We start from the raw sequence: 57,012 nt of genomic DNA, 5'->3' as shown, positions 1-57,012 counted from the left end.
TTCACAAAGAATAAATTTAAAATAGTGCCTTGTTTAAAAATGTTTAAATTCCTCTTTAAGGGTGGGCATGTAGGTCAGTGGTAGAGTGCTTGCCTAGCATGCATGATACCCTGGATTTAATCTCCAGTTCCTCACAGAAAATAAATAAGTTAAGCACCAAATGGCTTTACTATGTCACCAAATGGTGTTTCTTTGTACACCAAATATTTATTGAGCACGTATATGCCAAGCACTGTGTTAGGAACAAGGTATACAAGCATGGGAAATCTATCCCATCCTAATTTGGCTCATTTCAGAGTTGATTATTCAGAGAGACCCCAAAATGCTGTTGTCTTATAAAAGAAATTTGCATCTGTGTACATTAGTGAACAGTGGATACAGACATAAGCCTCTCTTTACCACACATTCCCTTGAGTGCCCAGGAAAGAGGACTACAGATGGCTGTAATCTTGCAGCTCCAACCCTCCCTAGCCTGAACCATCTCCCATGCCACAGAAGCCTAGGCACCTGTATTCTGTCATTAAGGCTGTTGACAAGGCTCAGCCACCCTGCACCTCTCTGGGCCTCAACTTTATTAGGCACACAGTAACGTTTGTAAGTTTTTTATTTTTATTTTTCACCCTGTCAACTATGTATTGTCAGTTTCTCTCACAAGCTAACCATCATCAGATTTCAGAAGGAAAGAATTCATTTAAAAATCTCCCTATATGGATCTGAACAAAGTACTACCATTGTGGAAAATGGCAATGGTCAAGAATTTACTGGATTTCTGCGCCCCTACCCAGGGAAGGAAACATCTCTCAAGTCGGTTTTTCCTATCTATCCCTAACAAACTCACACCATTCTGCCCCCTTTACTGGCAGCAAGGCTTTTTTTTTTTTTTTTCTCTGCTACAGGATAACTGAGCACACCCTGGGTGTTCCACAGTTAAATGGAACCTTTACAAGGATATAAAAACCACACAACTTTCAAAATTAGCCTTCACTGACCATTACATATAAGCTGCTCTGTTCAAGTTCCAGGCCTCTGGAGTCGTAAAGGCTGAACAGTGTTGATCCTGGGAACAAGTCCTTTGCCAGTAACTAAAGGGATCTCTTACTTTGGGAGTCCTGCAGAGTATGTTGCTATCCCTTGTAAATCCAAATTAGGATTTTTAGTTGGAACTTTGATTTAACAGCGAATTACTAGCAATTTCATAAAATCTACAAATTCATATTGATAGAAACAATAACTTACTTAATAATGAAAATACTTAACTCTTTAATCCTCGGAATCACCCAGAAGCTGTTGATGTTTTGGATTGCTTGAAACCTAAAAGAAATGAAGCTCATTACCTTAAAAGCATGCCACATGACACCTTATTCAACTGCTATTTTAATGTAAAGGAACAACTAAGAGGGAAAATAATTTCACCAGAAAACCCCTAGCCAGAGGCCCTGGTTCAGGATGCTCAATCTTCCTTATTGAATGAATCCCAAATCTCTCAAAAAGTCCCCGACGGTCACTGGGGCCCTGGACAGAGCAGACAGAGGCTAGTGGTAAGCAGGAAGAAGGTAACACACCCCACACCGACATCACTCAGAACAGAACAACTGGATAATTAGCAGAGAAAACATTCCCAGGACCAGTCTGTTCCCGGTTCTCACTGCAGTAATCCTGCTCTCTGATTCCCAGGGCTACCTGGGCCAGGGCCAACCTCAGGATCACAGCAGGCCACCCAGTCCTTGGACTCACCCTTTTGCTCATAAAGTCACGGCTATGACTAAGTCCTGAATTTCGGTTATCCAAACCCACTGCCCAGCAATGAGTTCCACCAGTTAACTAAACTCAGCCATTCGTGGGAGAAAAGCAACCCTTGGCCCCTGGGGAAAATCTAAAGAGGCAGATCAGACAGTTGGCTTTTTGCAAGGGAAGGCACGTACCCACTTGCATGTGCTGGGTGATGGTGGCTGTGGAGCATGAAAGTACAACCTGAGGGCCTGGCAGAAAGCCTCCTGGAGTTCAATCCTCTCGCAAGACTTGGCAGGGATGGGTGGATGCCCAATTGCAACAAATGGAAGCTTTAGTTGGTGAGGCTATTGCGTCCTTTGCACAAAACGGCCAAGCACGCTTCACTCGTGTATGGCTTGATTGGATTTCCACAGGCCTAAAAAGAGAAGAGGAAAAAGATAAAAATCAGAAACGCCGTGAGAGACCTGGGGTTACCAGGGATGACCACAGAGTGGATTTGGACAATGCTCGGCAACAGCCTGCAGTGGTCAGATCGAAAGTTAAGTGCACCTGGGGCTTAAAGACTAAAGTCCCAAGGTAGGTGAGCAGTCAGTGCTCAGGACTTGGCTGCCTGAGACGCCGCCGAGGTGGTTATCTCCGGGCTGTCTGCGGAAAGTCAACCCCTCCCTGGTGTGGAGGAATCAGCCTCTCCCGCCCGGCAACAGCCAACCCTGGCCCGGGCTGCTTGGGGCCTGAGCTGTCCAGGCAGGCGCTCGGATTCCAGGTGTGCGGGGAAGATCTGGAGAGTGACTCCGCCCCAGCTTGGGGATCTGGGGAAGAGGGCAGGCCTGGCCAGGCATCGCCCTTGCCCGCGGCCACCAGCAGCCTCCGGGGGACGAGCTGAAGGCCGAGGACTCGTATCGAAGCCCCAGTATCCGGCTGCGGGCCCGCGGGGGTGCAGGCGCGGGCGGGGAGCAGGCGAGAACGACGCAGGGCCCACCTGCAGCTGGATTGTGGAGACGCCGCGGCTGCTCCGAAGCAGCAAGGCGTCACCGCCAGCGGCCGTGCACCGGAAACCTCGGGCGTCCAAGCCGGGCCAGGGGGCGCCCGGGAGCAGCCGCGACACCTTGGCCTGGGGCTCCAGGGCGGACCCGTGTGACCCGGGCCCCACCCGGAGGTCCGATTGTCTGGAGGACACCGTTGGCCACCCGTCAGCCAAGGTTAGCTTAGGCAGTCAAGACAGCCTAGGACCCGCAAACTAACCCATGTGGGACATCCGCCTAAATACCCGCCCCCATGCGGGACACTCGCCTACAAGCCCACCCTCACCCCCGGACGCGGGACACCTATTTCTATCTCTCCAAAAGTAGGACACCCTCCTGTATCTCCCCAAATGCGGGACACCTGGCTAGAAGTCCCTGGCGGCTCCTCCAGGCACTTGCAAGCCACCAGCACCAGAGTAGGAAGGTGGTCCATGGGGCTGTCACATGTCATTTAGGACTGCAATTTTTCTTTTTCATTCCAAGCAGAAGTTGCTGTCCTGATTCTTAAATGAGACTGAATGTAGGGTCACACTCTCCGCTGGATAGTGAAGATACTGCAGATTCCACGGGGTTTTTACTTATCCATGAACTGCCCAAGTTCAATGGCTACTCTGATTTTTGTGATTTTGCTATTTCATTATTTTTGTTCTGATTGTTTATGTGATCGTGCTTATTTGCATGTGCACTTCCCACTCTTCTCTGTTCTTGGTACCTTGCAGTTCCAGCATGCCTCTACCAGCTCCAGAAGGCCTGCCATGTGGGTACTAGGACTTGAACTCAACCAATTGTGCTCTTAACTAAGCATGATGGTTTTTACTTTGCTTTGGTAAAAGCAACTGAACCCACGCAGGGCCTTGTCCATTTTATTTACCACAGCAGAGAATTTAGAAAACTTTTTTTTTTTATTTGCCGCCAACCTGTTTTTGTTATGTCAGGAAAGAGGATCTCTGTGAGTTCGAGACCAGCCTGGTCTACAAGCTAGTTCCAGGACAGCCTCCAAAGCCACAGAGAAACCCTGTCTCAAAAGCAAAACCAAAACAACAAAAAAACAGACTCCATGTTATGTCAGGAAATACAATTGTTCTGTGAGTCGATGCAAAACAAATGAGTGTAGTAATCAAACTGGCATGCCATCTACCTGGTGCTCATCATATTGAGCAGTCACTGAGATTTGTAGGAAACAAATTAAAGGATTTAGAGATTGAGTTCTATATTACTGTATTTTGCCATTCCCAATTTCCTCAAAATATAAGATTTTAATTTTTGACTCTCTTCAAACTGGTATTAATATAAACTCAAATGCCACCAACATAAAATTGAGTGACTAAACTAGTTGTGCTGTGTTAGCTTCCAGTTACTGTAACAAACCCCAAACAATAAAATTGTAAGATTGTTTTTTTTCAGGTCAAGTGTTAGTTCATGAACCACAAAGATGGTTCAGTGTACTTGCTGAATGATGGAGAGAACCAAATACAGAAATAAGCAAGTGCCAAAAAGGAATTCATGATGTCTCTGTACACTATATATCATTGTGTGGAAAAGGATACCCTCACTTAACTGAGAGGTACACACACACACACACACACACACACACACACACACACACACACACACACAGCGAATGCACACACACATGCACACAAATGTGCTATCTCACAGATTAGAGAATATTTGAAATGTTTACTAAAAGGAAGGAATATTGGTATATGAGGACAAGTGACTTTGGAACTATGCAGACAGTTACATTATAAAACAAAATTTAAAAAATATACAGCATTCCTTGAAAACTAAAATGAGCTTAAATTCTCTCCAGCTGCTTCATGTAACACAAAGGAAATACCTTAAACAACTTGTAAACACAATTTGTATCTCCTTAGTGGGAGCTATCTTCAAGACTGGAAGAACTAAAACAAAAACAAAATCAAAACAGAACTTAGATTGTTCTCAGCAGATGAGTGGTCAGTGATAACACTGGCACCGTGTGACATGCCAAGTTGAGCAGTTGTAGATGAGTGGTCAGTGGTAACACTGGCACTGTGTGACATGCCAAGCTGAAGCAGTTGTAGATGGGTGGTCAGTGATAACACTGGCACTGTGTGACATGCCAAGCTTAAGTAGTTGTAGCAGTAGCTCTGCTGCTGCTTGTCTCACCCCACTGGTCTATATACAAAAGAAGCACCTCTCTGAATTATATTAAAATGAAATACATCGGTAGACTTTCAAATCTTTATTTAAACCAGATCCATGCTTATTTACATTACCTTTCATTTGTAATTAAAATAATATCAGTCTATATTTTAAATCATATTTTTAGCCCTTTACAATATATGTAGCTGATTTTTTTTTTTAGTTCTAAACTGACCAAGGATAAGGAAAATTGGATCAGCTTTTTTGTAATGAAAATGAGAAAAGACCCCCTAGAATATACATGTATATAACACTAAACAAACAGTAGTAAAATAAGGCATTTACACTCATTCCTCACTAATCTGGAGGCTTTCTTTTAAATATTACACATAATGTACTTTTAATAACCATTCAAATAAAACTTCCAATTAATTAAATAATTGAGGGATGAAGGAAAATACTTCCTGAACATTCTTTTCATTTAATTAACCATAAAAACTGAAATTCAGGCAGGTGGTGGTGGCACATGCCTTTACTCTCAGCACTCGGAAGGCAGAGGTAGAAGGATCTCTATGTATTAGAAGCCAGCCTGGTCTACAGAGCAAGTGCCAGGACAGGTTCCAAAGATACAGTGAGATCCTTCCTCAGAAAACAAAAACAAAACCAAAAAACCATACCATGTACTTGGTACATTCTACATGCTAAATGCTATACAGTGCTCCCAAAAGATGCCTAGCACAGCAGCTTCTCCAACCAGTCTCTAAGACCCACCAGCATCTGATACCAGCAGGTGCCCATGCCTCTTTCACTCTTAATTCAAAGTATCTTTGTTATTTCTCAAGAATGGAAGCATATAATTGCAAACTATTTTATGCACTAGAATATTCTACTAGCATATGAGTAGAGACTTTTCAATGATATACAAGCAAATAAATTTAATGAAAGAGTAGCCACCTACTGGTTTACAAGAAATTTAAACGGTTCCCCTTATCAACTTGAAGTGTATTGAAAGGTCTAAACATATACTAGTCAAATTAAAAGAAGCTTGAATATTAGCTATTAATTTGTAGATGAAGCAGACCACGTGACAGATATGAATGGTTGTGTATCATTTTGTAAATAAGTTGAAAACACTTTAAGATTTCAATTTTATTAATAAGGACCAAGAAAAATATTTAATGTTGATATTGTAATATTTGGAGTTTAATACAGGAGAATTTAATTTCCAAGTCTTTTCTCTGCCACATTTTTAAACTATTTGTTTAAAAAGTATTTTACATTTCCCAAACTACCAATTTCAAATGCTTGTCAAGAATTTTGCTGTCAGACTTATCATCCTGCCCCTGAATATTAAAAGCTGATTTGTTGTTGTTAATGTTTTTCTGTTGTTACTAGCTTTTTTGTTTTGTTTTGTTTTGTTTTTTGAGGCAGGATCTCACTGTGCAGCCTGGAACTCGATCTGTATACCAGGCTGGCCTTGAACTCACAGAGATCCACCTGCCTCTGCCACCCAAGTGCTGGGACTAAAGGCATGTGCCACCACCACCTGGCTTAAACATTTTAAAGCTGGAGAACAGTTAAGAGGAGTTCTACTACTACTAAAATATAGAAACTTAATTTTATGATGGTGACTTTCACCAACAGGACATTTATTCATGCTATAAGTCAGAGACAGAATGACAGCAGCACTGTGTGGACAGAACACAAGGAACAAAACAAGGTCACTTGAATCACCTCCCAAAATCTCCATTCTGCAAGATGGCTACTCACAGCTGTGTCCTGAAGTACTGTTTAAAATGTAACTAAAACTTAACTTTTATTTGAAATCCTATCTTCTCAATGTGGGGAGGGCAGTTTTAAGACCCTCACTGCATGCCTAAAACAGTGGAAGCTACCACCCAGCAAGATAGACTATCCAGAAAGATAGTCAACAGTCATCTTTACGTTAAAGGGAAGAACTTGTGGCTAACCTCTGACATCTTCACTTTGGGGTCAGTAAAGAACATGGTATCCACACGTATGACAGTAGACCCAATAGCTGACATGACTCAATGACTAACACGGGGTGTAAGTTAAAAAAAGTAACATTTTGAAGAGGGCATAACTATGTTTTAAAGCCATTCTATACAACTTTTTGTTATTTTTTGCTTGTTGAGGCTTAAGAAGAAAATGTTGAACTCGCAAAATTATAAAATCTCCAATTTAAATGTACCCCTGTAACTTTTCTGTTTTGTTATGGAGATTCTGTCAAGACATTCATTTTTAATGCCCCCAAATACAACTGTATAAACTTAAACAAGTAGTTTTTAAAAAGTAAATTGACTAATTTTTAAGAGTAAATTTTGTCAATGATTTATTATGTTAGATTCATTTCACAATGTAGTAAAATATGTCAAAATTGCTTGCTACTGATGCTATCAGAATTTATTGAAAGCAAAATTTCCCACTTTTCAATTATGCCTAGCTAATATCGAATGTTTATAGCTTTCCTTGGATAAGTACCAAAAAAGGATCCACATTTGTTCACACTTTATTGTGAAAGCCACATGGAATAAAATTTCAAAACAGAAATATTTTTTAAGCTTAAATTATATTTTAAATTTTAGACATGTCAGTGTGACTTCTGCTTTTAAAGGAAAATCTTAGTTTATAATTTAGTAGTCACAAAAATGTAATAACCTTTATACTTGAATGCTGAAAACACTTTCAAGAAATAGTTGAAGATTTCAGTGTGAAAGATTTCAAAGTTTCAATGTTAACATTACTCTGTAAGTCTCTCAATATGTACAAACACATATAAATTATAGCTATAATACAATTAATTATATATTCACAATATGAAAACAGTAATCTCCTTTCCTAGCCATATTGCCATATGGATAAAATAATAAATCTCTGTGCTGTTCAAGGCACAAAACAAAACAAAACAAAAAACTGCTTTAGAAAAATTTAAAGAATAGCTTCAAAAATAAAATTCAAATATTGCACAAAATAATTTAACTGCAAATATAACTACATACTATAAAAGAATTTTTAAAAAAGTTTTTTACACTCTACAGCAAATCTCATTTTCTAACTCTACAAAAGAATTTATTGGAAGTCTGCATTTATATATTAAGTGTTTACATTCAGTTTGATGGGAATACAGATTTCAAAGTTAACTGAGCCTTTGTCTTAGAAGTTCATCTATTTGAGTTTTATACATATTTTTCACATCTTCAAGATCCAGGCGAAGTTCCTCTGCTTCCTCTGCCTTTTCTCCATACATCTGCAGAATAGTGTTATATCTTTGATCCAGATCCTAAAAAATATTTGTTTATAATCTTTTAATGACCATACAATCATCTACAGCTGTTACAAGTCAATAGAAAAAGCATCATGAGTTGAACAAAAATATTAATTCTAAAAACATTAAACTTACCTTTTAAAAAATTCAACTTATACCCAATCTATCTAGGAATACAGAGCCAAAAGAGGAACTTCGTTGGAAACGGTCATGGAGGGCTGAGGAGACAGCTCAGTGGGTCAGAGCACTCACTGAGCAAGCATAAGGACCTCACTTCCAACTCCCAACATTCACATAAAAAGCTACACAGCCTATTACCCCAGATCTGGGAAGAGGCTCACTGGAGCTGGTGGCGGCCAGTCAGCCAGCCTACCCAAAAAACAGCAATCTCCAGGCTCAATGAGATTCTTGTCTGAAGGGACTAGCAGGATGGAGAGTGATAAAGCAGGAACCCTCTTATTCTTATGGCCTCCTAGCATACATCCCATATAGGCAAACATGTAAACACACACACACACACACACACACACACACACCCCAACCATTTTTCTCCACTAAATCTATAATTCTCTCCAAATATGACTTAATTAGCCTCCTTCCCATTAATTTAAGTACCTTGATGAGATTTTTGTCTTCGTGACTAATTTAAGTATTGCTTGGCATTTATCCCACAAGACAAGTGTTTGCCCTAACATTTTTATGTCACAATATTATGATGAAACAAACACTGGGTCAAATATTACAAAGCATGCAATATACATGTTTGCCTAAATAACTATTGTCCAAATAAAATCTTGTTCTCTTTGATTAGTACTAAACATTTTGTGAAAATACTAGATATGTAAGAACACAAGCAATCAAGACTCATCTTTAACATTCTTTATTCAACTACTGACTCCTTAATTTTCAGAGAAATTACTAAGTCATACATATGCATTTTATATAAACTAAAAACATGATATTTAATAACTGGATTAAAATATCTTAGATATATCATTAAGTGAAGAATACTTACTCGGAGTTGAACTCGAAGCTTGGGTATCTCTTTCACTTTCTCCTCCAGTTCATCATTTTGATTTGTTAATTTAACTAGCTCTTCAGACATTATGGATCGAGTTTTTTCTAGATTGCTAATTTCTAGCTGAGAAACATAAGCACCAAATGGTTTCAATAAAAATATATCTTGTTTAATACCCTCACTAACAAAAACATTTAGTGTACCACTTTTTTTTTAAGATTTTATTTATTTATTATGTCTTCTGCCTGTGTGCCAGCAGAGGGCACCAGATCTCATTCAAGGTGGTTGTGAGCCACCATGTGGTTGCTGGGAATTGAACTCAGGACCACTGGAAGAACAGTCAGTGCTCTTAACCGCTGAGCCATCTCTCCAGCCCCTAGAGTATCATTTTTGAAGAAAAACATGTCAACATATAATGCTGAGTAGTGGGGAGAAAGGGCCCCAACTTTTTTAGAAGTTATTTATAGGGTTCACTATGCAAGAAAGAAGTGAAGAAATTACAATGTCTGAAAAATGCAACCACATTTTTCTCTAATCTAAGAAAACAACACACATTTCCATTATTCTAAGTTACTAGAAAAAGGCAACAGAATGAAAACATATTTTAATGCTGTCCCTCCCAACAATGTAGGTTGTGTCACTAAGAGCTTTCACCACTACCCAAGAAACTAAGCAGGACTCTCAAGGACAGCACTCTGGGCTATACCCATCAGTACACATCAACCCCCTGCATAATTATTCAAATGAGAATAGGAAGAGTTATTCATTTTGAGTGTGTAAGTTTAACATCAAAAGCTAAAAAAAATACTGATTCTTAGTCCATAAGCAATAATTATTACAGCTCCCTCCTATTGTTGTTTCTTTTATGTGTAGGTCTCTTTTATTTGACTCATTCCTTGCAGTGAGGAACTTAAGAGAGATGTTTCCTGTGGCATATGGGAAAAATAAAGCAAGCACGCTGGTTTAGCACCTCCTTTTTTCTCGTTGTAAAAAGATACTGGGAAGGAGTGGGCTATCACTGCTCTCAGATGTCCCTAGGTCCTCTCTGGGCAGGCCATGGCACCCAGCATTTCCTAAGACAGCAGAAAAATCTGCCTAATTCTGGCAGTCAGTTAGTTAGGAGGCTCATTTGGTTCTAGCTTGTATCATTTCTATATGTGATACACTTGGGTTTTATATGTCAACAATTCATCTTATTTTCCAGTGTGCTCAGAATTCAAGTGGAAATGAAGGCTACTATTTACTAGGACACAATATCTCATAGGCATCTACAACATACTTAATTTTTTCCAATACCTGTAAATGACTAATTTCTCCTTCCCTCAGCTTTAGTTGAGACTGCAGATTTTCAATAATGCTCGATCCTGCTCCCATCCTTACAGCTTCATAAAGATTGCTTCCACTGGCTGATGTAGACATTGGCCCAAATGAATGGTCATGAGACTCATCCTATTCCGTTAAAGAACACACACAGACAATTATCATGTTATATCACATTATCAAGTTCAAACAAAGATCCTATTAATTCTGGTTTTGAAATGTCTGAGTTTCTCAAAAGCAGAAAACCATCTGCATTTCTTTACTTCAATTAGCACGACATTCTGATAAATTCCTCTAACAAGGTCATGGTGCAGCCTGACACTGCACGTTCCCTTACCAAGGGAACTCAAGGTAAGAACTAAGCACATGTAAGAAATAAGCCATTACCTGAGACAGGAAAGATGTCTGTAGCCCTGCTGTATCTACTCCACTTATAGAACTTGAACGTGAAATGGTGGGAGTACTAGAAACAGAAAACTGTCTGTGGTCCTTAGGGAGAAAAAAATAAATCTTTAAGACTGAGAATCGAAAAATAAGGGAAGCAAAAAATTTTTCTAGAATTAATGAAAACAAAGATATTAAATTTCTCCATAAAATGTTATAAATACAATTTCTCAAAGGTAAGTCTTAGAAGTATAAAAAGTGCCTCACCCTCCCTGGGGAGCAGAAAGAGGATGGAATAGGGGTGTCAGTGGGGAGGAGGGGATGAGGGGAGGGAGACAGAATTGGAATTGACATATAAAATAAGCTTGTTTCTAATTTAAATAAAAAAGAAAAAGAAGTATTAAAAGCATTTAAAAATTAAGGGCTGAGCTGGCAAGATGGTTAAGCAGGGAAAGATGCTTGCTACCACGCCTGACCTGAGTTCCATCCTAGGACTCACACAGTAATAAGACAGAAACAACTCTAGCATGTTATTTTTTCTGACCTCCCCACATACATCACGGGATTCGAGAACACACACACACACTAAACTACTCATAATAAAAAAAAATTAATTAAAATTAAAAGCCTGCATTGTTGCATTTATAACACAATTAGCCAGGTTTACTTTTTTTAAGGAAATGAGAAAGCTTTGGTTGAAATGCCTGCAGAAGCTAACTACTATGTAACATATTGTCAATTACTTTCAAACTTGCTGAAATTTCTGACTTACCCATTTTATTTGTGTACTAAAAACAAAAATAACAAAATACTTGGGGGCTGCAGAGATGGCTCAGCAGTTATGAGCCTTGGCTCAATTCCAAGTAGGAACATAGTGACTCACAACTCCTGTAACTTGTTTCAGGGAATCTGACACCCTCTCATGGCTTCCAAGGACCACTGCATGCATGGGTACACAGATATACGTGCAGACAAACATCCATACAAATGAAATAAAACTAAAATTAAAAAAACCCAAATACATTTAAAAGGTAATTTTCATTTTTGTGTACTATTTTAACATATTATGCTAACTTTCAGTATGCTACAATACTTCAAGTATAGGAAACACATTTTATAAAAATTACCTTTAGGAGCAAAGGAGGTGGCTTAGTGAATAAAGCATGGAGACCACAGTTCAGATCCCTAGAACCCAAAGAAAAGCCAGGCAAGTGTGGTGGCTGCCTCTAATCCCAGCACTCAGGAGGCAGAGACAGGATTCCTGAGGCAAGCTTAGCTAGTTAGACTAGGCACAATCAGCTAGCTCCAGGTTCAGCAAGAGACTTGCCTCAATAAAACAAAGTAGAGAATAATCAAGGAAAACACCCAGTGTCAACTTTGGGCCTCCACATGCATGTGGACACAGATGCACCTGCACATATGCATATACATATTCATGCTCACCAGACACATACACATGCAAAAAAAGATTAAAAAATAAAAAAAAAAACAAAAAACAAAGCAGCCTCACTACATTTACTAGTCACAAAGAGAACAAGCCAATTCTATTCTGAAGTTGCCTATGGGCCATTTACTACATTAGTTTCAGTGAGAAATCACAAAATTCATTTGAAAGTGTAAAAAGTATCTATAATTCAAAGCCAATCACAGACCAATGTGAATGCACTCAAATGACTTCAGATCTGTTCTACATGGAACACTGACAATGCTACCACAACTTACCAGTATAGTAATTTTAGACATCGGGTTTGGGGGAAGGGAGGGAAGTAGACAGCAGAAAACACACACACTGACACAGACTTAACATATTAGCACAACTAAACCACAGAACAATCCATGGTCACCCCAACAGTTTAGGTACACAAATCAATTCAAAACAATATAATTCAGTACCTTTTCTTTTATTGCTTCTTGAGTGAAAATGGCTTTCTTCCTTTCTTGTTCAACTTTCATTTTCTCCATTTCTAACTGACTGCACAACAGTGTCTAATGGAGAGAGATATAGTTACATAGTTTTTGAGACACTAGCTCATGGCACCATAATGAGTCAACTGCAAAGCTCAGAGTGTAAAGACAAGCTGCCATTTCACCAAAGACAAGGTTCCATATCACCCATCTTATCTCCTCAGCAGTTTGCTGCCATCCCCATCCATCTCTATGCAAGCCCTTGGGGAATGAATACAATGAGAAATACCTTTTCTTTCCTTGTCTCTTCAAGTGTTCTTACATAGTCATCTTTTAGGTTTTCTAATTCAACCTGGTACCTAGTAAACCAGAGGGAATTAAAACAAAGAAGGTGACGGTACAGTACAGACTATTAAAAACTCTCCACTTGTAAAACTCCAGTTACATATTTAGCAGTCATTTTATCAGCAGCTCAGCATCAAAGACTTTCCAACTGACTGACCCAGGTCACTGAGACTTCACTCTATCAGTTAAAGCTCAAGTGAAAAGTTCTGCTTTTTCCCCCGTTTTCTTTTTTTTCTGTTTACCAGTACTCTGAGATTTAAAATGAGACATTTAAACAGTAATTTGAAGATCCACCATTCCAAGTTCAAATGTGGCAAAAAAAAAAAAAAAAAAAGCAGGGTTTCTAAGAAATGCTTATAGAAGTCCAGACACTTCATTGTTACTTAACTAACTGCTTTCTTGGGTTTGTTGTTGTTTTGGTTTGGTTTTTTAAGACAGGGCTTCTCTGTGGCTTTGGAGGCTGTCGTGGAACTAGCTCTTGTAGACCAGGCTGGTCTCAAACTCACAGAGATCCGACAGCCTCTGCCTCCCAAGTGCTGGGATTAAAGGCATGCACCACTATTGCCCGGCAACTAACTACTTTCTTAACAGTAAATTTTCTTTGGAAGTCAAGGGTGAAAACACTCATTATAACCTTATGTAATTTCAGATGAATGATTTTATATCATGTGACTTCAGACTGCTATAAAAACAATTTCCATGGACAGTCACAATTCGTTCCCTCCTTCCTTCCTTTCAGCTGGTGCCATTAGAGTTTAAAACACACACACACACACACACACACACACACACACACACACACACACACACACAAATGGGACAAATACTTTCTCTTGAAAAAATATAAATACATATAGAACATAGCATATCACTTCAAAAGAAGTGCAATGGATCCTAGCACTAGTTTAATGCATGTCATTAATGACCCTGACTTTAAATACTGCAAGGTATTCACTTTTAGTTCTCAATGCAATGAAGCCAAAACCCAACAAACATACTTTCTGACAGTGATTTAAAATGCCATGGAACCACAGAGAATGCCACATAAATATACTCACCGATTATTTTCATCTTCCAGTTTTCTTAGTTTATTTTTCTCTGACTCTAGCTGGGCCTGAAGTCTACTGTTTTCCTGTCGTAAGAGGGCATTCTGTGACTCCACCGAAGACATCTGGATTTTGTTGGCCAGGAGTTCTTCTGTAGCTGCTCGTTCTCTTTCAACTGCTGCAGCCAACAAAGTCTGTGACTCACCTAATTATGGAGGAAGAAAAGTCATTCACACATAAGCCAGGGAAAGACTGGACACCAGGCTGGTTCTGACTTCAAACTTCTAATGATTCAAATTTGCAGACTAAGACAGGACTACCAACCGAGATCAGCAAGCCAACATTAGTTAGTGCGCAAGTTACATTTTTACCTCAGAGTGTAACAGGATAGCGAATCAACAAATGAGCAACCCAATATTCACAGAAAAGGTGCAAAATATCCTATGTGAAAATTAAGTCAAAATGAGACTCCAAAGAAAATCTTCAAAATCTTGGATCAGGTAAAGATTTCTTTGGCTTGACACCAAAAACATGAGCTCAGAAAGGCAGATCAATAAAATGGAGTACGTTGAAATGTTAAACTTTTGCTGTAGGTTAAGAGGATGAAAGGACAAACAGGCTAGGGATGTAGCTTAGCTGGTTGTTTACATGCATAACATGCATGAGGCCATGGATTCATCCCCAGCACTGCATAAGCCAAGGGTGGTGGTACACATCCATAATCCCAAGACTCAGTGATAAAGACAGGAGAATCAGGAGTTCAAGGCTATCCTTGGCTACCTAGAGAGTTTGAGGTCAGCCTGGGCTATATGAGACCCTGTCTTTATTCAATTTTAAATAAAAAGACAGGGCAAGCTACAAACTGGAAGAAAATAAATGTAAGTTACACATGTAGGTTTAGTGCTTAGAATATAAATAGAACTCTCAAAAGTGAAAAATATATACACTTGAGTAAAAAAAAATATATAAGCAAAAACCTATGAACAGATAGTTCATTTTGAAGGTGGGTAAGTGGAAAATAAACACACAAAATGATGCTCAACATCAGTTGTCACTAGGGAAATGAAAACTAAAATTACGAGATATAAGAATTTTTGAATGGGGCTGGAGAGATGGCTCAGAGGTTAAGAGCACCGACGGCTCTTCCAGAGGTCCTGAGTTCAATTCCCAGCAACCACATGTTGTGGCTCACAACCATCCATTATGAGATCTGTTGCCCTCCTCTGGTGTGCAGATATACATGGAAGCAAAATGTTGTAAACATAATAAATAAAATCTTTAAAAAAAAAAAAAGAATTTCCGAATGGTAAACAAATAAATAAATGACTTAATTAACAAACCAGGGACAACCCAAAAAGCTATCAAGGCTGTGACTCAACTTGATTACTCCCACTGGTGTAGCTACTGTGAAAACAGTTCAGCATTTTCTCTGAAGTTAAACAAGAATGTCCACATGGCCCAGTGACTGCGTATTTGGTCCTTCTTCCAGATACATTAAAATTTATACCCACACACACTCCTGAACAGGAACATTTACAACAGCTTTTTCCATAATAGTCAAAACCTGGAACCAGCCAAGATATCCTTCCCCAAGCCAGTGGTTAAACAAACTATAGAAACAGACATTCCAGAGACTATCAAAAGACAAAAGTTCAAAGCATTAATGACTTTTTAAAAACTTTTTTATTTATTTGTGTAGACTACAGGTCTATAAATAGTCTTCTCAGGCAATTTTAATGTCCCAAAGTTAAATTAACAGAACAGGGAAACTGCCCTGAACTGAACTCAACATTTTGGAGTGATAACTTCTATGTGCATTTCAGGAGGCCCTGTTTGCATTAGGGCAACCTGGAGGAACCCTAAACATATTTATTGAGCTTCTCTCTCAACAAAACAGCATCCCCAAAGGCTTCCAATGGTCCACTAAATACCACTTGAAAGCCAAGAATCTACTTTGCCACCCCATGACTGTCACTCAAAGACAGAATGTGGAGTAAAGTAAGTGACTTGCTGCTAAGTGAAAATACAAACACAATACTACACCAACCCTTATCTCCTGACCTTCACTCCTATGCTTTGTCACTAGAGCATGGTATCTCCTGTGGTGACACTTATTTATGATTTTAAAAAGCTTACCTGAGGGTTCAGAATGCAAAGCTAACCACAGCCATAAAGGTCAGGCAGTGGTGATATATACCTTTAATCCCAGGAGCCATATTAGCTAGCCATAGAGCTAGGGGTGGTAGCATACACCTTTAATCCCAGGACTCAGCAGACAGGCAGATAGGTCTCGTTAGTTCAAGACCACACTGAGCTACATGAAATTGATCCAGTCCTAAAGAGAAACAGCTCACACAAAGGTGATCTCAGCACTTGGGATCACATGCTTTTAATCCCAGCACTAGGGAATTATTAAAGGAAGAAGCGGAGGGTGTCATGCGGAGAGAGCATTGTACTCCGCGGATTTGTGGAGCCAGGCTCACCCTCTCAGTTTGAGGTAGTGGTAAGAGCTAGTGGCTGGCTTCTTTGCTTATCTGACCATCAGCTTGAATCCCAACATCGATCTCTGGGTTTTTATTTTTCGTGTTACAATCTTCCAAGCTACACATAGGATTTTTAAGAACCAGAAATCATGCATGAATTTTTCATGAGTCTGTTAGCTTCTGGATATCCAGTATATACACATACCACCTGCCTACGACTACAGAGCAACACCTTGACATTGTTTTCTTTAGTAAGAGCAGAGAGAAGTAGCTCAAGGAGTATCTATTAGGAAGCAGAGTATGCAGTCTTAAGACTTCATCATATCTCTCTTGTATGATTTCATCTTGATCCTCTTCAGACTTGCCCCTGCTTCTGGAATTCTACACTATCTGGAATTGTATCTGACCCCCATTGCTTACATTCTCACAGACAAGCTAGAAACGGGTCAGATGTACCAATGGATGAGGGACGAGGAAGAGATTTGTCAGTCATCTATAAAAAGAAGTGAAAGAACCAGGACCAGGGAGACAGCTTAGCCAAGTGCACAGGACTCAAGAGTCCCAGCACCATAAAAAAGTCAGGTGCAGGAGTGTGTGTAATCCCACAGCTAGGCAGGCAGACACAGAAGGATGCATGCAACTCGCCAGCCAGCCGATCTAGCCAAATCAGTCAGCTCCAGGTTCAGGGGAAAAAAATAAGGTGGAGAAGAAACTGATGAAGACTCCAGATATCAACCTCTGGCCTCCACACACATGCACTTAGTATGTGCACATAAATTTTCACAAATACTTGCACACACAAACACACACACAATAAATGAAACAGCAAGCAGTAAAATATCTGACAGTGTGTAAGGAAAACTAATTTAGAAGAGTCATTATTGAGGTATTAATATAAACATGAAAAAGGGGGAAACAAATCTATACATGTTAGACACCAAATGTCACTGTGAGATCAGATGAATTTCAATGTCATACCACTATCCTACTTCTATACACAAGACAAAAACTCTCCTGCATCAAACATAAAATACTAAAGAGATTACCAAGCCTGTCAGAAAGATTCTTCTCTAGCATCTCCCACGATGAAGTCTGAGAGCCTAGAGTTGCCTGTAAATTTTCTATCTGTCGGAGCAATGGTCTTGTTGTTGATGAAACACTTTGACTCAGTTCTTGGTTTCGATTCTCTGCTTCTTGGAGTCTCTAAATCAAAAAATGCTCACATTATTACCACTGACAGAAACAAACAAACAAAAAAAAAAAAACACTAAAAACACCAGAAAACCTAAACTTCAGAAAGTTTTTCCAGGAGAAAGTTATTAGCTTTTTTACTATACATACATATATATATGATAGATAATGAATATACAACAAATCTATCATGATAAAATTACTTCCTTTAAAGCAAAATTAGAGATTTCCCTTTTTCATTTCTTTAAGGGGATTACTTTGGTTCCCATAAGCTATGAACATACATCAATAGCATTTATAATAGGAATGCTTTCAATTGAGGAATATTAGCCCAGTGAATGATCATGTTACTTCAAGAAGACACATTCTTGACCTCACGCTTAGGAAAGCTGTGACAATACCTGCTGAAGTTCACTGATCTCATGGCGTAAATAATCCTCTTTCCTCGCAGCAGTTTGCTCTGCCCGTTGCAGTGCTAGTCTAAGGTCCCCCACCTACAAGACAAATAACACTCCTATTGTCAGAACACTGGCTGTAACTTCCTGCTGATGACATTTGTATTAACCTTTTATGTATGACACTTCACACTAAACAATGAACTCACATCCCACTCCTTAAGCAATGCCAGAGCTATAAATATATTCAGAGCTATAAATATATTTATCTAAGAAAGCACTCTGTTAGCCAAAGAAAAGCATGCAAATATGTATAGTCCTGACATATAATAGAGAGGAGATTATTTATGCATAAACATTTGCCACAACACAGGGTGTGGTAAGAACTAGATGAGCTATAAGTAAGTAAATAAATAAAGCCTAGGCACTAAACTAGGTGTGGTGGCAACACCTGTGATTTCAGTGTGAGCAAGTTCCAGGCCAGCCTTGTCTACACAGTGTTCCAGAAAGATCTGAGCTACACAGTAGGCCCTATCTGAACACCAAAAACCTAAAATTAAAGGAGAAAAGTGTTAGCAGAGTGTGACGGTGTGTACTTGCAGTCACAGCTATTAGGGAGAAACTGAGACAAGAGTTAAGGGTCACTTGAATAACATGGCTAGACACTGTTTCAGAACACAAACAAGGAAGAAGGTACTACTCATATATAGTCGCACACTTTGTAACTGTCTCCTATTTAAATCATATTTAAATAATCAGAAAATGCTGTCAGGCCTCTAGCTGGTTATTGTAGTCCTGAAGACTCACTCTATGGAGCATACAGACTTGCCCTGCAGCATTAGCAAGCCTGGCAACAACAAAATGAAACCAGAACTCTAAATAGCCATCAGTATTGTAATTTGTTTTCAAATATTGATACATGAACATAAGCATTAAAAATTATAATCAATGCATAAAATATTTATTCATCCTAAATGAAAAGACTATAATATCTATAGTTATCAATTATAAGAAAAAAACTAGATAGAGATAATATTAACAAAGTAACATACAAAATGATCAAACCTTACACAGCATAGTGGTTTTAAGAATGACAGTCCCATACTCTATTCCTTACTCCCTCTATTTTTCTTTATTACTGTAATGTACTTTTAATTTGAAAGAATTTTTCAAAATTGGCATATGTCTCTGTGTAAGTGTATGCATGTGTACTACATGTGTACAAGAGGCCATGGAAGTCAGAAGAAGTCACTGGACCACCTGGAACTAGAATTATGGGCAGTTATAAACTGCCATGTGCAATCTGGGAACCAAACCTGTGTCTGTAAGAGCAGTATGTACTCCTAACTGCTGAGTCATCTCATCAGCCCACTAATTTATCTATCTATCTATCTATCTATCTGTCTGTCTGTCTGTTTATTTATTTATTTTTGGTTTTTCGAGACAGGGTTTCTCTGTGTAGCTTTGGAGCCTATCCTGGCACTCGCTCTGGAGACCAGGCTGGCCTTGAACTCACAGAGATCTGCCTGCCTCTGCCTCCCGAGTGCTGGGATTAAAGGCTTGCGCCACCAATGCTCAGCCTCAGCCCACTAATGTGTATATTTTCTTGTCAGGGTGGCAGAAATACGTGGACATATGGAACATGACATGATTTACAACAGCAAAACATTGAAAACAATCCAAAACCATCAAATATAGCTGAAAATTACATAGCCAAGTGGCATAAAACTAAAACTCTAAGTTCTACTATTACACAACATCAGAATAGTCTGAGAGATGGCTCAACTGTTAATGACAAGGTTCCTAGCCAAAACTATAAGAACAGTCGAATAAGTACATAAAGCATGTTGTAAAACAATAGAAGTTGTAGTCTTTAATATAAGAAAAGTCAAGGAGACACAAATGTGCCTGGGTGAAATTATTAAAAAGCAGACATATGTACTTTCTGTATTTATAATTGAAACACTGAAAAGATAAGCCAAACACTGATATAAAGTGGTTTATGTTCACACAAAGAAGAGCAATAAGACAGGACAACTTAGAAGCAAATGCTGTCTGATTGAATTTTGTTATACTTTCATCTGTAAGTAATTTATCCACCAAAAATGTAAAACAAAACCAAAAGTTAATTGATGTTGCTAACTTTTTTCTGTTTCTGGCTTTTTAACAGTACTGGGGAAACCAGACATCCGTCTACATAAGACCTAGTGTGGAATGCAGCTGTAGCTCAGGAGGAGCACTTGCCTAGCACAAAAAAGGCCCTGGTCAGACCCCCAGCACTGAAAAAAAACAAACAAAACAAAGTGCAATGAATATTTACAGAAGCAGTATCATCATAGCATCATTAACGATGGCCAAATGGTGTAAATATCTCGGATGTTCAATATTTGATGATTTTTTAATTTTTCAAGATAGGGTTTCCCAGACCAGGCTGGTCTCAAACTCACAGACTTCCACCTGCCTCTGCCTCCTGAGTGCTGGGAGTAAAAACATGTACCACGACCATCCAGCAATATTTGATGACTTTGAAAATAATGTATGCCAAACTTTACTTCTTCCTTCATCAGGCTCATGAATTGCCAGAAATGTTCAAACATGTTCAAGAGTCAACTGCATAATATAATGTAGTCTCATGAAACTGTATGTTTTAATTATATGCATATACATTACCCTGGCAACAGGATATCTAGTTTCATAAAATTCTCCTTCCTCTGGCAGTACTGGGCCCTCTGCATATAGGAGGCAGAGGCTTTATCAGTGAGCTACATCCCCCACTATATACTTACAAATATGTATGAAACTCTGAGAAAACCAAACAATAATGGCATGGTATGTGCACCACACTAAGGCAATGGTTCTCAACCTTTCCAATGCTGTGATCCTTCAGTACAGTTCTTCATGTCGTGGTGACTCCCAACCATAAAATTATTTTCGTTGCTACTTCATAACTTTAATGTTGCTACTGGCCCACAGGTTGAGAACTGCTGCACTAAGGACAATTTAAAAAACACACAAGTAAGGTTTGTACAATCCAGTACTCTACGAGTATCAGTAACATAATCATAGAAGCCTACCAGATGTACCTCATGTAAGAACAGATTCACATTTGCTAGTGAACTGTTTCATTTTGCAAAAACATGCACTAATCCATAAAAGGTGGCTTTAACCACTCACTGCCTACCTGAAGCACTAATGCCTCTTGCTGCTGACGGGCTTCTTCCTGAGCCTTCTCCAGTGTCGCAGAGAGTTCTTCCTTAGCCTTCATCTCACGCCTCAAAGCAGCTTCCTGCACCTCACTGTCCTTAGCAGCATTAGCTTTGTGAAGATCAGTAAGTTCTCTTTCAAAAGTAGATTGATATTTTTTTATTTATTAATAGATCAATGCAAAAGTAAACACTTACCCACACTAATGCAATGCACCAGAAATCTCAAAATAACAGCAAGCATACCTTATAATAACACTAGTCATTATTAGGACTCTGCTGGACTTGCTTTGTCTAATAACAAAACAAACTCGCTCAATCAGATAATGGAAAAGAGCTGGAAATGTCTCAGTATTTATAAGAGCACTAACCATTCTCCTGGAGGACCTAAGTTCAATTACTGGCACCCACATGGCAGCTGACAACTGCTGAAACTACAGTTCTAAGGATCCAACAACCTCATCTGGCCTCCTTGGGCATGTGGCACACAGATATGCTCGCAGGCAAAATACAACACATACAAAATAATTTTTAAAAATAAAGAAAAGGGAATTCCTCAACCTTCTACTGTAATACCAGATTAGAAACACACTGCATATTTCATACCTGTATGCACTATCTAGGGCAGCCTGAGTACTTCGGCTCTTTTCTTCAAGTTCATCCAAGTCTACCTGAAGTCGGCCAAGATCTTTCTCTTGGCGTTCTACCACAGAATTTAGTTTTTTAATATTTTCTCTATGTTGTTTCTCAACTTCTTCTTTGCCATCAAGGACCTATGTTATCAAAAAGACAAGAAACACTTTTCAATAAATGATGCCATGGTAGGTAACGCCAGGAATTTCTTAATACCAGCTATAGCTTGAACAGGAAATTGGCCCATCAGTGCATGTGTCTGAACATGTGCTCGGCTGGTGGTATTTTGAAAAGCTTTGGAACCTTTGGCTGGAGGAAACAGATCACTGGAGAACAGGCCTTCAGGGTTAGCTCAGCCCCCACTTCCAGCCTCACCTCTCTCTACTTGGTTGGCACCATGTAACAAACAGCCACACACTTGCGCCACATAACAAGCCCTCTGTCACACCTTCCTACTACAATGAAATCTCATCCTCTGAAATCTTGAGTCTAAGGAAACCTCTTCTCCTTCAAGTTGGTCATGTCAAGTATCTGGTCATCAGGATGTTAGATAACATATTAGCTATTCATTTATCTATTAGACTAAATAAACCTTTTTTTTTATTTGTTTGTTTTTTTTTGTTTTTTCGAGACAGGGTTTCTCTGTGGCTTTGGAGGCTGCTGTCCCAGAACTAGCTCTTGAAGATCAGGCTGGTCTCGAACTCACAGAGATCTGCCTGCGTCTGCCTCCTGAGTGCTGGGATTAAAGGCATGCGCCACCACCACCCAGATAATAAAACCCTTTTCTTGCAGGAACTCCCATTAAGTCATGCAGAATGCTCCACAAGCCATGGCCAATAACAGGAAGTTATTATTCTTAAACAATACACATACAAAGAACACTGACTGCTAGTCACCTGTCTTAAATGTTGTAATTCCTCTTCCAGCTCCTTAGCTTTTCTATTCAGCTTTGCAATGACATTTTCATTGTCTTTGTCTTTCGTTCTTAATTTCTTAATGATGTTAGAATTATGCAGCTGCTGTTTTGAAAGTTTTTCTCCTGATTGTAAAAAAAAAAAAAAATTAAAAAAGCACAAATGCAAAGAACAATGGTTGTTTGAGAACCTTCATAGAAAGCTTTGTCTAACCAGTAGCATACATAAGTTTTTCTTTTTATGCCATAAAAAGTTTTAAACTCCAGTGTTAAAATTTACCTGAACAGGAATTATCAATGATTATCAAAATTATCATTTGAAAGGATGCTAGGAAACAAGATACTAACAGTCTTCATTTGATCTCTAACTTCAAATTCAGGATCCTACTATCTCAACCTCCTAATACTGGGATGACAGGTGTGTACCTGTACAGCTATATTTTAAAATTGTCTATGTAACTGTGTTTCCTCTTGCCTAAAGTATGCCATATCTAGTATTGTATCAAATAATATACAATATACTCACTATTCAAAAGAATTCTTATGTAAGTTAAAAAAAAGTTGGGGTAAATGTTAATTTCAAGTGAAGTGAATGCTTCCAATTGTCCTCAAATTCTACACATGCTCTAAAACACATTTATATTCAATGACTTAAGTTATATAATATGAACATTTTAAAAATAAAAGATCAAACACTAATAAATCTTAAAATAATTGCAATATCCCCATATAATGGACTTTAGACAGCCACCAGTAATGATGATATACAACACATTTACTAGGACAGTGACATATCAAGAAAGCCGCACATGGAATATATGATCTCAACTGTGCTTAACAGTGTAGAGACACACTGAAGAAAAGCTAGACCTCCAAGATTAAAGGGACAAAACAAAACAGCTGAATAATTTAAAAAGTCAAAATACAAATACAGTAAAAGGAAGTCATCAAATGCTAAAACCATAGCTCACTATACTCAAACCAAGGATGCAGAGACCTTATAGATCCTGAATTATAACCTTCAGATATCTTTGTTTAAATGATGGGGTCTTTCATTTCAAGCACAAATTCTGACTTGTTTTTCGAAAGTTTTAAAACAAAAACCTACACAGCATATATTTCTTTTCTTAAACTATTTTTAAGAATCAGCAGAATACTCACCTTCTTCCATTAACCCTTGAATCTGTTCTTCTTTCTCCTTCAAGAGGTCTGCAGTCTGACTACTATTCAATCTAGTGGCAAGTTCTTCTTTCATGGTTTTCACTTCCTAATTTAAAAAAACTATGGTTACCATAAAGAATTATTTTCATTCTAGGTATGTTTTTCTCAGCTTTTCCATTTGAAGAAGCCACCCATAATCACATTCCCATAATAAATCTGTCAGTTGAGTCAACCCACTTACCTAGTTAACTAAGACAAAGAAACAGCTTTGAATACCACATAAAAGCCTACAGTTATATAAGCAAGTTTTAATATGGAAATGTGAGGAAAATAACTTCCTATACTTTCCTTCAGTATCTCTCTAGGTTACACTTCGGACAACACAGCAGTATAGGACAGGAGGAGGGTTGTTGGTTAAGATTCTCAAGTTACTGCCAATGTCTGAAATGAGCTAGCTAATTAAAGCAACCAAGCAGGTAGAATTATGAGACACTGTGTAAGAGCTAACAGAAAAAACAATAAATTACCACTGACATTAGTCAGGGAGCTGGACAGGAGTCCTGTGAGATGGCTTGGTGGTTAAGGGCACCAAGCTTGATGACCTATACTCAGGATCCACAGATCTTTGCAAGTGTGATTTAGTGTGCCAAGCAAGTGCACCTGCACAGGCCCACACACACCCTCACACCTACACACAAAATTAAAATGTAAGAGATTAAAAAATAGGAATAAGGTGGGAAAGCAACCCAACCTCAAAAAATTACATGCATACACTAAGTTATTAGTAACAGTTAGGACTTGTACAGTAATTAACAATCATAGTTGTTAGCAATGGAATCTGTAAGTGCTCTAGACTGGGAGCACCATAACAACAGCTTCTGAACAGGTACGGCTTTGCACCCAAAAGCATTTGGCAATCTCAGCAACTACACAGGGAGGGCACTACTACAATGACACGGAGGAGCCAGGGACGCTGCTAAGCATCCCACAACAAATAGAATAGCAGAATTAGCCTAAATGCCAACAGCATCAAAGATGAGAAATGTTAGAACAAGTCACTATTACATATGCCAAAAGACAGATATTTTCCATTACCTATAAACTACATCTTTAATTCATAAATGTTTGAAGTGGTCGGAAAATAATCCATGGGACTAATGATTACTTTTTAAAATGTACACAGCACCATTTAGGTTTCACTGTAATTCATTCTGATGGAATTATCATTTTTAGTTATCTTAATGATCTTTGCTATATATCTTGCAATGATTCATTCATAAACTATACAAATGTCCATTTAAAGAAAATGTGTGTGCGTGCATGACTATGGAAGACACAATAGACTTCAGGTGGCTTCCCTGATTACTGCTCCACATTATTTTTTGAGTCATGGTCTGAACCTGGAGCTCATCAATTTGTCAAGGCTGACTGGATGGCTACTGTGCTGTTTAAGGATCTACCTATCCGCCCTTGGCCCCAGCACTGGGGCTACAGACACATGCCATTATGTCTGGCTTTTACATGGGTTCTGGAGATTCAAATTCAGGTCCTCATGTTTGCTCCACAGGTATTTCAAAGTCTACTGGGTCAACTCTCCAGTTCCTACATTTCTTTAAAGTATCAAAATCTACCAATTTTAATAAAACAAATATCTATAATTTTCTTATTAATATACTACATATGTTTTTGATATTTAATTTTTCTAATATCAAAATATAAGTTCATTCATGGAGTTCTATAGAGTTTAATTTAAATTACCTTCTTAGCAGCATCTCTCTCTTTGCAGGCTAGTTGAACTTTCTTTTCTGCTTCTGCAATTCTTTGGGTAAATTCATCCTTCAGGGAAGAAATGTTACTACTTTCTTCTTTTACTCTGAACATTTCACTAGATTCAAAATACATGAGAATGAAAAAAAAAAAATACATGAGAATGAAGACACTGTTTATACAGTCCAGGGATACTGAGGTCTGTTCCCAAAACGCAAATGGCATTTTCTCCAATATATAGCATATTAAAATAGAACTGTGTGAGGTCTCATAACTTTTATTCTGTTTTTTTTTATAGCTCTTTTTTTAAATATTTATTTATTTATTATGTATACAGTGTTCTACCTGCATGTATCCCTGCAGGCCAGAAGAGGGCACCAGATCTCATTACAGATGGTTGTGAGCCATCATGTGGTTGCTGGGAATTGAACTCAAGACCTCTGATAGAGCAGCCAGTGCTCTTAACCTATGAGTCATCTCTCCAGCCCTCTGTTTTAAAACCAGGTCCTACTATATAGTGCAAGTGGCCTCTCTAACTCATCCCTGCCTCTGCTTCCATTGTAGATGTGTGCCACAATACCTAGCTAGCCGATTACTTTTTCAAAGAAAAACTACTAAACTTACTTTATGCATCTATTGGTGTTGCTCAGGATTGAATACAGGGTTGTGCATGCCAAAAAAATGTTCTACCACAGACCCGTATCCTCAGCCCTATAAATTAACATCTCAAACAAAACCCACTGATGAAAATACCACCAATATTAGATGTACAAAACTAAGACAAAAGCAAATGTTTCAATGAATCTTTTCTGATACAATTCCTCAGTCATCTCAAAGTAAACCAATTCAACGTTTTTAACTACAGGATTTCAATTTTCACTGAATATATGTTTTAAATCTCTAATACAAAAAAAAAAAGGAGAAATACACATGAATGTATTTTTATGAAACATTTTTCAATGCCAGAGATAATATGATAAAGATAATTTGAGAAAAAAAATCCTTAAATATGGTAATAACTAGAACACTATGTAATTTTCAGTGACTATTAACTGCAAAACATTTTGTAAAGATTTATTTACTGAGTGTCTGCATGTATGTACAAATACCACATATGACCCTGGTACCCTTGGAGTTATGAGGATGCTGGGAACCAAACACAGGTCCTCTGCAAAAGCAGCAAGTGTTCTTAACCACTAAGCCATCTCTCCAGCTCCAGATTGTAAAACACTTTAATTTCAAAATATCAAAGTACACTGACTTGCACAGCTGTGTAAAATCACTCACGTGCTTTCAATACTTACTCCTTCAAGTTATCATAAGCTTCCTCTAGAAGTGCTTTTTCTTTACTAAGAGACAACAACTGAGCTTCCCTCTTCTCCAGTTTCTCATTCAGAAAGTCAAGTGTCTGGGTAAAGAGAACAACCACAAGTCAATCATTTGACTCTGAAAAGTTCCTTTGTTATGCAGGCAAAGAGATATAAGGGTAAGCCATTCACAAATCAAAAACCAATGCTGAGGTCAGGAGAGCACACATCAGCTAAGCACATAACCGGTAGGAGTACATACAAAACAATTAGGCAGTACTAGCTGATCAGCTACCTATCTGAGGGTGCAGAAAATTCCACGTCTAGGTATACCTTAGAGGAAGCAATGGTGAATATACTAGGTGATATGCATAAGAAGATTTAAAGCAGTTTGTTTCTAACAAAAAAACTTAGGATAATTTATTTGTATAGCCACTAAGGAAGATAGATAATTTTCTTTTTTTTAAAGGTCAAACATCTATCTGGTAGTGTTTCAGATTTTCATTTAGTAGTAGCTAGATATTCCTCTGTATTCTTATTATTCTTTAAGTCAAACATTTTTTTTTACTATTATCCACTGTGCTTAAAAAATAAAAATACTCTGAAAAACCTATAAACAAGTCATTTGAATTTTCCAGGATGTATCAGTACAAAGCTAAAAAGAACTAATTCTCTGAATCTCATCCCTTAGGTCTTGCTAAAGCAGTGATAAGCTAATCTGTAAAGGGAGAAAGGGTACCTTTCCACCTTCAAAAGCATCTTGTCTGAATCAGAGCAAACTAAAAGTCATTTGCCTTCATTAAGACACTGAAAACACGAACAGTAACTAGTGCTGGCTTTCAGGGATTCACAGTATCAGCATGTACTCCATAGTTGCTACCATTCATTCAAAACTATAGCACAGCACTATGCTCCTGAATAATATTAAACCCAAGAAACAGAATCTGCTGCTCCTAAAAAAGGCAGGCAAGGCAAAACAGAGCACTTACAGTACATTTCTCCACGTATGTTATATATACATTTGAGAAGCCTATTAAAGATGTCAGCTCCCATTTAATTTCTAAGAATCAGGAAAAACCAAACTCTGATTTAACATTAAAGAATTGACACCATTTTCATTTTATGTATTAGGGAGAAGTCATTTGTCATTCCTAAGTTTTACTTTTGCTCCCTGAACATTTTCTTTTCTCATTTATGTAAGACAGCTATAACAGCAGATATCAAAAATAACAAGGGGAAACCAAGCCCACACACTGTAAGAAGTATACTAGTTACATCAATGAAATCACCAACATTAGAATATTAATCACAGGAAAGCATCACTAGTATTTATATAAAGTATTCATTTTTAGACAAAATCTAAAATTTCCCATAAATAGTATGTATATGCAAAACATTTTGATATAAGGAAAAATAGTAACATTCGGGTTGACTTAACATGTCTATGTCAGAAGAGTTATGATATGTGACATAAACAGTACTCTGCAAACTAACATAAGAATGAACAGCGCATAAAGGAATTTTAAAGTGATGAGGATTCAACAGTAAAGATGTAAAATGGAAATGTTGGGCTTTTTTATAATATCTACTTATTCTACCATAGTTGCTTTGCAGACATTTCAAATACTTTAATACAAATAATTATTCATTTTAAGGTCCTTACGCCACAATTAAATGACCAGAGATCCACTTCTTTTTTTGTTTGTTTGTTTGTTTTTGTTTTTGTTTTTCGAGACAGGGTTTCTCTGTGTAGCTTTGGAGCCTATCCTGGCACTCGCTCTGGAGACCAGGCTGGCCTCGAACTCACAGGGATCCGCCTGCCTCTGCCTCCCGAGTGCTGGGATTAAAGGCGTGCGCCACCAACGCCAGGCTTGAGATCTACTTTTATCACACATCCAGTAAATGTTTTCATCACTGCCACACCTCAAACCCAAACTTTGTAGTTACCTTGCAAACATCTTCTTTCTCGGGCGGTGCTTCCGGCTGACTTTCAGCAGCTTCACATTGCTCAGCAGCTGGTCCAGAAGCAGGATGCCCTTCATTTGCTGGCGTAGGAGAAGCCAACATATCTGGCTGTTCACAATTAACAGGGGTAGCACTCCGGCCACTTTCCTCTAATTCTGCTTCTTCAGAAGGTGCAATTAACGTTTCGTTTCCTTCCTCTTCTTGAGCTTTTTCTTCAGTGGATTCTGCTACTTTAGTCTTTGGGGTTGAAGAATTCACTACTATAGGCACTAAAGCATAGCCCTTGCCTGGCAGTTCATCATCTGAGTTGATTTCGCTTACACTCCGGCTATCTAGAGACTGCACACTAAACGAGTCTATTCTTTCAAAAGCATCCGATGAGCAACAACTCTCGTTGAGCTTTTGGAACTCATCTAAGCGGCCATACTCAGGACAAGCAGATGCAGTGAGCAGCTGAAATGATGTCTGCATGAGGTGAAGACTTGACTTTGCATCTGAAGTCTCTTGCCTTGAACTAGCTGAGCTCTCACTTATTACACTCTCATGATCTAAAACTTCAATATCACTGGTGGTAGAAGTGCCCGATGAGAAGGAGCTAACAGGAGGAGATGGTGTATTGCTTTGTCTGTCTTCATGCTTTTGTTCCTTAGTTTCCAAAGCCATATCCTTAGTTTCTGCTGTGAGAGATGGGGCGGATGTGGTAGATACATCTTCTGTTGTTGTGTTTACATGAGCTATATTTTGAGAAGCTTTCAGTTGCACAGTGGGCACCTTCACCTCAGACTCTTTAGTAGCAGTTTCTCCATGCTTGTCTTCAGGTATAGATGAAGGAGGACCCACAGCCTGAGTTTCTCCTGGTTCACACACAGTCTCTCTCACTTCTGACTCGGCTGTTTCAGAAGTTCTGGACTGGCCAGGGGATGATGATTCATGTAAACTGCTTTTCACTTCTTCTTCTGGCCTCTGTGATTTAACTGGAGGTTTTGATACCACTGGACTCTTCTGAATGGTCTGGATATCTGATGGAGAGAGAAAGGCACTGAAGAAACTTTCAGATTCATCTACTACAGTCCTTCGAACTGGCTTTGTAATTGCTTTAGGAGAGGCTGTTGGTGGACTCTGAGGTTCAGTGCTTGAGTTTAGTCCCCAGGTTGAAGTATCCCATCCTCCACTCACAGGGGGACTTATTCCTTTGACAAAAATAAATAAATAAATAAATTAATTAAAGAAAACACCTAGCATTAATATTTCAATCACCATCAGAGGTTTCATGTTAGAGAAAAGAAAACCTATGAAATACATACTATATCTTGGAGCAGTTAAACTCTTTGCTTATAGCATCACTAATCAGTTTCCAGGTTCCAGGTTAACTTTGGGCCCAACAGAATAACAACCAGTGTGTGCTGACCTGAGAGGGTCTATGAACAAGTATAAGACCAGGCTTGGCTTTGCCTAGACAAAGCAAGTATGTTATTTCCCTTTGAGAACATATTTAAAGTAATGATACAGGTTTTATAGCCCATTCCAGGTATGTGACTCATCTCACAAAAACAGTTTAAATCTTCACTAACAGGCCACATGTAGTCACAGCACTATTTAGCCACACAATCATTTTATTCTTGTAGATAATAAAACTTGATTATAAGCTAAACAGACAACACTCAAAACCAACCTGAGAGTGGAGACATTCTTTTTTGAAAATCACAATTAAACTGGTGTGAACACTAAGTTCTAGTGAATAAACTCACTTTTATGTACTTAATGACCAGTCTGCAAGTTCCCCTCTCTTCAGACCCCAAGAATTTCTTAAAAATTTTTGTCAAAAATTAAAAAGTAGACAAAAGAAATCACCAAAATTGTGTGCAATTAGAAGTTGTTGTAGGTTATTACCTGCGATGTTTTTAAAAAGCCAAGAAGCCTTTTTAACAAAGTCTACCCTTTAATAAAGATTCCAAAACTACCTGGAATTGATGTGTTGGGGAAACTCTGAGTTGGGAACAGTATTTGTTCAATGTATTACAGATTTGTCCAATGTATGAAAAACAGAAAAAAAGGTTAAAGCAAGATTAGGTCTGCTAGCTAGATTAGGTCTACAAGTTAGCTAGTTATCTACATGAATGCCATGTGGTTATCTTACATTCACCTAAACTATCCCATTCTTCAGACCTATGTCGTTCTGTAATCCAATACACAACCAGTGACCAAGTTTTCATAGCATTTATGAAAACTTGTCTCCATTCCAGATAACCTGCCCTTAGAAATAAATTATACAGCACTATTCATGCCTCAGATTTTAGGGGGGAAATGAGTATCTTTATATTTAAAACTTATTTGATCTCAAGGTTAGCAACTCCAGGGTCCAACCACAAAAAGCAAGGTGTATTACTCAATGGCAAGGTCATGTAACACACGGAAAGAGGTAAGATCATGACATACCTACATATACACATAGACTAAGATATCAATGGTTCAAACTTGGGCCCCGAGTCTTTAACAATGTACAGTTAAAACCAGAAAACAGATAGTGATCAAGTTCTTTTTCCATCCAAAGGTTTGTACTCCTGTGTACTTTGCTACACAAGTAAAACGCTCAAGAACCTCTCAGACTTAAAGACACAAGTAACTGAACCCTCGAAAGAGCAATTTCAGCCAATCTGAAAGACCTAGTTCTGCAGAAAAGTAGTTACACTTGGGAACTCTTGGCGCAAGCACACAGTCCCCTGGTACTATCTCCAGTACATTCTGTGCCTCACCTGGAACAAGTTACTTATACATTCTGGGTTTCGTTTAGCTCTTCCGTAGAAAACGGGTATTGTCAGTCCTGACTCGGGCTGTTTTGAAGACGAGGAAGCTTTCTGTAAAGTCTGTGCCACCAAGCATGAAGTGTTCATTAAGTGCTACCCACGGAGCTCCCTGACTCCGTGAATTTACAGAGTTCGGACCTAGGATGCAAACTGCGGAAGACGCGCAGAAATTAGGGGATCGGCGGCTGTGCTAAGGACCCTGCAGGAAGAGCCTGGGGGCCTGGACCACACTGTGATCTGACACCCGAGGTCAGCAGGGCCCGCACCGGGGGCCGAGGCGGGCGGGCCGCGGGGCTGGGGTCTGACGGCGAGCAGGAACGACTCCCTGGGACCCGCTTACCCGGCTCGCCGTACGGGATGGCCTCTGCCCAGGCGCTCGGCTCCTCCTCCTGGATGTCCAGAACCCTGTCGATGGACTTCTGGGCCTGAGAGAGGGCCTGCTTGGCGAAGCTGGACAACTGCGAGGCGTTGAACCAACTCATGGCCCCTCGTCAGTGCCGGCTCCGGCCGGCTCCGGCGGCCTCAGCGGTGGCCAGGGCCCACCGCCTCCCGCGGCCGCTCACGGCCTCCCGCACAGCTGAGCCCGAACCCACTGCGCATGCGCAGCCCTTCCACGTACACAACCACCAGATCCGGGAGCCGAGTTCCGCCCAGCCGGAAGGACGGGGCGGGGGCGTGACGACACATCCGGGAGCGGAGGGTAGCCCTTAGTTACGGTTGCTGAGGCAAGATTTTCCAGGTTTGTGGCTGCTCTCTGCCGACCCGCGCGGTTTGCTACGAGGCCTGGACCTCCCGGAGCCGCACGTGCCTCGCAGTGAGCCACGACGGTTAGGCCTCACATTTCTCGTGGCCAGTTCTCACTGGGCTTGGTTGTCTTTGCTTTGCCTGCCTGACTTATGGAGACTGTCCCCAAATCCTGAAAACGCTTACGAAAGAAGCGACTTTATTCAAAACCATGTCTGTAATCTGAATGACTTCATCAGAGCACTCCTAGGCCAAGGGGTGGGGCTTTTAGGAACCAGAGTCACGAGGTGACGCCCGAAAGGATAAATGCCCGATTAAAAAGGTCTGAGTGTCTTTGTCCTCTCAAGCATCATGTACCAAGGCCATGCCAGCCAAGAACCAGAAATAAGTGCCCTCATCAGAACAAGAGCTGTGTAGATCTTGGACCTCCCAGTCTTTGGGACTATAAAAACTAAGTTTCTGTTGTCTGTGAACTAGCCACTTTATTGCGATCTGTAATAGCAATTTGGAGGGACTAAGACACTTGGGAAGCAATAAAATGTAACCCATCGGTGTATATTGTGCATGCTACTTAAAAGATATAACCCGAATGCACTTTTTTTACACTTGGTCATGGAAGGACCATGATGGCCTTCCTTGTCCAATCAGCAGTTGTTTGGTCTAATAATGCTAAAGGAAAAATATATATATACACCAGCATTTAAAAGCTAAATTTCTATTAGACAGCCAGAGTTTCAGTCCCTTGTGAAAAGAGAATCAATCCTACACAAAGAACTACAGGCAGCTAAGGAATTCGGATACTAAGAATGGGAGAAAGTCTTCTTCAGGGAAGATCACACCAATTGGTTATCTAATACCAAATGGTCAGCCCTGAAACCATACACAAGCAGATGATCGGGCTGTATATATGTACAACAAATAATGAAAAGAGGCCATTAATTTGAAAGAGAGTAAGGAGGGATATACGAGAGGGGTTTTTTTGTTTGTTTTTTTCAAGACAGGGTTTCTCTGTATTGCTTTGGAGCCTGTCCTGCAACTAGCTCTTGCAGACCAGGCTGACCTTGAACTCACAGAGATCCATCTGCCTCTGCCTCCCAAGTGCTGGGATTAAAGGCATGTGCCCCAAACGCTGGTCCAAGAGAGGGTTTTGAGAAAGGGAAGGGAGAAATGATGTAATTATAATTCCCAAAAACATTCCCCTAAGACTATCCTAACAAATAGCTACCAATGCAGTGGCTTAAAATTACACAAATATTTTCACAGTTTGGAGCCAAAAGTCTGAAATTCTTAATAGGGTTGTCCTCCGCCCCCCAAAGCCTCAGGAATAACGCACCCTACTTTGACAGATCAATCTCCTAGCTTCACATCTTTGCAGGCAATCCTTTTCCTTGGTTACAGATACATCACTCATTTTTATCTCCCTATGTCTCTCACCTCCTTAATAGAGGTGCCTATCATATCAGATTAATGCCCCCATATTTGAGAATGAGCACATCCTATTAAATTTTATCTGCAATGACCCTAAAATTTTTTTTTCTAAAAAACAAAAAATCACATTCTTAAGAGCTCAAGGGTCCTATTCTGCTTCATGGCTGGCATCGCCTTAGTATGTCATGCTTTAGAGGACAAAGGACTCTGAGACCTCTTATTAGGGCGCGAATTCTTTTACTGAGGTGTCATCTCATGACAAAGAATGAATGAACGTGGTAATGGTAAGCTAGAATGGTCACTCCTTTTGATAATTATTTTCATACACTACAATTTCCCATGTATTTGAAATTCTAAGAACTCTGTTTAACACATTATCTGCCTGTCCCTCATACCTGAGTAGTTGCCTTACACTAAATGTAACTATGCTATAAAGGAACTTTTTCTTTAAAAAAACAAAACAATGTATCCTTGGCAAGTTATATTTCAATAATTTTATCCCACTGTATTACATTTTTGACTGTGTCAGAAGCCCTGGGTAGCAGGCTAGTGGCTAGAATGTTCTGAAACCCAGGTCCTAACTCTCGGCATAGGAAAAGCAACCTGCCCAGTCCCTGGAGGACAGAAGGAAGGGGGTGGGGGAAGGTTGTTGACACAGAAAAACTCTACAGTGAAGATGATAGAAAACCAGAGAAAGACAGAAGACAAAGCTAAGCCTGAGGATAAAGGAAAATAGTTGAATGTCACAGGGAAACTGGTCCTTGACAAAAGCTAGATGATGAAGTACAAACAAAAGATGAGGAGCCAGAGAGCAGGAAAAGTCACAAGATGAGGGCACATCAGAATCCCTGTAAGCAAGGTGGAAAGTGACTTGTGGTAATGTCATAGCTGAGGAGAAATCTGGCGGGAAGGAGGTGGTTTTCATTGAATGGAAAGAAATGTATAGAATATGTTGCCATAAGAGGCAAACATGGTAGCTGAGGAGATTGAAGGGGTGACAAAAGGGGCTTATGACCTGTACCTTTAATGTTTGTGTCTTTGGATTCTGACTTCTATGATGAGATTATCATAGGTCTTGCTTGCTTTGGTAGATTTTTGCAAGCCCTGTGTTTTAACCTTACTTTTGTTTTTCATTATCACTAGCCTTACTAGAAGCCTCTGATCCAAACAGCACAGGGTTCTGACTCATGTTTGCAGACCCAAAGAAAAAAATGTGTTAGCATGTACTAATACTTGAGTTACTTATACAAGGCTGTACTAAGTAACAATTCTTTCCAAACAGCTTAGAGTAAAGAAAAACTGTCCCAATACTTCTAAATGCACAGCACTGGGCAGGCAAGTGACATAAACCATTCAAAGTTATTTTCTAAGTTCTATGATGAAAATATTGTTGCCTTTTCATAAAAATTATTACAGCATCTTTATGAAGAAGGTACTCAGATTTAAGAATCTTCATCTTTAAAAAGACTCAACTGTTAGGAGGCAGAGGCAGGTGGATCTCTAGTTCAAATCCAGCCTGGTCTACATAGTAAGTTCCAGACAAGCTAGAGCTACATAGTGAGACTGTCTTGAAGAAAAAAAAAAAAAAAAAAAAAAAAAAAAAAAAAAAAAACCCAAAAAACCAAAAAAGGTTTGCTTTGTGACACAACCCTATAATCCCAGTACAGAAGGGGACAGTGGGAGGAGGGTCACAAGTTCAAAGCCTATTTAGACTACACAATGAAACCTTATCTTAAAAACAAACAAACTAAAACAAAACAAAAACTTAGTAGGGGATACTGCTTAGTGATGGAATATTGGTTTAGCAATGTACAAGGCCCTAAGGCTGATCCCTAAAACAACCACAAAGAAAAACTGTTGCCTCTATAACATTTTGGGTAAAGCATATAAATGTCCTATGTGGCTTAATTAACTATTTATGTATGTGGTTTTTCGAGACAGGGTTTTTCCATGTAATAGTTCTGGCTGTCCTAGAACTTGCTTGTAGACCAGGCCTGCCTCTGCCTCCCAAGTGCTGGGATTAAAAGCGTAGTGATCTACCTAGTGATCCTACTTTTTTTTTTTTAAAGCATATAATGCTTTTTAAAAAAAAATTATTTATTTGTTTGTTTGTTTGATGTGCACATTTGTCTGTATGAGGGTGTAGGATCCCCTAGAACTGGAGTTATAGAAAGTTGTGAGCTACCATGTGGGTGCTGGCTGTTGAACCCCAGGTCCTCTGGAAGAGTAGCCAGTATTCTCAACTGCTGAGCCATCTCTCCAGTCCCCCATGTGGTTTTATAAAAAAAAAAATACAAAGTTTGTCAACATGGAACTAGAAAAAACAATAAACAGGTATGGCTTAATGACAGCATTTAACAAATATGTAGGAGGTTCTATCTCTGTATGCTACCCACACCAGAAAGAAGACAGACTTCATACCACAAATCTTATGAATAAAAAAGTGCAACAAAATATTTTAAAAAACAAACAAACACTGCAAATTAAAAAAACAAAGAATGGAAAAACAGGTAGTATTTGCTCCCACTTTAAAATATTACAACAGCTGGGCTGGAGGTTAAGAGCACCAACTGCTCTTCCAGAGGTCCTGAGTTCAATTCCCAGCAACCACATGCTGGCTCATATGAGATCTCGTTATGAGATCTGTTGCCCTCTTCTGGTGTGCAGATATATACATGGAAGCAGAGTGTTGTATATATAATAAATAAATAAAATTAAGTATTTTTTAAGTATTTATGCTCCACTTTGATTTTAGTACTTTTGAAGAAAACGGGCATTTACTATGAAGTTATTCATCCTATTTCATTTATCATGTTCTAGCCAGTTAACCTAGTAGAAGGTCTTTATTATAGAAATCACTATAGTAAAATTTTAACTCAGGTGCAATAAAAATCTGGTAATAACTTAAATATTTAAAAATTATTCCTACATCACTATGGAACTATTTACTATTATTAATATACTTTAAATTTTTCAATAAAAAGTAGACAATGTATGACTTTATTAATAAATAGTGCAAAAGCATCAGTGATAACTGTTTAAACATTAATTTTCTTTGAACACCCATTGTCTTGGTTTAAGTTTGTGCACAATGGCCTCTATAACATTGCAAATAAACACATGAAAATACTTCATATTTCCATGCACAGGTACTAATCTGTAATACTGTTTACAAATTATTATGGACAAGTTAAACTCTACAATAATTAATACACATTTGGATAGCCACAATTATATGAGTAGTAATGAAGAAACAGCCTATGTCTGATATACTCTAGCTGTCAGGTTGTAATATTTAATGTTGTTAAAACATAGTTCCTCATTTCTGCTCAAGGATACATTCCTATACACGTGAATGCTCAAATATGAGCTGAGGAATACGTTCTTTGACCATAATAACAAACTCACGCAAAAGACAGTGTTTGTCCTGCTCTAAAGAAGCAATACATTTGTTCATAATCTTTCTCTCCAGGCATTGTTTTTATTACTAGCGAAAATGCTTACTAGCCCAACCCCAAAGTTCAATTTTCAAGAGAAACTTATAAAGTTAAAAAAGAGTCATTCATTATATATTTACATATATAAAAGTCAAATTCTAGTGACACTAATGCTAAAAATGACGTCAATTAAATTTCCTTTTCTGGGTGTCTCCTCTGCCTCATTTTCCCCCCGCTCTTTAATTAAATTCCTTAGCATTCATAAAGTATATTATTTCTATGAATTTTCTATTATATATAGATTTATTTTCCTTAAGTAAAATGAAGTTTGAATAGTACAGTCTGTGGTGTAGTGACATCAGCAACAGCCAGTTCTTGTCCATCAACGAGTCCCAATTCTAAAACAGGAAAGAGTGTCATTAGCCCAAATAAAAATAAATAGCTAAACAAAAAGAATAATATATACATACACACAAATTATAGCTCAAATATGCCTCAAAATCCAATTCCTTTTTTAAAAAGATAAAACTTGATTTCTTAGAGTTTTACATTTATTTTTCTATCAAAAGAGCCATCAATTCTATTATTTTTGTATATGAGTAACTATGACTTGGTCATATTTAATTAAGAGCAAATCTAATTTCAAAGCCAGCCTGGGCTACAAGCAAGTTCAACATCAGCTAAAGCAACTGTATGTCATCCTATCTCCAAACACCAAGGGCTGAGGATACAGCAGTGGTAAGGCACCTTCCTAGCAAGTCAAGTGTTACCTGTTTATGATCCCTGGTAATGAGAAAAGACAGAAGCAAACAGACAGACAGAAATACACACACACACACACACACACACACACACACACACAGCACAGACATTTACTATTACTAAAAAAGGAAACTATTAATATACACATTTACTTAAAATACCTTTTAATGTCTTGGAAAGATTGGGCCTTGTTCGTTCTTCAATAGATGTCACTGACTGGAAAACATTATTATTTTAATGTATAGCATATTAAAGAAAAGATAATATAATTTTTTTAAAAAATGTACAGATTAATACTACTGACCTGTAAGTACAGTGTCCTGTTCTTCCCCTCTAATGTGGCTGTGATAGCTGGAGACTTCATTTGCCTAAATAAAGTAGCAATCATCATTTTATTTAAAGAAATAGTTCTTGCTCATTTTAAAGTTTAAAATATGAATTTTGCAGTAACAAAAACTCTGAACACTTACAGGGAAGCACTATTGGTCAGATAGTCTAAAACCTCTTGTAGTTTAGCTGATGGGGAAAACTGAATGTTTTGAGGAAGCTGGCTACACGCAGGACAATTTTCCTACAAACATAAAACAATAATTTAAGACACTAATGTCTGTCAGGTATAGAGATCAAATTGTTTTACAATCATGAATATTTCCAATGGAAGTATTTTCTGTTTAAAGACTATTGTTGTAATAGAGCATTCCCTCTAAATTATTTTGCCTTACACTGTTTATTTAAGCTAGCCAACAAAAAATAACATGATTAGCTTTAGTAACTCAGATCATGAATATACCTTCAAATTCCTAATTAATAATTAATATATAAGAGCAAAGGCTGAATAGTGAAAAACATTTCCATTAGCTTAGCACTACTAACCTTTCTCTCTGCTTCAAATGTGTATGTGTACAGTCCATCTACATCGTTGAATACCAAGTAATTATTAAGGGGAATGTATGCACTGTAATGAAAAAATGTTCACGTTTATCTAACTGAACAAGGTTATATCATGGAGTTATGTTCAAGTTAAAAATAAAACTCATTACCTTGTGGCTATCTTAAAAACCTCAGTGGCACACACAGCTAAAAAGAAAAAAAGGCATTTTTAAACTCAGTAAAATTTAAATACTTTGAAAGTCAGTGATCAGTCAGATAAATATGTAATTTCTATAGAGAAAATAGACTTTAAAATACATAATTTAAAAAAAATAAAAAGGAACAAGTTTTATAATTTTACATAATCCAAGCAATACACCTTTCCCTTTGTCTTCATTAGATCAATGAAAAGCTAAACCTAAAAGACACATTAAGCCATCCCTTTACTGTGAGCACTTTGTCTAAGAGATATAACGCCTTGTAAGACATAATGATATGGGGAGGTGGCAAGGGCTGGGAGGAGTGGAGGTAAGGGAAACTGGTCGGCATGTAATATATGTAAAGAATAAAAATTTTAGGGCTGGAGAGATGGCTCAGAGGTTAAGAGCACTGACTGCTCTTCCAGAGGTCCTGAGTTTAATTCCCAGCAACCACATGGTGGCTCACAACCATCTGTTACAAGATCTGATGCCCTCTTCTGGTGTGCAGATATACATGGAAGCAGAATGTTGTATACCTAATAAATAAAAAATCTTAAAAAAAAAAAAAAGAGAGAGAGTGAGAGAGAGAGTGAGATCTTCTCTGAATAAACTGAAATTTTCAAATAAAAGTGAAAGGGCGAGCAGGCAGATGCTTGCCTAGCATGCAAGCTAGGGGCCAGGACTGCAAGGAAAAGAAACAAACAAACTGAGAGGGGTTGGCGAGAGGAGATGGGGGAAGTGATGTAACTGTATTTCAATTAAAATTGAACCAAAAATAAATCTTAAAAAAAAAAGAATAAAAATTTTTTAAAAAAGACATGATACAAGATAGACAGAGGATACAGTAGCATATTTGGTTTGGGTGACTCACCCAAGAAGATATCAAATTCCCAGAATACAAGTAACTACAGAAATGTCAATTTAGATATTAAGTCAAAAATAATAGCACAAAGTCAAGCTGAGAAAGTCTTTTTTGCCTTACCTGCGATGACTGCATTTGTAGAAGCAACTGCAGGAATGATTCGTTTTACTACCCCTGAAAAAATTCATAAAATAAAATATGGTGATTTTTCTTTTTTTTCTTTCAAGATTTTCAACTATGTATAGAAGCATTTGTGCATGCACAAGTGTGAGTGTGTGTGTGTGTGTGTGTGTGTGTGTGTGTGTGTGTGTGTATACGTACACATGCATATGCAAGTATATGAACATGAGAGTGTAAGTATCCTCAGAGTCCAAAAGACTTTGCCTGATCCCCTGGAGCTGGAGTTAGAAATGGTTATGGATAATAAGCACTTTTGACAGGTAAGCCATCTCTCGGGCTCCTTTTAAGTTAAATGCCATTTTCTGAAACTTGGCTTTTCAGGCTTTCAAGTCAAGAAGTGAAATTGGGTATGGCCAGGCTCAGTGACATGTGCCTATTGCCAGTACTTGGGAAGATGGGGCAGAAGAACCATGAGTTTGAGGCCAGTCTGGGCTACTCAGAAAAATGCTATCTGAAAAACAAAACAAATAAAATCCCTGAAAAGCTTAAACATGAACTAGCTTCTTTTACATTCCCATTCTGTAGTATGCTTAAAATCTTAAGCAATAATATTGAAATAAAGTCTTCGTAGTTTTACATAGTGACAAAGCAGTAAGGCAATAACAACAGTGTTTCCTCATACTCCAGGTACAGTGCCATAGTGTGAATAGTAAATATTTAATGTTGCTGACATGGTGATGCTAGTCCTTCTAAAAAGAAGGAAAGCCAAGACTGAGAAATTAAATATCATATCTACAACATTACCCCTAGTAAATGTAGGAGTGAATGGGTTGAGCCCACATCTGCCCATCCCCCATTAGTCTTATGCATTGATAAACTGTACTACATTCTGAAATGCCTGAAGAAGTGTAAAAAAAAATTGTTCTTGACATAAGTCATATCACAATTTAAAAAAAAATTACTTTTTTTTTTTTTTTTTTTTTTTTTTTTGCTTTTTTGAGACAGGGTTTCTCTGTGGAATAGTCTTGGCTGTCCTGGAACTCACTCTGTAGACCAGGCTGGCCTAGAACTCACAGTGACCCACCTGTTTCTGCCCCCAAATGCTGGGGACAACAACTCCTGGCTAAAACAACACTTTTTAAAAAGTATCTTTTACAGCACAGAGTGACCACACAAAATGACACAGAGCTCTCTATTTTGACTATGACTTGCACTTCCATATTCATGTAAGCAATGAACAAACTGTTTTCCATAGAATAAAAGAAAGAGTGTCTTCTAACTGTACTTGAATTGCTTGCTCTAGAAGAAACCACATGATTCTGGAGGGTGAGGAAGCAGCGAAAGGAGGACAAAGCAGGCTGGTATACAGAAAGTTGAGAAAATAGACAGCAGGCATGAACTGATTTTTCAAGTGACAATACAAGAACATGAACAAATAAAATAATCACAGAAGAGAAAGGACAAAGTTCCAAAAAGAACACAAAGCGCTTTCTGGAGAATTTGGCAAAACTCCAGAAGGGATGAACTGTAACAGGACTAGAAGACTGGTCACCAAGGTGAGCAGAACTGCTAATTGTGAGCCTATGCTAGAGGAGACACACTTGGTGACTGTGACTGACCCAGCACTCAGAAAATGGAAAGACAGAACACCAGGCTTCTGTAGAGCATATGGAAAGATCTTTCATGGTTTCTTTGTAAAGACAGTGAAGAAGTCTGAGAGACTCAAGAAGACCTGATAACAGACTGAGACGAATCTAAAAGGCTGCTAAAGTCCTGGCTTGATCTCCAGGACTAATACAAAAATTTAACAAAAACTCTAGAATAACAATTCAGTGAGGGGGAAGGGGATGAGAAGGCTTAGCAACTGCATTGGTGAAGAGAAATGTAGATTTTAATGAATAGCAACATTAAGGAATGGAAATAGCGCATCAATGAAAACAACATGACAGTAATATGTCATCTCTCCTTTCAGACTGCACCCGTCTTCAGAGGTAAGACTAACCCTAGAATGCTGCACTTGGGCCTAGGAGATCCAAGGATAACTGGATGCTGGTCAGGAAGAACACAGAGACTTGAAGCCTGTAACTCTGAGGAATTAGGAAGATTTGAGAGCGGTAAAAATTACAAATGTGGAGAAAATGTGATTACTATGCTCAGTAGTTAGAAACTATTAAAAGGGCAGTTAAGAACTGGAGAGATGGCTCACAGTTAAGGGCACTTACTACTCTCCCAGAAGACCCCAGTTCAGTTGCCAAAACAAACATGCAGCTCACATTTTTCTATAACTCCAATTCCAGATGATCCAATGCCCTCTTCTGTCCTTTGCAGGCACTGGACATGCATGAAATGCATATACATACAAGCAGGCAAAACACTCAACATAAAAATTTAAAATTAAAATAAAAAGCAACTAGATTATGTAACATACTAGACAAAACTCACACACAGATTTCTGCTCAACATATGGAATAACAGTGTTTTGACTGCTCCCAGGAGGGAATGAATTCCTCTTCAGTGAAAGATGAAGTAAACAGACTTTGAAGATAAGGCCTCTTTCAATTGTATGTAAATATGAGTCAGTGATACCATTCAATCCCCACTATGCATTCTGCTGAACTTAGTTCCCTCCTACCTTGGGTAACTGGGAGACCATTGCTCCCATAGTTCCCCAACTGAACTTCAAATGGATGTCGATCTCTAATCACTCTCTAGTCAAGCATCCTCCTCATAGAGCATCCCCAGGAATCCCACAATCATTGACAGTTTCACTAACTCACCTTGAGTGAGTCTATAGGTAACACCTCTAATATTATATTGTGATGCTCTCTCCACAGACTTTTGGAAAATCCACTGAATATGTTCAGGGTCATCCCCATCTAATGGAACCCCATCTGTTGGTGGGGAAACAGACATATATATATATAAAACCATAAAGTAATTTTTAAATGAAATTTTAAAATGAATAATATATAAAATACTTTCTAGGTCTAGATTGTTAAATTACCTCCAAAGGGCTGCTCTTTGGGCCATTGCAACATCCTTACATACTCGATACAGTGTTCTGGGAGCCTGGGCATAGATGCAATGGTGCACATGGGGAAATTGACCTAAAACCACAGTTTGTCTTTCTTAGTAAAATTTAAATCAGTAATTTTAAATGCAACTTCCAGGTCTGGTTTAGTTCATAACAATTCATTTCAGCTCTTGACTTACATAAGCAGGACACTATGAAGCATTAAAACCACTATACTAATAGGAGACATGAGTCTCTTTAGGTTGAGACTCTGCCTGTAAAGAAAGACACATTCATCCTACATTTTTAGAGCATACTCACTCAATCAAATTCTGTTTGCAATGAGAAGAAATATATTAGATAAATTCTGAAGTGTGAATGATTTAGTTTTACTTGTGTTTAATGTAAAGGTATAATACATAACAACACAAAAGCACAACCAGAATTAAATCAATTATAAATTAATACTCATAGGACAACTAACCTTTATAAATCAAAATTGCAACTATTCTTTATAATGAATATGTAATTAAAGAAACCCATCTTTGAAAAGCTTTCTTAATCCTACTTTTCAATTTTCATGACATTTATTTTGCATGGATATGTGTGGGAACACATGCTACAATGTACATGTGAAAGTCAGAAGGAAACTTTCAGCTCTCTCCTTCTGCCATGGGGTCCTAGGAGTGAACTCAGTGCCTGTATCTGCCTAAGCATCTCACCAGCCCTTTTTCTAGTATTTTTGTTCTCTGAAATAATTACAGTAGACCTTCCTTGTTCATGAAAGGTATGTCCTAAGACCCCACAAATGTCTCAACCCTAAATACACACACTTTAAGATAAAGTTTAACATATAAATTAGGCACAATAAGAAATTTTTAAAAATACTAATAAAGAATAATTCAGGGACTAGAGAAAGAATGTTAACCACTCTTGCAGAGGAGCCAAGTTAGGGCCCTAGCACCCACATCAGGTGACTCACAACCTCCTGAATCTCCAGTTCCAAAAGATCCAATGTTTCCAGCTTCTTAGAGCACCTACACCCATGTGTACACATATGCATTGGTGCATTCACATTAGTAAACATAATTAAATCAAGTATACTGTAACAGAACCAGATGACTCAAAATCTCACATTATCCAGAAATGGATGCAACTTAAAAAAGGGGAGGGGGGACTTTAATCTTACAAATCATTTATTTCTGGGATTTTCTACTTAATATTCCCAGCCTGTAGGCAGCTAGAATCATGGATAATAAAACTACAGATTAAGGGCAGGTATACAGGGAAAACAGCCAGAATATATCTTATCCCAACATATAACTTTGAAATTTCTCTTAAATAAAAAATTAAGGGGCTGGAAAGACAGTTAAGAGTGTATGCTCCTCTTTCAAAAGACCTCAGTTCAGTTCCCAGCACCCACATTAGGCAGGGCATACCAACCTGTAACTCCACTTGCAGAGGGATCCATCACCTCTGGCCTCCAGGGACATTGCATACCTACATACTCACACATATACACATAATAATTAAAATAAAACCATAAAAACACAAGAATGAATATATGTGTGTATGTATATATATATACATACACACACACACACACACACACACACACACACACACACACATATATATTATATATATATATATATATATATATATATATATATACACACACACAGTCTTCTCTCACAGTAGACTATCAGACTGTCACATTCTTAGCAAATTTTGTTTTAAATGTTGCTTTTGTTTTGATGCTGAAATGCACAAGTTTGAGCCTGTGCCCTCATTATGATAAATACTAACCTATATCCCCAGATCTTAGCATATCTTTAAATATATGTTTATCCCCAATACAAACACCAAACACTGACTAAATATAATAATCAGCACTAATTACAACCCAAGATACTAAGAAAGAAATGCAGGTGCTTTTCTGATTACCTGAGGTGGATAAAGTTCCAGGGTGCACTCAACACAAGCAGTCATTCCAGGCAAAATCACCCGGGCATTTCCTTTAAAGCCTTCTGTCCCCCCATCTATCAAAGGAACAATGGAGCTTGGATCCAATACACCGTCTTCATAATTTAGAAGAGATATCTAGGAAAATGTTTAAGTATTTTAAAAAGGGTATAGGAAAGTTAAAAAAAAGAAAGCAGCACCATGCTTCCAACAAATTCTAGAAATCAGTTTGGGACTCAGTAGCAACACATCAGAATGAAGGAATTATATTCCTAACAATAAATGTTCTTACTGAAAACCAATGACATGCAATAACAGTGATGCATATCTACTTAATGTAAAATTAAATTCTTATTTTACAAAACTATGACAATTCTGATTGTCAAAAGCAACAGCAAAGATCTTTAGAGAATCACAGCCCTGAAGTGTTTACCAGCATTCCATTGATCCATCTTCTGGCTATGATAGAGTCCAGGCCACATACAATAATATGAAATTCTATGTGAAAAAAAAATCCACATTTAATTTTTGATAGTCTCACTATGTAGTCCTAGGTTGGTCTCAAATTTCCTATCCTGTTGCCCCAGACTTAGTGCTGGCCCCACTACATCCACTAAGTCTAGTGCTCACAAATAAACTACTCTAACAGTGGTCTAGCACCAGCTCACAGGCTATATCCAATCACTGTAGATGGAAAATACTGAGAGCTCTCTACCTTCCAAGCAGCTTTGCTGTGTCTCCAAAACTGCTTTGAACAGTTTACCAATTTAAATAAAGGCAGTTATGCAGAGTAATTCACTTGTAAGATATTATAATCTCCCCACCCTCCTAATCTTCCAGTAATTTTTATTCAAGTGAATAGCCTGAGTCGGGACGGTGGTGTATATTGAGTTCGTCAAGAAGCTTACTCAAAAGTCAATACAGAGAAACCAAACATGGAATTCAATTTCAAGTGAATACTTACGCCGGTAGAAAGTGTCATTAAAATCTTGAATCTTGTTGAAATGTCTGAATCCAAGTAAAGGAACTTAAGATGGCAAGTTTCAAGTTTCTGAAGTGATTTTACAATGCCATAAGGAACAAACTGTGTTTATTCCAAACAGGTAATCAATGTGGAATTCAAGAAATCGGTTAAAAGGAACAAAATCCTACTTTCTGACAAAAATATTTTAAATTATTTTACGTATCCATGTATGTATATGCCACAGTGCACAAGTGGAAGTAGGTCCCCCCGCCCCGCCCCGCCCCCATGTGTAAAAAAAAAAAATCAAAGAGTTATGGTATGTTTGTGAACTTCTTGTTTCATTTTGCTTTATTTTAGCATTTTTTTGCATTATTGGTCTTTTGCTTGTCTTACTTACATTTTAGTGGGGGGTAGGTGTTTGGGTGTTTCCTAGGCTTTGGGACTTCTTTTTTTTTTTTTATAAGAGAAAAAAAGAACAGCAAGTTGGATGGATAGGGAGATGGGAAAAATCTGGTAGTTGAGGGGAAAAAAACATGATCAAAATATATTGTGTAAAAAAAATTCTTTTCAATAAAAAATAGACTACCAAAAATGCCAAACTACTGGAAGCCTTATATAAAAACAATACAGAGAATTTCAACAGCTTTTTGTTACTAGTACAGTTGGGTTTGTTAGGTTTGAGGAGACTTGGGGGTCTTGAAGTAAAGTATGCATATTTCCAGCCACTCATAAAATTCAGCTGTAGGTCTCTTCTTACCCAATCAGCAACTATTCATTGTCATTCTATACTTGCAGGCTACTCAAGAATCCCCTTTCCATTAGCTGTGAGAATGAGTCAATCATAGCACCTACCATTTGAAAAGGAGAAAAACTGCACTCCTTTAATCTCAGCACTGTGAGACAGAGGCCAGTCTGATCTACCCAGGACAGCCAGGGCTTCACAGAAAGACCGTCTCAATAAACAAAACAAAACAAAAAATCATAAGCCTGTACAAAATAAATGTTTAATTTTTTAAATACAATTGATACTACTCTAAATAACATACTGTGTTTTCAACAGCAACATCAAGAGGCTCAGCTTCATTGTACTACTTTTATAATTTCTGCTGAATGTATATTATTTTGAGGTATGTTTAAAAATGGAAATATAGGCCTCTTTGTCAGGAAACAAAATTAAAAGGGGGAGGATATCCACGTTCCTTCTAGAGGCACTGTTGAGACCTGGGAAACTTGTTTTATAGACATCCATCCGGGAAACAGCATCTTGGGCTGCCTCCGGTTCCTTGTTGCCACTCCTCCACTGCTTCTTTTTCAACCTAGTTCCCAGTGTGCCTCAGGTCCCCGCTTGCCCAGCATTCAAAGGGAACAGAGTTCTGAATGGGTGAGGTTTAGAAATGAGTTCATTTTTTGTTGTTGCTAATGCCTGCAACTCTGAGTATAAAAGTCTAGAGAAGTACTCTTTCTGTTGAAAGGATACGGGATCACATTGCAGTTAGGAACTCTGTCATTTAGGAATTCTGCAGCAACTTCAGCCTTGGGTCTTCCAACATCTTTAGGCCTACAGAAAACATTGTATTAAATTGTCAGCCTTAGCTGGGCATTGGTGGCACAGGCCTTGAATCCCAACATTCAGGAGGCAGAGGCAGGCAGATCTCTTTTGAGTTCCAGGACAGCCAAGGCTACAAAAGAAACCCCGTCTTTAAAAAAAAAAAAACTAAATTATCCTCTATCATATGAATTTAGATGGTTTACACAGTTAGCTTCCAAACATAAAAATGAACAGTTTATTTATAACACACAGAAAAAATATTTTAACTACCTATTTTTATTATTTTTAAAATGTATGTGTCTGTGTATGTACACATGACAGCAGATTTCTATGGAGGCTAGTCCTCAGACTCCCTGGAGCTGGAAATAGAGGCAGGTGTGAACCATCTGATATTGGTGCTAAGAACTGAACCTAAGTCCTCCGCAGAAACAATATGTGCTCTTAACTGATGAGTCAACTCTCCATCAACCCCTAAGTATTTTTATATTAGTAATAAATTAAATGCATAGTTACTAAACCCTTGCTGACAGTCCAAATGGCAAGTCTAACTGAATTTCTCAGCTGAAAATATAAACTATTGAATAGTAGGGTGTGTCCATGCCCCACCACCACCAGGTAAAGCATAATCACAGCACAGTTAGTGGCCACTTCCAAATAAGACACTTCCTAATATAAAAATTTCCTAGATCTACAGCCTTCCAAGTATACTGCCGGAACCCCAGAATCTAAATGGTTTGGTTTGCTGGGACATGATCTCACTCTATAGCTTGGCCTAGCCTCAAGGTTATTATATAGCCCAGCATGATGACCTCAAATTCTTAAGCAATTCCTGCTTCAGCCTTCCAAATGCTAGGATTACAACTGGGAGCCATTATGCCTGCTTCACTGTGTTTATATATGCTGGTCTTAGTAAAATATACACAGAGATTCACTCTATGAAAGGAAGACCCTCTAGGTAACACCTCCATCTTGTGTGTACTACTTAAGTGGGAATCAGAGGTCCCTAAAGCATGGCGAAGTTTGTTATTTCTAGTTTAAGACAGACATTACTACATAGCCCAGGCCCAGATCCTCCTGTCTCAGCTTCCTGAGTGCTGGGATTACAGATATGCACCACTGGGCCCAGCTTCTTTAACCATGTTTTAAAAGGAAGAATAAATTTCAAAGAAATTTTCAAGAAACTAAAGTCTGGAAGCATCACTCTTTGATAATATCCACATGTTAAATACCAAAGGACACAAAGGGTCTCTTCAAGCATGTATTTCCTTTTTACTATTTCCTCATGGTTCTCATGGAAATGAGTCATCTTTCACATATAAGAGTAAGTGCTTCACTACAACTTCCTATAACACACATATCCTCCTAGACATTGAAACCTTACTCTTTGTACCCTTCATATGGACAGTGGAAATATTTTTCAAAAAGTAAAAACAACACATCAAAATTTTATTTTATTTAAAATTAGAATTTCAAAGGAAACATTTTATCAGATCAATTCTTCTCTTCTCCAATAAAGAATTGTTCTTTTCCTATTTGCAGTTGCCAAGAAATTTATTCTGGGTCCTTACTTGCATAGGAAAGTACTATAAATTAACAATCTTGATTTGAGTACCACATTCAAGCACTCTGCAGACAGCTCTTCACATACAGAAGAGGAAAACAGTGGAGTGCCAAGATTCTTCTAAATGTGTTTTTGTGCTTTTGCAAGTCTCACACAAAAGAACTCCAGTGTGATTTTAGTGAAGACTGTTATGAAATTTTCAGGATCGGGGACTGTCAACTGCTGCAACTAAGACAGAGTCATAAATAAAATGGCAAGTCACCATTCCTGGCACCATGCCCAAATTAGTTACCTCTGTAAGTATCATTATTATTGTAATCATGTTAGTTACAAGTTAAAAGGTGTGGCTTATTATCAATAAATGATCACCTCAGTCTATTTCAAAACAGTAGTATATTAAAAACTTGTCAGAACAGAAAAGGCACACAAAATGCACACATGTGCTTATAAAGCAATCATCACCTGAATACTCAGGGTTGTTTCCAGTGTCTACATAAAATGTAAAAGCAGCTCTTCCTGTTTTTGTAAAATCCATGTTAAACCCTCAGCAGTTATTAAATTGCAATGTACAAAAATTCAAAGTTTATCAGAATTTTTAAAATATCCAAACTTACCTAAATAAAAACTGCCTATTTAGATTGGAAACATCTATAGTGTCCATATCTATAACATGAATCTGTCTAAAACCAGACAATGCCTGTGGAAAGAAAAGCAATTTAATTAGGCAAGAGTTTCCTTTCTTTTAAAACTTAACAAATTTTCAAAAATCTATGTCCTAAATCCATTCGGTTATAGTAATAAATTCTACATAATTGTATTCTTTGGCTTGAAAAGTCTATACAAAGCATTAAAAAAGTCAAGAATCTTGTCAAAAACAAAAATGTACAAGCACTCAGATTTAAATCATCTATAGTCGAGAGAAAACTCACATTGTCTATTGCTTTTCATCTGCTCCCCCTCTGCCTAGAACCTTTCCTTCCCAATGTTCTAGCATACTGCTCACCCCTTACTCAAGCTGCACCTTTTGAAAACCCTTCACCTTACCACCAGGCTGCCTATCCTCACCCTTCCTTTATCATTTACTACCATCTGATTCTCTCTTCCCAACAAAAATTTGAGTCCCATAAAGGATCATGAGTCTATGTTGCTCCATTTGAGTCTTTATCACCTAACATAATACTTGGCATTTACAAGAGGAAACTCAATAAACATTTGGTTAACCAATGACTAATGTCAGAGTCTCTCCTTTGCTTTTTTTAGAATGAGCCTTTAGGGGGCTTACAGTCAGTGGGGAAAAAAAAAAAATCACCCATGTCTTCTATGCTTACATCTAAAACAAGTAACAAATGATAAAGTAAAAGGCATTCTGTGTATGACCTTAAAAGATCAGAATATAGAAAATTAATAGCAGAACCACTCTCTAAAGTTGTTTGACAAATAATCTTCAGGTCTAATCTTTAATGACAGCAATTTAAAAGTCAGTATACACTGAAACAGTAAATCATGGTTTCAAAACAAAAAACATTAAGCTTTAAGGGACTTGTACATGCCTAATGCATAAACAAAAAACAATGCCCAACTCCACAAACTCTTCCCTTCTACAAGTTTTAGGTTTTCACACTGCAGGAAGAACACTGCATACATAATAAATAAGTAAATAAATAAATCTTAAAAAAAAAACTCTATGGAAACAACTATATCACGTCTATGAATTTCTAAACAGTACACAGAAATAGTTTTATAAAGGCTCAGCTGAGTCTAGGCATTGGTGGCACATGCCTTTAATCCCAGCACTTGGGAGGTAGAGGCAGGCATAGCTCTGTGAGTTCGAGGTCAGCTACAGAGTGAGTTCCAGGATAGGCTCCAAAACAATACAGAGAAACCCTGTCTCCAAAAACAAAATAGCCAAACAAACAAAAAGAATAAATGCTTAGCTGTCCCAAATCTTAGGCATTTACTATCATATAGTCATTAGAAACAACCATCTTAGGTCATGCAACACTTCAGTGAAAAAGAACATTACATTTTAAAGAACTGATGTCCTGAATTAGATTTTAGGAACCTCACTATAATGCAGGAAAAAGAATGAGACAGACTTTTAATTTTGCTGTACTCCAATTTGTACAAAACCCCACCTAACTGGGTTATTAGAAGAAGCAAAAGAAATAATAAATTATTTAAAATTACACATAAAAAGATGAGGGGCTGGAGAGATGGCTCAGAGGTTAAGAGCACTGACTGCTCTTCCACAGGTCCTGAGTTCAATTCCCAGCAACCACATGGTGGCTCACAACCATCCAGTATGAGATCTGGTGTGCAGATATACATGGAAGCAGAATATTGTATACATAATAAATAAATAAAATCTTTTTTAAAAAAGATGAACTATTCTGTTATTTAATTCAATGAAATGAAATTAGCACTAGGCAAAAGGAAGCAGCAACAAAACAAAAACAAAAGAGCAGAGAAGAAACAAATGACTTTAAGACTTCTAGAGTTCCAAAGTAATATTATGTATTTTTATTATTATATAGAATTTGACCTGCTAAACTTACCCAGTAAATGTTTAAGGGAAAAGTTAATAATCATGAAAGACATTCCTCATATGACAGAAAAGCAAAACGTCTTACTCATCTCTAAGAGAACAGTATTTTATATATGATATATTACCAGATTTTTCAGGAGCTCGCATCCTAAGCCACCAGCTCCAATCACTAGAACTTTACATGTATCTAACAAGAACTGGAGAGACTGCAAAGAATGGAAAGGCATATTAAAATCTGGGTGATCACCACAGGAACCATGAATAAGGCAACAAACCACACAACAGTTGCTAATGTAGGCATAAAAAGGGCAATTATCCATAAGAAACACACCTGGCACATCATCAATTATTTCAAATTATGAAAGAGAAGTAATTACAAATTTTGAAGTTCTAATGTTGTCAAAGCTTCTATTTTAACACTTAAAATTTACTTTTAATGTATAAAGTTAAAAGCCTACTTCTATCAGGAAAAACTACCCCTAGGGCTGGATGACTCAGCAGATAAGAGCACTTGTGGCTCCTGCAGAGGATCCAGGTTTGGTTTCCAGCATGTTATGTGGTAGCTCACAACCACCCATAACTCAAGTTCCAGTGGAACAGATGACCTCTTCTGACCTTTGTAGGCACTTGGCATACACAGTACACATACAATACATACATGAAGGTAAAATTACTCATACAGATAAAAGAAAAATGAATCTTTAAAAAAATTAAAAACTATTCCTAGTTATTTTTATCTTTTTTTCCAAGGGTTGGTTTATCATTTCATAGATCATGTAACAACTTTACTAGAGTATTCTCTATTTTCTTTATCCCATTCTTTTTTTCTTTAATTTCTAAATTGTAGGGAAGATGTCAGTTTCTTCACTGATTTCCAAAAACAGAAAAAATTTAAATGTCAAACCAGAAGATAAAGGGACACCAGTGCTTGAAGATCTAACAAAAATTAGGTAAGAGAGCAGCAACAACTTCCTTTGAACAATGAATGAAACGTGTAAAACTTGAGAAACTCAGGCAATTCCAGATCAGTAGAAATACAACTTAGAAATGTTGCTGAACAGAAGTGACAATCTTAAGCTTTTGTGTAGAAGCACTTTCAAAGTACAAGAAAATATGACGCATTATGTAACCACATTATCCACAGAAAGAATTAATACTAAGTAAGCATTCTGCTCACCACTAGAGAAGGAAAGAGATTCATTCACACAAGCTATTGAGCTGAATTCAAGAGTTTATAGAACAAGTTTATGAGTAGCTTTTCTATTTCAAAATCTCTTCATGGACACAAAGGACATACTTTTTTTCTACTTTGTAGAAACAAATTTTATCTAACTCAATATTTGCTTTAAGCCAGATACAGTTCAAAATATGTATCTGTTATATTGAAAGCATATTTTTAACATTTAATTAATTATAGTCAACGCTAAGTAAAGATTTCCAACTAAAATACCTAAGTAAGCATACTTTAGTCTTATAAGAATTAATTTACCACAGTAGGGCTACAAAAGGGACAATGTGTCTTAGAAATCCTTTTAAACTAGAATTTTAAGCATACCAGAATATGAAGTCATCAAGTTATTCTACTCTTGAAAATTTTAAACTTACATGAAAAATGTAAAAAATACATTACTAGTCATTTACATAAAATAGCTGTAAAGATTTAATCCAATACTCACAAGGTAACTTAATTTCACAAAACAATTTTAGTTATCTGTATTTTAGTTATCCAGATTATAATAGCAAATTAAAAAGGTAGCATTTTATTATTTTTGAAATGTAAAACTATTAGAGCAGTTATTTAAAAATAAATGTTTCTCACTTCAGTGCTTGGTTCGAAATCAGGGTGTGTGAAGGGTCCAGATCGCTCGAGGAACTTCTTTACATGGTTCCAGCGACCTTCCCAGTCTCCAGTGTCCCCACACCCACCATCAACAGCCATTCTGCATAGAACACAGTAAATTCAGCTGCAAAGATCAGTATGAAAAAGCCACTCCTACAACTATTAGGTCTCCCCAGATGTAAAGGTAACCACACCAGACCTGCTCAAATAAAAGGAAAACTGAGTTGTGATTACACTTTTCCAATTTTGGCTTGTCTGTTATGGAAAGGCACTTTTCACCTACTTGATGAAATAAGTCAGTGTCTTCCTACCTTCCTCAACACCCAAAGATCAAAGTTGGAACACTAATGTCTCAGTGACAAAAGGACTTTCCTACATTTGGTATTTACAGTCACTGTGAACTTCCATAATCTGTTCCTTCAGTACACTTGGATAGGGAAATAACAGATGCAGAGGGTGAGGGAGACTTCCAGAACTATGATTCAAATCCAATACTATCTATGGCTCCTCCCAAGTTGGAAAGGTATGATCCACTGAGCATTTTCGATTAAAAACAACTCTAACACATTCCTTTCCTTAGAGAGGTCCCAGTATTTTTTTAAGCGCTCTGTTAATACTGAGGTGTATTTGTTGTCACTACACACACAAAAGAAAATGTTTAGGTTAAAATGATGCCACAGATAGGCATTATCATCAAGAAATCTTTGAAAATATGCAAATAAATAAAATGGGACTCCTCTTTTAAAAAAAATATGCACCTTATAATCACAGATTCATGTTTGGTTGTGGTAACTAACTTTCCTATAACTCTGAAATTTCTACCTTCAAATATATTAGTGGTATCAAGTTTTGACAAGGACCAGCATGCATTGCATAGCAAGAAAAGAGGAGGTTCTGATGCATAGCCGGGTTAGCACATCCTAACCTTGGGAAGATTACACAACTGTCAAGAGACCTCAACAGTAGATTGCAACTACTTCTGATGGTCATGAGATAAAGAGGTATTACACCGAGGACTTAGGACTGCTCTTGGCATAAAGCAAGCATTCAAACTTTGTCATTTCATGCAATAACAACAACCAAAAAAGAAAAAAAAAAAGTAGGAAATTAGAAGGTGGGAAAGGAATGTGAACTCTTGCATTTGAAATTCAACCATGGGGGGAGCATGGAAAAGACCAAAGAACTACTGAGAAGTGACACAGAAATTATGAATTCACCACACCCACTACAGTAGTATTTTTTTTCCCATGGAGGGAGGGGAATCGTGTAGGATTGGCCATATGAAAAGAACTATAAATCTGTGGCATCAAAACACTAGGTATCTGATACAGGTTGTGTGGTAAATGAGAGAACGAGTGCTGGGGTCGACATATCCTTTAAAACCCAATTGCTTTGCAAAAAAAACTGACAAGTTTGAACACAATTCTTGATGCACAGCGTTCATAAAAAGTTTATAATGTGTAGTATTGTCTCAGTGTTTACCATGAACCCAAAACAAGCCTCGTGCACACTTAGATTTAGATTGGATTCACTTGCCACAAGGTCCCAGCTCTGACAATTTGGGTTGGAGGAAGAGGGGGACACCGGGTGGCTTTTGCGGGAGCACAGCCGGGAAGCGGCCGGCCAGTGGCCCGGGATGGGGACGGGGTCAGGGGTGAGGGGTGAGGCCGCGCGGCCTGCTCCGGGTGCCCTCCTCCCAGTCCCCCGGGCCCGCTGCGGCTGGTCCCCTAGGCCTGGGGTTGAGGGGAGGCGGGGGTCTCCGGAGAGGACCCCGGCCTCCCGGCAGCACTAACTTCTCAGCCAGCAGCTCCTCTATTCTCCTTCTTTTCTTCTCCCTAAAAGAAAGAGAGAATAAAAGAAGGGTCAGCATCAAGCTCCACGAGGGCGCCGCAAGGGTATGGGGGACGAGGGGACGGGGCGGGGGTTGGGGGGCCCCCCAGGTGGCAGCGGAGGCCGTCCACTACCGCGCTCTCTCACAACCCAGCCTAACCAGGCGCTCCGGCAAAACCCCGATACTTACGGCTCCTCGCCATCCGCCATATTGTTCCCCGCCTCTTCCCAGAGGTCCTCGCGGCAGGTGGGCCCGCCCGAGAGGGGCGGGACTGCAAGTAAATAAAAGGAGGGGAGGGCGGATCCAGAGCGAAAGGGAGGAGCTGCGGGTAAGGAAATGAGTGGGCGGAGCCGATGCCGGACTTTCCTCCCCCTCCGGAGGAGGGGCGGAAATGGCATTTAGGGACAGGAGGTTTTAAGGAAGAAAAAAGCCGGGCAGGCGAGCAGGGGCGGGACCATTGCATTGAGATAGGGCTATCAGGAAGAGGAGCGAGGGGCGGGGCCAGCACGGGGGCGGGACTTCAGGGGAAGAAAGGAGAGGCAGGGTCGTCTGGGCGGGGTAGGGGGAGAAGAGAGCTGAACGGTTTAGCCTTCAGTAAGTTGGCTGCTAAGGCTTCCTTGGGCTTTTTAAGCATGTCACACTGTAATTAAAATCTTGATTGTCTCTACTTAAATAATGTTATGCCATCTAAAATGTTGCCACACCGCATGAACTTAGCTATGTTATTTATTTATACACGTATATATACATGTTGACAAATAATTACACAAAATATCGATATATTCTATTTACAAACTGAAAGAGCCACCCCAATATTCCAGTGCTTTCCTCCGGGAAAAATGGTGAGAGCAATTTCCATTTTCCATACTTCAGGAAGATGCAAAATCCTTGCCTTTATAGGAAGGCAATTTAAAACATTAAATAGAAGTAAGGTGGAGAGTCTTATTTTCTTTGTGAAGAAAATTAATATTAATTTAATATTAAATTAATTAATTAAAATCCATATTAATATTTTAGTATTACACCATTTAGTCAGAAAATTCTGTTATATGTAAATATATCCATATATATATATATATATAGGATAGATAAATGAATGATTGATAGATGATAGATATGAGAAATATAGACTTATTGTGTAATCCATTACCTAAAGATGGTAATAAATACCAATAAAGTTTTTGACTCTTCTTTGCAGTCACATACTATATGCAAATGAGTCTGGTAGACAGGGAAAATAATGTTCATATGTTTCAAATATGCATCTATACAAACATCTCCTTTAGTGTAATGAGACAGAAATTTAATATGGAGC

General features: G+C 38.2%; 2 protein-coding genes and 1 pseudogene across 8 annotated transcripts; all 3 read right to left on the bottom strand.

Annotated features, from left to right (window-relative positions):
- Nucleotides 1-4,965: 4,965 nt before the first annotated feature.
- Tmf1 (TATA element modulatory factor 1) lies at nt 4,966-32,609 on the bottom strand. Of its 3 annotated transcripts, none has more exons than XM_027428937.2 (17): nt 32,347-32,607; nt 29,185-30,392; nt 27,235-27,338; nt 25,922-26,048; nt 24,164-24,269; nt 22,986-23,128; nt 22,063-22,229; nt 21,435-21,591; nt 18,260-18,352; nt 17,714-17,870; nt 14,197-14,389; nt 13,083-13,152; nt 12,782-12,874; nt 10,892-10,993; nt 10,481-10,633; nt 9,182-9,307; nt 4,966-8,181 (listed from the first exon to the last, which is right to left on the bottom strand). In XM_027428937.2, exons 1-17 carry the CDS (start codon nt 32,486-32,488, stop codon nt 8,038-8,040), a joined length of 3,285 nt encoding a protein of 1,094 aa, XP_027284738.1. In that variant the 5' UTR covers nt 32,489-32,607; the 3' UTR covers nt 4,966-8,037. The 3 variants fall into 3 exon arrangements, with proteins under 3 accessions (XP_027284738.1, XP_035304448.1, XP_035304449.1); XM_035448557.1 differs by having other exon boundaries at nt 29,185-30,221; XM_035448558.1 differs by lacking the exons at nt 4,966-8,181; nt 9,182-9,307; nt 10,481-10,633; nt 10,892-10,993 and adding an exon at nt 12,023-12,073 and having other exon boundaries at nt 32,347-32,609.
- Nucleotides 15,876-15,983, bottom strand: LOC113834812 (annotated as a pseudogene).
- A 4,548-nt stretch (nt 32,610-37,157) lies between the features above and the next one.
- Uba3 (ubiquitin like modifier activating enzyme 3) lies at nt 37,158-55,997 on the bottom strand. 5 transcript variants are annotated; one of them, XM_027428938.2, is made up of 18 exons: nt 55,887-55,989; nt 55,660-55,701; nt 53,846-53,966; nt 52,152-52,232; nt 50,096-50,178; nt 47,849-47,929; nt 46,372-46,415; nt 45,841-45,905; nt 45,390-45,545; nt 43,434-43,536; nt 43,207-43,320; nt 40,430-40,483; nt 39,418-39,454; nt 39,251-39,332; nt 38,848-38,948; nt 38,682-38,745; nt 38,539-38,593; nt 37,158-38,013 (listed from the first exon to the last, which is right to left on the bottom strand). In XM_027428938.2, exons 1-18 carry the CDS (start codon nt 55,904-55,906, stop codon nt 37,928-37,930), a joined length of 1,389 nt encoding a protein of 462 aa, XP_027284739.1. In that variant the 5' UTR covers nt 55,907-55,989; the 3' UTR covers nt 37,158-37,927. The 5 variants fall into 5 exon arrangements, with proteins under 5 accessions (XP_027284739.1, XP_027284740.1, XP_027284741.1 ...); XM_027428939.2 differs by lacking the exon at nt 55,660-55,701 and having other exon boundaries at nt 55,887-55,996; XM_027428940.2 differs by lacking the exon at nt 52,152-52,232.
- Nucleotides 55,998-57,012: the final 1,015 nt, after the last annotated feature.

Source organism: Cricetulus griseus, chromosome 8 (genome assembly GCF_003668045.3).
Source record: "Cricetulus griseus strain 17A/GY chromosome 8, alternate assembly CriGri-PICRH-1.0, whole genome shotgun sequence".
NCBI classification, from domain to species: Eukaryota; Metazoa; Chordata; class Mammalia; order Rodentia; family Cricetidae; genus Cricetulus; species Cricetulus griseus.
This window is presented reverse-complemented; position numbering and strand designations above follow the sequence as displayed.

Bases quoted from the DNA above. Each gene is read 5' to 3' on its own strand.
- Tmf1 (XM_027428937.2), bottom strand. From the start codon at position 32,488: ATGAGTTGGTTCAACGCCTCGCAGTTGTCCAGCTTCGCCAAGCAGGCC. The intron at 17,871-18,259 runs GTATTGTCACAG...TTTTTGATTTAG, and splicing joins AGATCAGTGAACTTCAGCAG to AGACTCCAAGAAGCAGAGAA. The intron at 14,390-17,713 runs GTAATCTCTTTA...CTCCATAATTAG, and splicing joins GAATCTTTCTGACAGGCTTG to GTGAGTCACAGACTTTGTTG.
- Uba3 (XM_027428938.2), bottom strand. From the start codon at position 55,906: ATGGCGGATGGCGAGGAGCC. The intron at 55,702-55,886 runs GTAAGTATCGGG...TCTTTCTTTTAG, and splicing joins ATGGCGGATGGCGAGGAGCC to GGAGAAGAAAAGAAGGAGAA. The intron at 39,333-39,417 runs GTAATGAGTTTT...TTTTCATTACAG, and splicing joins GTTTTTAAGATAGCCACAAG to TGCATACATTCCCCTTAATA.